This window comes from Myotis nattereri (assembly GCF_964212035.1).
Source record: "Myotis nattereri genome assembly, chromosome: 10".
Classification (NCBI taxonomy): domain Eukaryota; kingdom Metazoa; phylum Chordata; class Mammalia; order Chiroptera; family Vespertilionidae; genus Myotis; species Myotis nattereri.
In genome coordinates, this window is record NC_138085.1 from 24,813,533 (window position 1) to 24,866,718 (window position 53,186).

The 53,186-nt window shown below is 44.7% G+C and overlaps 2 protein-coding genes across 4 annotated transcripts; one reads left to right on the top strand and one right to left on the bottom strand.

Annotated features, from left to right (window-relative positions):
• Nucleotides 1-520: 520 nt before the first annotated feature.
• On the bottom strand, nucleotides 521-12,068 carry ZNF2 (zinc finger protein 2). Its single transcript, XM_081101442.1, has 5 exons — nucleotides 11,963-12,068; nucleotides 7,205-7,275; nucleotides 5,900-6,026; nucleotides 3,635-3,748; nucleotides 521-2,657 (listed from the first exon to the last, which is right to left on the bottom strand). Exons 2-5 carry the CDS (start codon nucleotides 7,256-7,258, stop codon nucleotides 1,558-1,560), a joined length of 1,395 nt encoding a protein of 464 aa, XP_080957568.1. The 5' UTR covers nucleotides 7,259-7,275; nucleotides 11,963-12,068; the 3' UTR covers nucleotides 521-1,557.
• Nucleotides 12,069-16,058: 3,990 nt separating this feature from the next.
• On the top strand, nucleotides 16,059-42,187 carry MRPS5 (mitochondrial ribosomal protein S5). Of its 3 annotated transcripts, none has more exons than XM_081101239.1 (12): nucleotides 16,059-16,315; nucleotides 17,355-17,435; nucleotides 17,949-18,086; nucleotides 21,335-21,460; nucleotides 24,474-24,707; nucleotides 26,952-26,986; nucleotides 28,622-28,712; nucleotides 31,336-31,382; nucleotides 32,105-32,162; nucleotides 32,461-32,523; nucleotides 34,820-34,956; nucleotides 41,802-42,187. In XM_081101239.1, the coding sequence occupies exons 1-12, from the start codon at nucleotides 16,258-16,260 to the stop codon at nucleotides 42,024-42,026; spliced, it is 1,293 nt and encodes a 430-aa protein (XP_080957365.1). In that variant the 5' UTR covers nucleotides 16,059-16,257; the 3' UTR covers nucleotides 42,027-42,187. The 3 variants fall into 3 exon arrangements, with proteins under 3 accessions (XP_080957365.1, XP_080957364.1, XP_080957366.1); XM_081101238.1 differs by lacking the exon at nucleotides 16,059-16,315 and adding an exon at nucleotides 16,331-16,590; XM_081101240.1 differs by lacking the exon at nucleotides 16,059-16,315 and adding an exon at nucleotides 16,621-16,775.
• Nucleotides 42,188-53,186: the final 10,999 nt, after the last annotated feature.

The window sequence follows — 53,186 nt, forward strand, 5'->3', positions numbered from 1 at the left end:
ATATTCAGGGACACTTCAATTGAGGAGCAATTTTTCATCCTGCATAAGACAAAGATGGTAGAAGGGTCATTTGGAAAGAATGGCCTGACAGTAATATGCAAAATGTAACCAACAGCTATTGATATTAACCAAATACTGAGGTGCTTGTTTACTTTTCTAGCCTCTTGGTGGTGGGTTCTGTTTTATGAGATGTGGACAGAAGTGATGGCCATTAAAAATATTCTACAAAATCCTCCAGCTTTCTCTTGACTTTGGAGTAGACAGACTGACTCACATAATGTTTTATGTGAGAAATGAATCTTTGTTTATTGGGGGGGGGGGGTTACTTGTGATGACATCATAGCATAACTCTCTTCAATGGTGAAATTGGAAGAATTGGAACCTGAAAGTGACTACTGCAGTAATGGGACCCTTTGATGATAAAGGTGTAGTCTAGACTGAAAGAATTCAAAGAAAGGATGTGAATCTATTAGGTGTTTTAAATGGAACTGGGTAAGAAGAAAAGTCATTCATTCAGATAAATATTTATTGGGCACCTATTATTTGCAAGGCACTGTGAGAGCTACAAAGTGCTTATAATTTAGCTAAGTAGATAATACATGTACATAAATTATAAAACCAACTTTATACCATAATGGTGAAAGGAATGGATTTTGAAGGTAGACCTGTTCAAGAACTGGCCTCACCTTTTACTAGCTGTTACCTTGGGCAATTTATTTAACCCCTCCAAACTCCAGTTTGCTCACCTGTAAAATTCAGGCAGTAAGAGTACCTACTTAATAGGGTTTGTTTTTTTAATGAATATGTTTTTATTGATTTCAGAGAGAATAAGGGAGCAGGAGAGATGGAAACATCAAGGATGAGAATCATTGATTGGCTGCCTCCTGCACGCTCCCTACTGGGGATCGAGCCCACAACCCAGGCATGTACCTTGACCAGGAATCTAACCATGACCTCCTGGTTCATAGGTCGAGGTCACCCACTGAGTCACACCGGATAGGATTATTTGAGAGGACCAAATAATCTCCTTGCAAAACTTGTAGTTGAGTGCTTACCCCATAATAAGTGCTCAATAAGTGCTAGCTATTCGTAGTAGCAGTATTAAAGATATCTAAAAGTTGGGACACACAAAAAGATCAGTGTGCAAAAAAGCTCCGAGAGAGGGACTAACAGCTATAAAATAACTATTTGAGTAAATCAGTCCTGCTCTGATATAATTTTGTCTTTCCCTTCCTGTTATAGCCTCCAGTTATTTAAAGTGCAGGGATACCAGGGGACTCAGATAAGAGGTGTGTCTGAGGATCACCTCCTAACATTTATCCTATTGTCTGAGAAACTTCTGCAAAATGTTGACTCTTTACAATTGCACCCTAATTTCCAGCATCCCACATCTGTTCTATAACACGGTATATAGTTTTTATTCAAACACTGTGGTAGCAGAGGCAGGAAAAGAGAGCAGTAGCCAGAATAGGTAGAATGATTAATTGATCAGTTTAAGATGAGGAAGACCTATTTTAAGTTTTCATGGAGGTCCTTTGACTAAAAATTTCACTCAATTCAGTCTATTCCCTGTTTGGCATAGCGCCGTTGATGTTGAATAACTGATGATTTAGAACTAAACACTTTCCCACATACGCTGCATTCAAAGGGTTTCTCTCCTGTATGAACCCTCTGATGTCGTGTAAGCCGGCTTCTCTGGCTAAAGGCTTTCCCGCATTCACTGCATTCATAGGGCTTGTCTCCATTGTGAATCTTCTGATGCTGTGTAAGGGATGAGCGGTCAAAAAACGCTTTCCCACACTCACTGCACTGGAAGTGAGGCTCTCCAGCATGAGCTTTTTGATGTCTATTCAGTGATGAGATACCATAAAAGGCTTTCCCACACTCAGTACATTCATAAGGCTTCCGGCCGGTATGGATGAGCTGGTGTCTAGTAAGAATGCTTTTCTGGCTGAAGGCTTTCCCACACTGACTACATTCATAAGGAGTTTCTCCAGTATGAATTCTCTGGTGTCGAGTGAGGGATGAACGGTCAAAGAAGGCTTTCCCACACTCGCTGCATTTAAATGGTTTCTCTCCGGTGTGAATTCGCTGATGTACAGTTAGGGATGAACGGTCAAAAAAGGCTTTTCCACATGTGCTACATTCGTAGGGGCTCTCCCCAGTGTGAGACATCAAGTGTCTGCTGAGACTGCACCTACGACTGAAAGCTTTCCCACACTCACGGCATTTAAAGGGCTTCTCTCCAGTGTGAACTCGCTGATGTACAGTTAGAGCTGAACGGTTGTAAAAAGCTTTCCCACACTCATGACAGTCATAGGGCTTCTCTCCCGTGTGAGTCTTCTGATGGCGGATAAGGGATGAGTGGTCAAAAAAGGTCTTCCCACAATCACTGCATTCCTGGTCTCTGTCTTTAGTGAGAATTTTCTTGGGACGGGTTAACCCTTGCTGCAAGCTTTCCTCCTGGGAAAAGGATTTCTTACAAGTCTCCACTATAGGACTTTCCTTCTCTGTTTCCAATCCACCTTCTAGTGAATGAACTTCCAATTTAGTACACAGAGGACTGTTTCTTCCAAGCTTTTCCATTGACATTCCTTCTGACTTTTCTTCTGAATCAATTTGAATCTCACCTTGAATCTCAGGCTTTGTCTCCCAGTCTGTAATGGACAGAAAACAGAGATGCAGTTTTTTTCCTGGGATAGAAAATATTACAGCAGAAAGAAGAGGTACTATGATAAATCTGAAAAGTAATATGGTCACTGCATTGCTTGCTCCGCAAATAGCTACACAGTTCAGGTAAAGACTGAGACTTGGGACTACAGAAGAAGGCAGGGAATAGAGCGGAGGTTGGACATCTCAGAAAAGAGTTTCCATGGAGCAGGCCCAGGGTAATTATGAGAGTATGCAAAGTGGAAAGGATGGTGAGAAATAGGAATATCAAACTGTGAATAGGCAACATGACAGATCGGAGGGTAGCAGTGGTGAAAAAAGAGAAATAATACCAGCCCCAACCAGGTGGCTCAGTTGGTTGGAGTGTTATCCTGTGCACCAAAAAGGTGGCAGGCTCAATTCTGGTCAGCACACATACCTAGGTTGCAGGTTCCATCCCTGGTCAGGGCACATATGGGAGACAACTGATCAATGTTTCTCTCTCACATCAGTATTTCTTTCTCTCTCCCTCCCTCTCTCTAAAATCAGTAAACATATCCTCAGGCGAGGATTCTTTTTTTAAAAAAGATGAATAATAGCTTTAGATGTCAAAAAATTGAAACCTGGTGGGTGATAGAGAATAGCACTAGCCTGGCCAGTGTGGCTGAATGGTTGAGCACCAACGTATGAATCAGGGGTCATGGTTTGATTCCCAGTCAGGGCACATGCCTGGGTTGTGGACTCAATCCTTAGTAGGGGGCGTGCAGGAGGCAGCCCAACAGTGATTCTCTCTTATCACTGATGTTTCTATCTTTCTCCCTTCCTCTCTGAAAATCAATAAAAAATATATTTTTAAAAAGAGGGAATAGCACGAAAGCAGAAGATCTGAATTGGAGAAAAAGATGATAGCCAATGCTCCCTCTCACAAACCCCCAAATAACCACAAAACAAAACAAACTGCCCTACCCTGCTCATATACAGTTACCTAGAGAAATGTTCTCTGGCCATCTTCCTTCATCAGGTCCATGAAGATCAATTATCCAAGGTTTATCCTCTCTGTTAAACTGGAAAATCACATCAGGTTGAGGAACTGGAAGTCCTGCTCATGGAGAAACAAGCCAGGTATGTGACAAATATACACAACCACTCCAAAACTTCATCACGGCCTCTAGGACTTTCAGGGAGAAAACACAGAAGGCAGACCATGTGTGCCAAGAATGCAGAATACAAAGTAATGCAGAAAATGCAGGGACATCTAGATAGAGGTCAACACTAAGGTTCTAAAAAGGATCACGTTGCACTGGGTCAAGAAGTTGATAGAATCCCCTTGAACGAATGTGTTTATTCTTTCTCCAGAGGTACATGGGCTTTAGCACTGGTAGGATGGGTGGAAACAGTCCTTGGCTCAGGGAAGCTAAAAATGAAGACAGATCATCTTGAGTAAAAACGTGTAATGAAAGTGAATCTTTGTTTGTTTATCCTTTAGTGATATGCTTTTATTTAAATAAGTCGGTCATGTTCATTGTAGGAAAATTAGAGGTATGTACTTTGTATTCTTGTTTTAAAATTTCTATTCATTTCAGTAGAGATATACTCTGTTAAAAACTGCATAATGAAATAATGTTGATTTGTAAACTTGGTATTTTCACATAACAATAAATTTAAAAATTATTTTATTTCAATTAAGCACAGATCTACCTCACCATTTTAATGGCTACCCGATACTATATTGTATGGAATAATATAATTATTTAATCTCCTGCTGACAGATATTTCAGACTGTTTTTAATGTTTTTCTATTAAAAAAACACACACAATATGATCAACATGTATGTATAGCATGGGCTGCTAATCCTATTATTTACTTGGGACAAATTTCTAGAAGTGAAACTATCCATTTTGTTTGTTTAATCCTCACTCATGGATATTTTTCCATTGATTTCTAGAGAGAGTGGAAGGGAGGGGAGGAGGGGAAGAGAGAGATGGACAGGAGGGAGGAGAGGGAGAGAGAAATTACCGTGAGAAAGACACAGCAATTGGTTGCCTCTGAAACTTGCCCCCACAGGAGCCGGAGAACCTGCAACTGAGGTAACTGCTTTTTTTTTTTTTTTCTGTCCTGAACAAGGCACCTGCCCTTGATGGGGAACTGAACCCATAATAGTTCGGTCTGTGGGCCAATGCTCCAGGCAGGGCTGAACTTACCCATTTTTGGTTATATAGATTCCACTCCTAGAAATAGTCTTGAGGTCTAAACTTCCTTTGCATTGGACCCCCAACTTGGGAAAGAGAAGCACTTTCTTACTGGACCCTAGGATCATGTATCCAGTTGTATGCTGATTCTCTGCTGACAAAGAAACCACATCCATCACCTCCCTGTGGCTTCTAATCTGATGAATTCTATATTCTTGAGAATTTCATCCCACCAAAGCCTCTGATAAAGGCTTAGCAGTCTCTCTTAATACTTTATGAGCACTATTCTGTTTTCTATATTTAGCCTGTTTAAGCTAATCCAGGGGGTGTTACACTTGCTTTTTTGAGCTGCCTTGCATGAATCCTGCAATCTGACTCCTCTTATTAACACCTGCTGTTGATTGTAAGCCTGCTTCTGAATCTGTGCATCTCTCCGCCTCTTATTCTGGAAGCTCCTGAGATGTTCTCATCACCTGCAGGAGCCCACCTTTACTTCTCAAGAACACCTGACATCAGCAGCAATTCTTAACTTTCCCTTTGTCATGAAAGTCTCTAATTGCAGAGTCCCATCTGTGGGCATCTAAAATGCACTTAAGACAAATATTCAAAACCAAACACATTTCTAGTGACCTACTCTGAGGCACAACCTTGTATTCCCACCCCACGCCGCCCCCACCCTCTTTTATAGTGAAACATGCCTCTCCTCTGCTTCTCTAAGGAGAACTTTTCCTTTAATAAGATGGCTCCTCGCCCCACCCTTACTCTGGATGGAGCTGAGTAAGTGACCTGACTGATGAGCTGGGGGAAGAGCTTGGCATAAATAACTCGGCCTCTTGTTTGCCCCTTCTGGAGAGCCAGCTCCCTGCTTATGGTTCAAGGAGCAAGTCTGTCCAATGCTGGGGTTCAGATTAGGAAGCCCACTGTCAGGGTCCACCTAAGCCACATCCTCCTACTCTTCTGTCTTGTCTCTCAGTGGTTCAGAACTCAGGTGGGAGAAGAGGGATCAATTTATTAGCCCCTCAATCCATTTTAGCACAGACTTATGGGAAGTGCTCCTTACCCAGTGAGATGATGCTCTGATAGTTCTCCAGCATCACCTCCTTGTAGAGGTCCCTCTGAATAGGGATCAGATGCCTCCACTCTTCATCTGTGAAAATCACGGCCACATCCATGAATGTCACTGATTCCTGGAAACACAATCACATTCTCCCTTACTCATAACCGTTCATTTTACATGGACCAGATAAAACTGTCATAAAGACAGCTCTGGAGGTGGTGAAGGTGGGGAAGGAAATGGTTCTGATGAAACAGGGCGTTGGCACACTTGGGGAAAATGGCATCATTCCCCTTGGTCGTAATCCCACACCACCATAGTCACAGCTGAGCTCTGAGTATGGAGGCTGTTTTTGAGACTTACAGAAAACTTTCGAGAAAGAAACAAAGAATTCCCATGGACCCTTCACCCAGCTTACCCAAATGTTAATATCTTCCATAGTCGCATTATCTTCCTGTCTCTCTGGAGAATATATTCCTATATTCTTCCTGAACTTCTTAAGAGTAACTTGCAAACCTGATGTCCCTTTACTCATTAATATCTTAGTATATATATATTTTGTAAAAACAAGGGTACTCTCTTGTATAATCACAGTATAATTATAAAAATCAACAAAATAGCATTGACATTTTACTATTATCTAGTCTACAACTTTATTCAAATTCCACCCATGGTCTTTTTTTTTTTTTAACATATCCTTACAACATTGATATTGATTAGATCATCTTTAGGATCCCTCTCATTTTATTCTAATGTTCTGTGATTCTGTTAGACTGCATCCTTACCCCACATCCTAAAACCCCAGGTGAGTCTTCAGTGTGTCTGCAAAAGTTTTGAGCCAGAGCATGTAATTCAAGACCCTACACCTTTGCATGAGAAGGGGGCAAGCACCTGACTGTGCCCACCACATGCTCCTCAGGACTCATGACCTCACTGAGGTGCTCTCATTCCCCAGCACTCCCTGGACTGTTTGGGGCCTGCTTTTAGTCCATACAAAGAGAAGTCAGGACTAAACTGGCCCATTGTTCCCCAAACCTTCCAATCAGGACCGTATAATCATTTTTGAGGCAAAATCACTTAGAGCAAAGGCCACAGGGGCTGTGTGTCTGATGACAGGCTAATGGGAGCACAGCACGCGCTCAAGTCAAGAAAAGGTCACTGAGGGACACCACGAATCAAATGGGAAGAAAGCACTCCTTACGGAACTCTCATACACCTGGTGGGTCTGATAAAAAAAGCTCCAGGACAGAGGAAGAGAAGGGGTTACATTCTGGAGACAAAGCATTTCAAAAACAGAGAAGTCTACATCACCTGGCACCTGGCAGTTGGAGCCACAGCAGCTGTTCCCTCCTGGGTGCTCTCCATTAGGAAAGGGCAGAGTCCTAAGGAAGTAAAGGTGTGGGATGAGAAAGACAGTGTGAGAAAGACCATCTTGTTTGTAGTTTTCTGATCCAGGAAGCAAGAAATCTCCATATACCAGTAAGTTATATATTCATCCTCAACTTAATACCCTACACAAAGGGAAGGAAAGTAAAGCAAGGCCAGGGGCAAGCCCCTCCTGCCACAGAACCAGAGCAAAAGGCATGGATATTGCTATTTAGGACACAATATGGTGCTTGTTTTACCATAATTCTAGAGGCAGAGTTTTGTTCCTGTGTGTGAAAAACAGATGAAGGCTCATACTGTACTTATAAAGTCACGTTCAATATTGCCTGGAGTGGTGCCTGGCTGGTGTGGCTCAGTGGTTGTGTGTCCACCTATGAACCAGGTCATGGTTTGATTCCCGGTCAGGCACATGCCAGGGTTTCGGGTGCGATCCCCAGAAGGGGGTAAGCACAAGGCAGCCGATCAATGATTCTCTCATCATTGATGTTTCTATCTCTCTCTCCCTCTCCCTTCCTCTCTGAAATCAATAAAAATATTAAATATATACATATATATATTACCCTGAATGGTTACTGGATAAAGTGCATAAGAAATTTTACAAATGACCACGTGGATAACATATGTCAAGTAAATACCCTAAGCCTCTTCAAGGGAAAAATACCCTATTTATAACCCTGAGCTCAAGGATGTGGGCAGCCACGTTGAGCAGGCACAGGCTGACTAGAAGACTGAAATGTGATCTGACTAGAAGAGATGACATCCTTCCTCATGAATGTGAACTACGAAATGTCAGGACAAGTGGGTGCTGAACTGAACGGATGTGATGGACAGAAGGAGCTATGAGGATTAGGGGAGCCAAAGTTATCAGGAAGCAGAAGCCATGAGTGCGTTGGAGGCAGGACTAGACAGAGTCAGGGGGAAGAGCAGCTCAGTCACGTTAGTGATAAAGCACTGAAGCAAAGACCCAAGAATTCCTAGCCCCGAAGTACCACCCCTGGGCTCCAATTTGTATAGAGTCCAGCCTTATTTATTCTTGGATGTCCATAAGACCCCGGCCTCAGGCTTTGTGTGAACCCTTACCACTACTCTCTTTAGCTAGTATGTCTCAGTTTCTTATTAAAACAGTGAAATCAAACATTGCTGGGACTTAAGAGTGGGATGGGGAGAGAGTGTGTTCCTGCGAAGGAGGAAGAGGTATGGCTTGCTGACTGCTCTCCTGCATGTATGTTAACTGATCCTTATTTTTCATTCATCCAGACAACATGTATCAGCCCTAACTATTGATACCGAGCCCCAAAACCATATGACACTTTCCTTGTCCTTTAAAAGCTTATAGCCTAGCACACAGGACAAACAAGTAACCAAAATAACATTTCACTGCAGAAAGGCGAAGTGCTTTAAAGAGATACGTACAGCAAACTATGAGGGCACATCAGAGGCTTGCCTAACCCAGATGGAGGGAGGGAGGAACAGGGCAGGTTTCTGGGCAGAAATGGGATCTAAGATAAGCTGTGATTTGTGGGAGAAGATTCTAGGCAGGAAAAACACCTAGTTTTCAAAAACAAGGGGGCAGGTCTTTACATGGAAAGGACTGACAGCTGTAACTACTTTAGAATGGCAGGTGTCTCGCTGCAAGCAGAGCTGTGGGAAAGGAAGAGGATGGAGAAGCAGCCAGCAGCCAGTTGGATCCAGGAGAGCTTTGTATGGTCCCTTTTCTACACATGGCATGGGGGTCACTGAAGGATTTAAGCATGGAGCGTCATCATTAGATTTTAGAAAGATCATTGCAATTTGTATCAAGGGCCTGGAAATATACATAGTCTTTGATCCGGCAATTCTTCCCCAGTTTATCCTAAGGAAATAAGAATAAATGCAAAGTTTTGTCTTAACCATCATTTGAGTGCTATGTGTGGAAACCTTCTAAGCATTTAATCCTTACAATAATACAGAAAAAAATTTGAAATATCCTAAATTTCTAAATAGGAAATTTGATTAATTTATGATCCAGCTCATCTATACGGTGGAACACCATTAAACATCATATTAATAACTAGCATATTTTTTAGCATTTGCTACTGACCAGGTACTGTGCTATCTTTTATTGACAATAAGTCATTATAGGACAGAGGTTAAAAACTGCTAGACAGACCTGGGTTCAAATTTTACCTCAGCCTTTTACAAAGCCTAAATTTCCTAAACCGCAACACAGTACCTACCTTATTGATTTATGGGGATGAAATGAAACTATCATCATAAGTAGTATTTAGTACAGTGCCATTCCTGGATATCAGTGTTTCTGGAGAAAACGCTCTTCAAATTCTTATTCTATACCTTCAAATGAGCCCTTGTCTAAAAGCTTTTACTGTTCCTGTCCTAGCTCCATAGCTACTCCAACCTTCAATTTTAGTGGAACACTGTCTTTTACTATACTGAGCTTCACAAGAGCGAGTGCCAAGGGAGGCAGAACCATGAGGGAGAAAGCGACCACAGACCTGGAATTATTGATTACTTATGCTTACTTCATGGAGTAGTTGTAAATAGTGAGACAATTAATGTAAAGCATTTATCTTACAGCTTGTTCAATTAATGAAAGCTCCTTTCTACTGCCCAATACAAACCCATTCATCCTACCATTCGGTGAATATTATGCACTACCCGTGGTCAGCAAACTGCGGCTCGCGAGCCACATGCAGCTCTTTGGCCCCTTGAGTGTGGTTCTTCCTAAGCCTTAGGAGTACCCTAATTAAGTTAATAACAATGTACCTACCTATATAGTTTAAGTTTAAAAATTTGGCTCTCAAAAGAAATTTCAATCGTTGTACTGTTGATATGTGGCTCTGTTGACTAATGAGTTTGCCGACCACTGCACTACGCAGAAGGGGAGTGAGGTCAACAAACAGAAATGTCTGTCTCTAGGACTTTACCTTAGTATCTCACAATTGTGTCCTATGTTATTTTCCACTATTGTTCTTGCGCAGAATCAGCTCCCTGCATTGCCCAGTTTTTCTTTCTCCAACATCTCCCATCTCTCCAGTACCTTCTTCCCATATGTTCATACAGATACAGTCCTCCTCTATCTGAAACGATCTTCACTGAATCCCATGGCCTCCCTCTAGCAAAATAGTTCTCATTTAGGTTTTCCTTTCATGACCAAACTTCTTGGATGAGTAACATATACCTATCTACTACACATCACCACCACCTGTTCTTCTTCTTTCCTTTTATTTATTTATTTTTTTTGGGGGGGGGGGTTGGTAGTCCTTACCAGAGGACTTTTTCCCCCCCAATAGATTTTTCTTAGAGTGGGAGAGAAGGGGAAAGAGAAGTAGAGGGAGAAAAGGGAGAGATACATCTATTGATTGCCTCCCGCAGTGCCCGATTGGGGTCGGGGATTGAACCTGCAACCCAGGTATGTGCCCTTGACTGGGAATTGAATCTGAGGCCCTTCGGTGCACGGGATGACACTGTAACTACTTAGCCACATCAGCCAGGGCACCTATTCTTAAATCCTTATTCTGCTCCTGCCACCCTTCACACAACTGAAACTGCATGCTTGAAAATTAACAATGCCTTTCTGAGCTCTAATGCCAATCATCCTTCTCTCCTTATCTATTTCTCTGCAGCTTTTGATTGTTTTGACAAGTTTCTTCTTCTCTAAGTTGCTGTAGCTGCTCTGATACTGCACTAGCCTGACTTTCTTCCTCCCACTAACACGGCATCTTTCTGTAACTCTTTTTCCCAATCTTGCCCTGGGAACATGGATGCTGGCTGTCTTTATACAATGTTCTTCTTGCTAACCCTCAGTTTAGTCACTAACCTGTCAATCTGAGGTGGTTTCTGGGAAAGAAGGACCCAAGTGGGCGGCACCCTACACGAGTGTCAGCTCCACCCACCTTTAGTAAGCACCCATAATGGGAAGAAGGGGCGAGAGGAGTTGAGTATTTTAATGTTATGACTTTGTGGTCCAGTACCTGTAACTTTTTGCAATTTGGTCTCTGGCTCTGCTTGAGTGACTAAGCAGCTCTGCAGTTTGAACTCTGTCTACCTGACGAACTGCACTCCCTGTAGTGTCTGTTTAACCGCTACCTGTTTGACAAGTTTGTTTCATGAGCTCCAAGGGAAACCGAGCAATGGTCCTAGTCTTGTGACAGCCCTGCTGCCCATGTCTCATGACCACAAGCGTTGGCCATATCTCCTACCTCTACCTGCTGACCATGGATTAACAGAAACTAGAAAGACCGGTTGCTCTCATCAACCAGAGAAGGTACAGTGTACACTTATGGCTTTGCTCCCCGCGGCAACCAATCCCGTAACGGTCAGCTTCTTGCGGTTTTTCTGCCTTTCAGAACTCTGCCCCACCTCCCTTGCGGTTCATCCCGGGGGCCGGCTCCCTGGTCTGCAAACCACTGCTGAGCAAAACTGTCTTCGGTCTCTCAAAAAGGCCTCCTGAAGTTTTCGTTGACAGAAGGCTCCCACCTTCCAACCTGAAAGTTGGCAGGTGACAGACGTACAGTGTACAGTGTATCCGGGTGTATCTGAGAGAACACGAACACACACACACGCACACGCAGGCTCCGCCGTGTCCCCCAATTCTACTCCCACACCACCGCCCCCAGGGTCTCAGTGTGCCCTCCTCACGACGGGGCGCTCACTCCGCATCAGTCGCGTCTCTACAGCCCTCACCTCCGGGACTCGGCGCTCAGGACCCAGGAAAACGGCGCTTCATCAGGTCGGAAGGCAGAGTCTGCGCAAAGGGCCTGCGCGCACAATCAGAGCGCGGCCTTCGTTCGGACTGCATTTCCCAGAAATCTCCGCGGCCTGCGCGCTTCAGTATGACGTATGAAACATGCGTCGGCCTGCCCCTCTGAAAGGATTGGCGACCCTGAGGCGTGACTGCGGTAGCCGCAGAGAGAGGCAGCGGGTGTGGGTGCCGAGGCTGTCGTCACCCTGGCAGTGCTGACCACGCGTGGTGGCGCATTCCTCCAGTCGGGAATGTGTCTTTCTTTCCTGTGGTTTTCACCGCCCGGGACATCTGGGACACGAGTCTTCTGGCGCTCGGAAGGGGCTTGTTTCTGCTTCAGCTTGTCTCCGGTCAGGAATTTGATTCTGAGATGTGAGCCAGAGAGACACAGAATTTGGTTCCGAGGACGGGGCTGGGCCTGAGGCAGGGTATGTGCACATTCTTGCGCGGAAGAAGAGAAGAGCCGAGGACATAAGTGTATTTGACCGGGGATCTGCCCGACTGGCCGATAGCTGCGGGCACACCAGCCTGCCTTCCTCGGTGCCGCTGGAAAGGGCCCTGGGGGAGGCATCGCAGGGATTCTCAACCTTTGCTGCACGGGAATTGATAGGGAGCGTACATTCTGATAGAGCACCTGAGTTAATCTGAAAAGTAATCCTATTATTTTAAATCTTAGGACACATATACATATGTGAATAGGGGTTTAGGTTTTTCTTAAGTTTCCTTTTCAAGGCCTGTGTGAAGCGACTGAGGAGGTAACTCAGCAGTGAATCCAGCAAGCAGCACCGATAAGCAGGGTCAGACTGGCCAACCAGGAGTCAAAACATCATCTCATCAACATCATCTCATCACCTGATGACTAAAGACAATAGTTGACGTCTGCGGACCTCCGGGGCTGCCTCACCCTAGCCCAGTGATGGGGAACTTTTTGAGCTCGGCGTGTCAGCATTTTGAAAAACCCTAACTTAACTCTGGTGCCGTGTCACATAGAGAAATTAAGACTTATATATATATATATTTTTTATATATATATTTTATTGATTTTTTACAGAGAGGAAGGGAGAGAGACAGAGAGCTAGAAACATCGATGAGAGAGAAACATCGATCAGCTGCCTCCTGCACACCCCCTACTGGGGATATGCCCGCAACCCAGGTACATGCCCTTGACAGGAATTGAGCCTGGGACCCTTCAGTCCGCAGGCCGACGCTCTATCCACTGAGCCAAACCGGTTTCGGCAAGACTTATATTTTTGATATTCATTTTATATATTTAAATGCCATTTTACAAAGAAAAATAAACCAAAAAAATGAGTTCGCGTTTCAGAGGTTCGCCATCACTGCCCTAGCCCCTTCCCCTTTATAATCCTGCACCTGCCGGAAGACAGGATTTGATGCTTGTAAGCACCCTGTCTTCTTGGTTGGCTAGCCTTCTCAATAAACGCCTAATATGATTCAGCCGTGCCTTTGTTGGACACAGCGACAGGCAGCCCAAGCCCAGCTGGGGGTTTCCTGGTAACAGAATCACCTGAAGAGCTGCAGAGATTGGGGCCCAATCTGAGGAGTGAGCATTTGAAAAGATCTCCAGGTGATTTTTATGAGCAGCTAAAACTAAGAACCACTGAGCCAGAGCTTCAGGGAAAACTGATGATCACACTAAGACTATGATAAAATCCTATTTCAGGAACAAGTCTCCCCTTTTAAACAGACTAACAAGCTACTATAGGTAAGGTATTGTCACAACCGCTTGTGACCACTGTTTTGTTCTGTACCTTTAGTTTTGCTTTTTCCAGAGTGTCATATAAACAGGATTATACATTGTGACCTTTAGACTAAAGGCTAGGAAGTATGGAGACACGTCTGAGGTATGGTAAGCAAGCTCCTTTGTTTGAAATAGGGATTCTTGTCAGGAGCAGCAGGAGGTGAGGGCAGACTGAAGAGGGCATTAAACGCCAAACTGAGGGGTGAAAATTTATCCTGTAGACAGTATGGAGACTTTCAGCGGCAACAGTTGGTGCACAAGAATGGTTAACAGCAAATATACAATAGAGGAAGGGACCAATTTTAGGCTGAAGACTAGCAACAAAGTTGTTGCAGGCATCCAGGTATATAAAGTGACTTGGGTGGGGGTAACAGAAGGGCATTGGGGAAAAGGTGAGAGAGCAAATTAAGCTAATGTAAAATATTTGCTATTTCTGCTCCTGTGAACCTTGGCTATCCGGGAAGAAATACACATGATTTTTAGCCTGCTAGACTGGCATTCTGATCTCAGCTGTCCAGGTGGCTCCAGTGCATCCCACCTGCCTGCTCCCCTCTGCCTTGGCCAAATTCTTGGACCCCTAGATCCTGCCTGTCTGCATGGATCCACTCTAAACTGGTTCCCTGAATTCAGGGCTCAGCCTCCTCATCTGGACTTTAAATGTCTGAGGGACTGTCCTAGTACAAGCTAAGTCTTTTTAATCAAGATGACTCTGATCTATGGTAGCTCCTGTTCTCAACCTAAATTGCAGAGGCAACATGATATGAACCTGAGAGCCAGTACACTTAGGTTAACTATTACAGTGGAGCTTAGCAGCCACTTCGACCCAAACTGCATGCAAACCACTTGAGGAAGAAGCCTGCACTGAATGGCCTCCTGCACTGTTTCTGCCATCTCTCATAAAGGAGGTCCTGGAATCTTATTTCAACCAGTAGGACTGAGGCTTTCCCTATCCAATTGGAGCTGCATAGCTCCAACCAACATCTGTTCTGATCAATCATGTCAGTGCCTTTTGGACCAATCAAACTGAGAGGATTTGGATTTACATGGGAACAGACCAATCAGGGACCAGGGGTGGGACCTTCTGTCTCTATAACCCAGTTTCTCTCAGGCTCTAGGCAGGCCCTTGTCCTTTCCACCAAAGAAAGGTGGTTGTTTCCCTGGCTGGGCTGAACCATGGAGCTGTCTCACTAGAGCAGAGCTGTCTAGCTGGTGAGGGGCCTGGCCCCTGGGCTGGCTCACAGCTATGCTGCATCACATTTGAGCTGGTTTTTTTTGCTAAATAAAATTCCCTTCTTCACCACACCCCAAAATGAGGATTCCTGTTAGGACTGAATTGGTGCCCACGTCCATCCCTTGATACTATTGATCTACCTTCCAGGCTTCTCTCTTCTACCTCCTAGGGAAGCCCGGTACCACTATCAGTTGGTCAAAGCAGTGGTAGGTCAGCCTGGATTCAAAGGCGGTGACACGAACTCCACAGCTAGGCAAAGGAGTGACATGCAAGCACATGAAGAGAAGGACGTGACGGGGGCCACCTTCGCAGGCACCCTACCATACACGAATTATTAATCAGCAACTCTCCCTCCCCAATCAATCCGCGTGCCAGTTCCCCAAACCCCTGCCAGTACTTGAGCGTGATCAACCTCTATCCTTTAAATGGGCCAATTTGATGTTAAAAGTCTAGTTAAATGGGCCGCATCATAAAAGAGGCAGGAGTGAAACCAGTTGCTTAGTTCAGCAAAGAAGAAAATAGTAGATGAAGCAAGCATCAATCTTGATCACCTCGGGCTCTAGCTTGCCACTAGTTTTGCTTTTCTGTATTTGAAAAATTTACACTAACTTTGAAAATCGGAGGTTTGTCTGAGCAGGATTCCTAGTTTCCTACAAAACGTCCGTGTATTTAAAACTGTGAATAAAAACTGTAGCCCAGACTTGGTACACAAGTGTGTGGCCAAACCTGAGAATCAGAACAAAGCGAATGGACTCCAGAGCGCGACTGGAGGGGGTATGGACGGCTGGCGCCATACCCCTTGTCTGCCTTACCGCATGGGCTCCACTTAGAACCATTCCCTGCCGCCTGTGTGTCGCCCACCCAGATGCTAAGTCCCCAGGCCCAGCGCGTGCGGGCGGGAGAAGGAGGTCAAAGGCCCGCGCCCGTCGCCTCGGAAACCGCGTGGCCCCCTCACCTCTCGCGAGAGAACGCTGAGCGAGCCCTAGCCCCGCCCCCCATCCGCGGCGACCAGCCCCAACCCCGCCCTTGGGTCCTCACGTGAGGACCCTGCGAGGCTGTCCGCAGCCGCGCCGGACTCGTTTCTTTCGGTGCCAGTCCGGAAAGTTTCCCACCCCGGGCTGCGCTGCGGCGCTGCCATCTGGCCTCGGGGATTGAGGCCTGGGGAGCAGAGGCCGGCTCTGCGACCCGCTGCAGTCTGGCGGGTGGTGGGGAGGCCTGCCTGGACGAGGCGCTGCGGGGGCTCCAGCATGGCGGCGGCGGTGCGCGCAGCGGGCTGCCTCCCTGCGCTATGCCGCGTGCCCGCGGGTGAGAGCAGGGCCACGGAGTGGGGGCCGGGGGCGGAGCGGGGACTACGAGCGGGGAGGCGGCCGGGAGCTCGTCCGGGCGAAAAGGAGCGTGGAGCCGCGCGCGGACCCTGGGCCCCTCGCGCCAGCTCCCCACCCAGATGCGCTGTGTGACCTTGCGCGCGCCCTCGCCCTCTCGGTTCCAGGGTCGGTCTGTAGCGCGAGGGTCCAAGGCCCCTTCCAGTTCTCCAGATCGTTCCTGTCCTGTGCTGGGCAGAGCGGGGCCGGGAATCGCAGGCAAGTGTCGCCGTAGTGGCGGCGCGACCCACGGTTCTCTTGGTGATGTCGACGCGGGGTTCGAGGTGGAGGGCGGCCAGCAGAGCTTAAGGGAGAGAGGTGTCCTACAGCTTGAGTCGCGTGGGTGTCCGACTGTTAGATCCCGGGCTGGCAGTACCTTTATTTGAAAGAGGGCTGTTTCGAAGGTCAGTGTACCTGTTGGCTGTTAGCTGCCGTCATCTAGTTCTAGCAGCACCTGAGGGTTATTTCTCTCCATCCTTGACAACGTTTGTTGTCAGCCCTTTTCATTATAGTCATCTTCGTGAGAGTGAATTGGTATCTGTGATTTTGATTTGCATTTTTTATGGCTAATGAGCAGATTTTCTCATTGCTTATTGGCCATTTGTATATGGTGTTTTTGGAGACAGTCTTTTAAAATCTTTTCCCATTTTTAAATTGGGCTGTCTTTTTTGAAATATATTTTCATTGATTTCAAAGAGGAAGGGAGAGGGAGATAGAAACATCAGTGATGAGAATCAGTGATCAGCTGCCTCCTGCACGCCCCCTGCTGGGGATCCCGAGCCGCAACCCCAGCACGTGCCCTTGACCGCAATCCAACCCGGACCCCTCAGTCCGCAGGCCAGCGCTCCAGCCAGGGCTTGTCTTGGTTCTTTTATTCTATAGATATTGATATTACTGTGAATATGGGCTTGACTGTTTTTAAAGTGCTTTTTCATGGAAAAATGTATCTTAATTTTTTTATTTTATTTTTTTTAACTTTACAGGTCTCTTATGGTCCAGGCAGCTTTACCCACACACCATTCAAACAGCTTCGACTTTGGCATTGAAGACTGTTCCCAGTAATGGTGAGATTTGTTTATTTAACTATCTTCTCTTAGATGTAATGCTAGAGTACTTTGTGTGGTTTTTAGAAATGTAAATGAACAAAGCATGTTCTTTGTAATGGAATGCATAGGGTTTAAAGCGGTGGTTCTCAACCTTCCTAATGCCACAACCCTTTAATAATACAGTTCCTCATGTTGTGGTGACCCCCAACCATAAAATTATTTTCGTTGCTACTTCATAACTGTAATTTTGCTACTGTTGTGAATCGTAATGTAAATATCTGATATGCAGGGCTCGATCCCCAGTAGGGGGTATGTGCAGGAGGTGGCCGATCAGTGATTCCTTCTCATCATTGATGTTTCTATCTCTATCTCTCTTTCCCTCTCCCTTACTCTCTGAAATCAATAATAAAAAAAAAAGTTCAGGATTTTTGTGACTTAATTTTATTAGGAACAATTAATTATTTGGTGCTGGCAATGTTTCTTCACAGCCATGGAGCATCTAATTCAAAGTTTTTTCCCATCTACCTACAGGCCCTTTATCATCTCCAGGAACCAGAGACAATTGTCATTTCAGCGGCTTGACCTGTGCGCTACAGACACAATGCTGCATTTCTTCTCCCAGCAACTTGATGGGCCAACAGTATAGATCCTATAGTTTCTTCACGAAATGTATGTAGAGTGGCCGCAAACTTCCCTTTTCATGAAACAGGAAAATGAAAGATGCTTTTATATCTTAATTGTTCTTTATTTTCTACTTTCTTAAATGAATTTTCACTTTAGTGATTAGTATGTGATATACTATTAAAATAAAAATGTTCCTTCATGTGCCTTGTAATATTATCTGACATGCTACCAGTCATATTTGTATTATACTTTGGGAACCGCTAGTTTACTTTAATGCCCTTCTTTGGGGCCCCTGAGGCTGCTTTAGATTCACACCAAGAAATATACTCAGAGTCTGCTTACAGTTGTGCTTTAGTTGAGATAGGACATCTAATCAGGAAAAGTTTGTTTATTTTAAGTAGATATTTTGTTAACACGACTCCTACTTGTGATAGAATTTGAAAGAGTTCAATCTGAACTGATATAAATGGAGATTGAAATTACAACTCAACATTAGGCACATTTTTTAAAAACTAGAATTATAAAGCCAGTTTATTTTAAACTATTGGTAAATACAGAATCAAAAAAGAAAAGCACCTATAACCCTACTGCCTGAAATCCTGGTTTTGCCATCTTTTCATGCAGCGATATATTATACATTTCCACATTAGTTCACAGACTCTTCTCGTGCAGTGTTATGACAGCTGAACATTGCACTGTGGCTGTAGTTCACTGTAATGAGGAGGTCTCCTATACCTAGGTCATTGGCAGCAATGCAGGAAAGAGGGCTTGGTGGTAGGGACATAACAAGTAGCATAGGCTTTGCTGTATCTGCAGATTCGGTGCAGAGAGAAAAAAGAGGTGGATGGAGGTGGAGTCTCTTGGTGCCCCATCCCCAAGAGTTTCTAAGAGTTGACTTTGTACTTAGGGACTATATCAGACTCAAAGGCCTTGGGAATTTTTTTAAATAGTTTTTGCCTTGCCCTAAAAGGTCTTTTCTCCAACTCCTCTTATTCTAGAGGTGCCTTTTGCCCTCGTAGGCCCTGTCCCTGCACTGCTGTCCCACCAGCCTCAGACTCTGCATTAGCCTGTGTTCTCAGTTAGGGGACTCTGTACCCTTATGAGTTTATTGGCTCCCAAGTCATATTGAGATTAGCTTCAAGGGGGTGTTCTCAGTTGAAATTAGCATGGGGCTAATTTTTGCTGTTTCTTTGACAGAAAGGGTTGAAATAATAGTAAATCTATTCTAAATAGCAATTTAGGTTAATTAGAATCTTAAACCAGTTAAAATAATAAAATCTCTGTCAAAACTTGTAGCTGTTAAAAAATTTTTGTGAATAATACTAAATATGAGATAAGGCTCATAATGTAATAAATACAAAAATACAAATGTTATAATTCCAACTTTGTCTAAAACAAAAATATGTATACACTTAATTATGCATGTATGAATTAAAAAAATAGAATATACATTCTGATCTAACAGTGGTGATGGGATTCTGAATATTTTTTATATTCTTCATACTGTCTATATTTTCCAGATTTAAAAAAATAACCATTTCTGTTATAATCTTTAAAAAAGTTTAAAACCATTTTAAAAAGCATAATGCTATTCAAAAGTTGACATGTGACTTGTCTTTTTCAAATGTAGTTAGAAATTTTATTTTCCTCTTATGAAAAAAAGATGAACTAAATGCTTTAGTCTTTTTTTCCTTGTCTCAATATCAACTTTAGTCTTTTATTTCCTTGTCTCAATATTAAGTTTTTTTTCAAATAGAACCCCTTTTAGTCTTAATGAGTGATTTTCTTATTCTGCTTCTAAGTGATTAAAAACTTTGTAATTGATTTACCTCTGAATATGCCTCCTTTGGAAATGCTCTCATTGTGAACTTCCAGGTTTGGATGGCATTTGTAGGTACCATAATTTTTAAGCAGTCAGGAAAGACAATCAGCTGTTTAGAGTTTAGTCTGAGGGGTTGGTTATTTTATTTTGAACCTGTGCTTCTTTCAAGTGAATCAGTATCATCCTAAAGTTTGAGCTCAACCTAAACCCTTTGCTGTGATCAGGGGTGAACACAGCATTATATGATGTGGAGTCTCACTTACTCTTTTGACCTTCAGTTAATGGAGATCAGCTGTACTAATAATGTGTTTTTCAAAAAAACCCCAAAAAAACAGTATACTATGCAGGTAAAAGCATTTAACAGCATTATAAATCCAAAACATTTTTCTCTTTCATGTTATCTACCCTAAGGGTCAAGTTAAGGCTTTTCAGGAAGCAAGCAGGTAGAACTTCTAAACCCTAAGGGAGGATAAAAATGCTTGTGCTGTAGATATTTTTAGTACGTCAGGCAGGCAGCTATATGTAGTTTAGATTTTTGACTAGTACAACATTTGTGTGGCTATGATTCTTTATTAAATAAATTGATAACGGAACAGAACCTGTGGTTAGAAAACCAATTGGTGATACTGTGAAAGGTTGGAAGTCCTTGGGAAGAGAGAATTTAAATCTAATGATTTAGAGTCTACACCAATAAAATTCAGAATTATTTTAGTATTCACAATTAAATTCTACACAAGTAAAATTCAGAAGTAAAGAATCTGCACATTACACAAGCATAAAGGGGAAAATACTGATTGAAATGTATGGTAGAAAAAGATTTTGGGATCCTTGAAATTCACCAGTGGAAACCAGCAGTGTCAGGTCTATACGTAAAGTAAAAGAGAAGCGTGGTTTAGGAAGACACACACTCACATGCACATTTCAACTCTCAGACCCCTACTCACTCGTTCTTTCCTGTGTATTGATTAGGTTTTAATCAGAGTTGAAGGTGAATTGGGGCATTTTATTTTGAAAGAGATGTTTAGGTCATTCACAGAAAAATAAAGCAAAACGTCCAACTTATTAAGACTTATGGGTTCAGATTGACATGTAGGTTCTTGTTTAGGTTAAAAAGTCTGTATTTAAGAAGGAAAGTTATTGATTATCTCAGTGGTTTTAATGGAGGCAAGAGGACAGGGAAGAGATCTGTAAATAGTTGATAAAATGTCTGGAAAACAAACTTGTTGGAGAGAGGGATTTAAATGTTGGCTGTCTTTTGTAGAGGAAGGCCATATTTGAAAGTAGTAGAATTGGTTCCTTTTGGATTTTCCAAATGTAATTATGAGATATGTGCAAAGGATGGTTTAATTTTACTTTCATTTCTGCAATGGTGCAAGTGAAGCTGACGTCTTCTGTTCTTTTCTATTCAATGGGAGACCATAGATCATTGCTTAAAAATAAAATAAATAAATAAAATCCTCTCTCATTACAGTGACAGCAGATGAGCTGTGGAAAGGTGCTTTAGCAGAGACTGGTGCTGGAGCAAGAAAAGGAAGAGGCAAGAGAACTAAGAGAAAGAGAAGGAAGGATTTGAACAGGGGTCAGATCATCGGTGAAGGTAAGCTTAAAAATATAGCTAATGTGCTTTTTAAGGTCTCCCCCCAAATTTTATAGATATTTTTACAATCTAGAAGCAGTAAAACATTTCTCTTGAAGGACATGAGGATCTGCTGCTCACCCCAGGAATCTGGGGGAGGAAAATTTCGTAGAAAGGGATTCATTCCTTCCTTCACAAGCCTTCGATATCAGTGTAGCATATGCTTTGACAGTTCCTGTCCTCAGCTTATGATTCCCGATAAAAGATGGAATAAATGGCAAGTTGGCAAACTCTCTCTGCAAAGGGCTAGATCAGGGGTGGGCAAACTTTTTAACTCGAGGGCCACAATGGGTTCTTAAACTGGACCGGAGGGCCGGAACAAAAGCATGGATGGAGTGTTTGTGTGAACTAATATAAATTCAAAGTAAACATCATTACATAAAAGGGTATGGTCTTTTTTTTTTTTTTTTAGTTTTATTCATTTCAAACGGGCCGGATCCGGCCCGCGGGCCGTAGTTTGCCCACAGCTGGGCTAGATAGTAAATAGTTTCAGCTTTGTGAGCTGCATGGTCTCTGTTACAACCAGGGGCACAAAATAGTCATTGATAATACATAATCAAATTAGCATAGCTTGTTCCAGTAATACTTTATTTATAGAAACAAGTGGTGGGCTGGATTTGGCCTGTGGCCCTTAGGTTTACCAACCCTGGGAACACATGATTGTTTATTCTTGTGTTTTTTTGAAGAATAAAAATAGTATGGTGTACTTGAATTGGCATTTCTTTGTGGTTGCTGATAAATTATTGTTGACTGGAGGTCCGGTGCACGAAAATTCGTGCACTTGGTGTGTGAGTGGGGGGTCCTTCAGCCTGGCCTGCGCCCTCTCACAGTCTGGGACCCCTGAGGGGATGTCTGACTGACGGCTTAGGCCCACTCCCCAGGAAATCAGGCCTAAGCTGGCAGTCAAACATCCCTCTGGCAGTCCAGGAGCCCTCAGGGGATATCCAACTAACGGTTTAGGCCCACTCTCCCGCAGGGAGTGGGCCTAAGCCATTAGTCGGACATCCTTAGTGCTGCCACAGAGATGGGAGAGGCTCCTGCCATGCCCCTGCACTGGCCAGCCATGAGCTGGCTTCTGGCTAAGCAACACTCCCCCTGTGGAAGCACACTGACCACCATGGGGCAGCTCTTGCATTGAGCATCTGCCTCCTGGTGGTCAGTGTGCTTCATAGCGACCGGTTTTTCCTGTTCGTTCCACCCTTAGGGTCAATTTGCATATTACCCTTTCATTATATAGGATAGTAATAGCCTTTCAGGTATGAAATAAACACATTCACTCTTCTAGTTACTGCATATCTACTTGGATATCTTTCTCTGCCTTACCTTGTATTTTACTTATTTATTTTTTAACTTAAAAATATTTTTTGATTTCAGAGAGGAAGGGAGAGGGAAGAGAAAGAGTTACAAGCATCAAGGATGAGAGAGAATCATTGATCAGCTGCCTCCTGCACATCCCCTATTGGGATCGAGCCCGAAACCTGACAATGTGCCCTTGATCAGAATCGAACCCAGGCCCTGACCAGCTTGGCTCAGTGGATAGAGCGTCAGCCTGCGGACTGAAGGGTCCCAGGTTCGATTCCGGTCAAGGGCATGTACCTTGGTTGCGGGCACATCCCCCGTAGGAGGTGTGCAGGAAGCAGCTGATCGATGTTTCTCTCTATCCCTCTCCCTTCGTCTCTGTAAAAAATCAATAAAATATATTAAAAAAAAAAAATCGAACCCAGGACCCTTCAGTCTGCAGGCTGATGCTCTATCCACTTAGCCAACTGGCTAGGGCTGTATTTTATTTTTTTGTCAACACTTAAAAAATTATAGCCATCATATATATATATTTCTCAGTAAAAACTGCAGACTGTAGGAGAAACCTAAGTCCTGGTGCCCTTTTGATACCCCCTTCTCAGTTGCCTTGAAGAATAAAAATAAAATGGTGTACTTGGAAATATCTGATCTCATTTGGTGTGTTTCCTTCTGGCATTTTGTAATGCTTATCTATAATAACAAAAGTGTAATATGCTAATTAGACCGGATGTCCTTCCGGACGAAGCTGGGGCTGCGAGGGAAGCCGGGGTCCGAAGCCAGGGCTGCGAGGGAAGCCGGGGTCCGGGTGCCTGCTGGTGGCTGGAGGGAAGCCTGAGGCTCAAGTGCAGGAGAGAAGCCGGTGCCGGCAGCCGGGGGAAGGAAGGTCTACTCTTGCACAAATTTCTTGCATCAGGCCTCTAATATATACATAAAAACCCTAAAGAAATATATATTCTTTTCTTTTAAAAAATAATTAAACTGTATCATGTGCTACATACCGTCTTAAAATTTACTTTTTTATTTTTTACTCAGATCTTGGGAAATTGTTCCACCTCAGAACCCACAGAACTATCTCATTATTTCAGTTTGGGGCGGAAAATTTCATATGTTGGCTGTGCCATGGTTCACTCAACCCTCCAGTAGTGCTGGACATGTAACACATTGTTTCCATTTTTTGCCTTTACAAATAGCTCTCAGTGCACCTCCTTGTCCCAGCACACATATGCCTCCTACCTGTGTGGGAGTATTTCTCTAGGCTAATCCCATGAGTTGGAATTATTATCAGCTGAAAGTCTTAATGGCTGTGCCAAGTGGCCTGCCAAGTGGTTATGTTAGTTTAAACTCCTACCAGCAGTGTCATCTGCACACCATTGTCTGGCATTTTAACACTCAAATGAATGCTTTAAAGAAATTCTTAGCCTTAACCGGTTTGGCTCAGTGGATAGAGCGTCGGCCTGCGGACTCAAGGGTCCCAGGTTTGATTCCGGTCAAGGGCATGTACCTTGGTTGCGGGCACATCCCCAGTAGGGAGTTTGCAGGAGGCAGCTGATCGATGTTTCTCTCTCATTGATGTTTCTAACTCTCTATCCCTCTCCCTTCCTCTCTGTAAAAAATCAATAAAATATATTTAAAAAAAAAAAGAAATTCTTATTCATGTATGTTTTTAAACTTTCAGGGCGCAGTGGCTTCCTATGGCCTGGTCTGAATGTCCCTCTTATGAGGGATGGAGCTATGCAGACCATTGCCCAGAGAAGCAAGGAAGAGCAGGAGAAGGTGGAAGCTGACATGTTCCAGCAAAGAGAAGAATGGGACCGGAAGAAGAAGATGAAGGTTAAGCGGGAGCGAGGCTGGAGTGGAAACACGTGGGGAGGTGTCAGTCTTGGCCCCCCCGACCCTGGTCCCAATGGAGGTAGCAGAGTCCTGATTTTGGTTACCTTTGTGGCAGAGAGATTGCTTGTAGTTCTGGAGTTCCTTAATATGAATTTATTTATTTACCTGTTTAGATTGCTTTTTTGCAAAAAAAAAAAAAAGATTTGAACATCATTGAAATAACTTGACATTATTATCCAGCTGTATTTTATAGAACATTAGAGGCCCATAACAAAAAGCATTCCACACACAGGATGCAGAGCACTGGGTTCTGACACTGCTATTGTGTGGCTTCTCAGAGCCTTCCATGTGGTGGTGTGCGTTATGGATCTGCACAACAGTTTCCCAACACAACTGGTCGGGTGCCTGTGGAGCAGCATGGTGTGGGAATTTCCATAACAGGATAAACCAGATCGTTGTCATTAAGCCTCATAAACAGAAAAATGAAAGAAAAATTCAAAATACTTATTAGGCCAAATTAGAAACCAAAGTCCTCCGCACCCCCCAACACCCATGTATGTAGAGAAAAATCTTGAAAATCCATTCTTGAGGAGGAGATGAAGAATAGACAAGAGTGTGGCTGCTTTCTTAAGTTTGGCTTAAAGAGCAGAGGCTGGCAAGTGTGCTTAGAGCTGAACAGAAGGCTTCAGTTGGGAGGAGGAGAAAAAAGATCAGCAAGTCCCTAATGGGGACCCAGATTCAGAGTAGAGATAAGTGCACTAACTCGTAACAGATTCTGGTGAGCCTGTAGTATTGATAGTGGGGCAGGGTGTGTGAGAGATGTCTGTCTGGTGGCTTCAGCTGGCCTGGGAGGAGGAGGGGGCCATCTGCTGAAGGGAGGATGGGGCAACGATGAGCATGGCTACCAGAATATTTTTTCTTTTTTTAAAATAAATATTTTTATTGATTTCAGAGAGGAAGGGAGAAGGAGAGATAGAAACATCAATGATGAGAGAGAATCATTGACCGACTGCCTCCTGCACGGTCCCTACTGGGGATCAAGCCTGCAATCCGGGCATGTGCCCTTGACCGGAATTGAACCTGGAACCCTTCAATCCAGAGGCCAGTGCTCTATCCACTGAGCCAAACCGGCTAGGGCTGGCCACCAGAATATTTTGATGAAAACTAGGGTATCTGGGACTTTCTTTCAGATTATCCAGAGTGGGAATTGAACAGTGTAGAGAAAAGAGGACTGACCATGAGTTGATAATTGTTGAAGCTGGCTAATGAGTACATAAGCTGTCACTTGGCTATTCTGTTTTTGTATTTGATTAAAATTTTCTGTAGTAAAAAGTTAAAGGCACATAGAGTGTTTGAAGTGGCTATGAGGTGAGTGGAGAGGAACCTAACTAAAAGGACATAAGAGGCTGACAGGTCGCAGGGAGCGCTTTTTTTTTAAAAATAAATCTTTATTGTTCAGGTTATTATAGTTGTTCCCTTTTTTTCCCCCATAGCTCCCCTCGACCCAGTTCCCACCCTCTGCCCTTACACCCCCCACTGCCCTCATCCATAGGTGTACACTTTTTGTTGCCGGGTCATACACATGGAAAATGTAGCTATTTCCATCCGCCACGTGTCCCTGTGTTTGGCCACACAGGGACCGTCTCAGCCTCACAGTGGCCGTTGCAGCCTCACAGGGACTGTCTCAGCCTCACAGGGGCCGTCGTAGCCTCACAGGGACCGTCTCAGCCTCGCAGGGGCCGTCGCAGCCTCACAGGGACCGTCTCAGCCACACAAGGGAGCTCTTGATTGAATTAGAGACCATGAATGTTTAGGGGTCCAAGTGTGTACTGTGCTTTGACTTCTGTGGCACCCAGCAGGCCAGGTGTGGCCAGACAGCTTCATTGATTCAGGCATAGACAATATGGAGGAGAGAAAAAGGTGAGGGAGTCGAGGATATCCACACGCTCTGGTGGAAATGATGGGCTGTGGTGTGTTGGCTGTGTGGGAGAGGCTTTGAAGACCGGAAGGGATAAGAGGGAAAGAAAACAGTGGTCAAGAGTCTGGAGGTGCTGGGGAGCACCAAGAACCATCGCCTGGGTAGACATTGAGTAAGAGCTGGAGGGGTTGGAGAGTGCAGTCAGGGAGGTGGTGGCCAAGTGTATGAATTTAAAGGTGGAGTGGTCTGGTGTTGGTGGAGACCCAGGGCATGGCCTGAGAAATGGCACCAAAAGATGCACTTTCTTTCTCACAAAATGTCGATAATCATGCCTGTATTGAAAATGTTCTTGTACACTAATTGTATTGACACGTATCTGTATGACTGTTTCTTTTCTTTCTACAGAAACATATGATGATTTTGATACCAGGATACTTGAGGTAGGCACGCTGAACCCAGTACCCAGTTAGGTCTTTGGAGAAGTTGGGAAAGTTTGGGCTGGTGGAGTAGGGATAGGGCACGAGGACTGTGAGGAAAAGCCTTGATGGGTGATGTTCTCTAAGACACAGAGCTGATTTGGGTAAGAAAATAATGAAACTTGAGTTTCAATCTTTTGATACAGGTTCTCCTGACTGTTGCCCTTTGCGGGGCACTATCAATTGGATCTCATGACAAGGCAGCTTTGGTGGTGTTGATAACAGAATTTGGGGATTACGTTGAGATTTCCTCCTTCCTAAAGCTAAGGTAGCATTAGTGACCTGTCCTCGAATTATGAACTAGCTGAATCTGGCTTCAGTTCAGGGAGCAGGGACTGCAGGAGCCATGGGTCAGGGCTGGGAAGCATGGGGATGCTGTGATGTCCAGCTCTTGATGGAAAATCACCCTGCAGGCCTTCAAAACAAGCCTGCTTGAGGTGAAGCCCAGTCACTTCCCAGGGCAGTCCCTCAGGTCATCATCTGCCCTTTGAGCTGGTGCTGCAGCCTTGTTAGTGTTACCTGCATGTGGAATGATCATTTATTGAGTTTGTGACTGAATCTTTTCTATTATTTCTTCAATACCAGTTGTCTATAGAACTTAAAGTATATTTACAAGTATTTTATGTCTTTGGGTCCCAGTATATACTTATTGGAAGTTAATTCCTTTGAAGAATACTTGTATATGTGGGTGTTTTCCTGTAAGATGATCCACAGCAGTGGACTCACCTCGCTTTTCCTTTAACCTCATTTTATGGGAAAGCAGCTGCTATGTAAGCCGTTAACAGTTTCATGGTTCCTGGACTTTTATATACATCATACACACAAAAAAATGCAAGTTTTCCTGTAGTTCATAATATGCAGGTATTTCCAAATTCTCTATTTTCAGGTGAGCCTAATCCTCAGCACAGAGATCCGATTGTATGCTATTTTTTTCTTATATACTGCATTTTATTTCTAAATGCACATTCTTTCATATTTCAACATCTCTGATATTGGGATGTATCTTATAGCCACCAGTTATAAACCATAACAGAGTTTAATCAGCACCTTTTTTCCTTTGCATACGTTTGTTAAAATGGGGTGCATTGTGTTATGTAGTTTCAAATCCCTTTAAGTTACCTCAGAACTGCTAACAAGCTCTAGCTGGTTTGGCTCAGTGGACAGAGCATCGGCCTGTGGACTGGAGGGTCCCAGGTTCGATTCTGGCCATGGACACGTGCCTGGGTTATGGGCTCGATCCCCAGTAGGAGGTGCGCAGAAGGCAGCTGATCAGTGATTCTCTCTCATCATTGATGTTTCTATCTCTCTCCCTTCCTCCTCTCTGAAATCAATAAAAATATATTAAAAAGAACTTCTAACAGCCCTGAGAAATAGGAGGAGAGAATCTTATTTCCACTTTATTCCTGAAGAAACAATCTAGGGAGAGGCTTCCTGTGAAGGAAGTTTGCTGTTTGTGCTCATGAACTTGAGGATGACGTGTCTGTTCATGGGTGTGTGTGTGTGTGTGTGTGTGTGTGCTGCACATGTAAGGGGGCTGCTCCAGTTCCCACTTCAGAGTTTTCTTAAGGTAAAATGTTTCTGAAACATTTTGTCTTTTAGGTAAGAAATGTTTTCAATATGACAGCAAAAGAGGGAAGAAAGAAATCGGTCCGTGTGCTGGTCGCCGTGGGGAATGGTAGAGGAGCTGCAGGTGAATGAGGTGCAGTGACGTTGGGGGTGCTGGTGGTGGCGGGATAGGTGTGGCCTTTATTCAGCTGAGTCCATGGGTTCATGCTGCTGACCAGACTTTTTCTACTGATGAATGAAATCTTTCGGGGTTTGGGTTCACACATCTTATGGTCACCCCATGAAATCCCTTAGAGGGAAAAGAAAGAATAGATCTTCCCACATCTGCCTTTTCCTGTGAGGACCAATGGGTATTTTTTTAAAATATGTTTTCATTGATTCGGATTTTTAGAGAGAGAGGAAGGGATAGGGGAAGAGAGAGAGAGTTTGAGAGAGAAAGAAAGACAGATTAGTTGCCTCCTGTATGCCTCCTTTGGGGGCTTGAGCCCACAACCCAGGCATGTGCCCTGACCAGGAATCAAACCAATGACCTTTGGTGCATGGGATGACGCTCAACCAACTGAGCCACATGGGCCAGGGCACCAATGGGTATTTTAGAAACACTATTGTGTTATGTATAATAGTGAAAAATGAGGGGAAAGACACCATTACATTACATGCTCAATAGTAGGGACATAGTTACAAAAAGAATACAGCCATATATTGTAATATTCTTAGGTCACTAAAGAATTATGGAAACTTATAAAAATAATGCTAAGTAAAAAAAGCACAACTTCATATAAGACCAAATATAATTTCAACTTCTGTGGGGTTTGAAACCTATATGATCCTATTAACCAATGTCACCCAGTAAATTTTTTATTTAAATTTTTTATAAAGTAATAGAGGCCCAGTGCACAAAAATTCGTGTACTTGGGTGGGGGCGGTGGTCCCTCAGCCTGCCCTGTACCCTCTCGCAGTCTGGGACCCCTTGGGGGATGTCCAACTGATGCTTCCAGGGAATGGACCTAAGCCATTAGTCGACATCCTTAGTGCTGCCACAGAAACGGGTGAGGCTCCTGCCACTGCTGCTGCCCAGGCCAGCCATGAGCTGGCTTCTAGCTGAGCGGCACTCCCCCTGTGGAAGTGCACTGACCACCACGGGGCAGCTCCTGTGTTGAGCGTCTGGTGGTTACCACACGTCATAGCGACTGGTCATTCCACCCTTAGGGTCAATTTGCATATTACCCTTTTATTATATAGGATGTTTGCCAAAGGAAACCAGTCTTAACAGTTATTTTTATATCTTTCCCAGAGATTCTTTATTCATATACCTTTTTTTAAATTTACACAAAGGGATCATAATATGTTGATAATTATATATCTAACTTTTCTCAGCATTATCCAGAGATCTTCCTGTATTAGCATAAAAAGATTCCCCATTCTTTGTACTGATTCCATAGTGTTCCATTGTGTGGGTAAATGTAATTTTTGTTACCTTTTCCCTTTGTTGAATATTCATGTTGAGCCCAATTTTGTAGTATTTTTTTAAACATCCTTAGTGTTTCTTGTACATGTAATTTGTTGTACTTTGGTACGAATATCAATAGGGGAAATTGCTTTCACTGAAATTGCTGCCTCAAAATTGTATGCATTTTGAATGTTGATAAGTATTGCCAGAACCCTCCCAAAAGGTTACATGGATTTATGTTCATCTATACCCTCACACCCTTGCCAGCCCTGAATATAATCAAATGTTACTGATCATCAGTATCATAGTGAAACCTATTTCTTTGTTTTCATTTCCATTTCTTTCACTATGAGAGCTTGGACATCATTTTGCATGTTTATTGGCCATTATTTCTTCTTTGAGGTCTGTCAGTTCATTTGCTTTGCCCATTTTTCTGTTGTGTGGTTGTTCTTCTCATTGAGGATATAGTTCTTTGTGAGTTAAGGACGTTGGCCCTTTGTCTATCACATATTTTGACTTAGTTTTTTATTTTTTCCACATGTAAATTTTAAACAACAGAAGTTTTAAACCTTTATGTAGTAAATTTATCAGTCTTTTATTACTTCTGATTTTGTGTCTGGATTTCTGGTTTTGTTCTTAGAAAACCTTCATTTGAAGGTTATAAATACATTCATATTTTCCTCTAGGACTTGTATGGTTTAAGTTTATTTAAATTAGGAATTGGAATCCATTTGTCCCAGGTTTTCAGATGTCTTGTGTCCCTTATTGAGCAGTATTATGTTACTTTAAATAATTAATGGTGACAGCAGACAGTGGAGGCATTTATGGTAACTTGTGATAAACCTCACTTCATGGGGTTAAGTACTCACAAACTCAAGAATCATTGATTTTTATCTCCTAGTTCTTTGAAATCTGAATTGCATTTGAAAGTTCCAGTGAAATCATGGTTTTACTCTATAGCAATGTATGTTTTCCCAACCTTTCTGGTTATTTTAATGTATTTTCAAAAATATTCAAAGCCATGTTTAGTTTTATTGAGTTTATTTAGTTTTATGTAGAGATTAATAAAAGCTAATATTATGCATTTTATATCCCCGAAGTGTACTGTTTCCCAAAGTCCCAGAACAGAGAAGCAAATCTCTAGCCTCCTGCTTTGTCATTCATTTAGCATAGCAGGTTTGCTGTGGACAGAGGAGAAATGAAGTGCTATGAAATATTGTAGGAGCCAAAACATGGATTGTGGTCAAAGATGTGCCAAACATATGCCTTTTTTCATATTTGGCTTTTTCTTTTAAAGGTTTTGCCATTGGAAAAGCCACTGATCGGGCGGACGCTTTCAGAAAAGTAAGTACTTTTTTCCTTCGTTAACAGTAAGAGATCAGTAGGCTATGTGCTAGACATGAAGGAAACTACACACAAAAATAAACTAAAATAACCCTCTCCTGAGACTTCTTGTCCAAGTTCCCACATCTCACAAAGAGCAGTTTCGGAAATACCCATCCTCTTTCACATCATTTTCATCAGACTTGTGATTGTTACCAAAATTGCAAGACAGCTGGGAAAGTGTCTCACACTGACAGAATGTCCAAGGACACTAAGGAATTATTGTTAATTTTTTGAGGTTGTGATAGTGATATTGTGGTTAAGTTTCTTTTTTTAATTAATTTTTTAGCTTTTAGAAATATATACTGAAATTGTTGTGTAAGTTTGAAATTTTCCATAGTAAAATATTTTATGAGAGGTTTTTTGTTAATCCTTAGCAGAGGATATTTTTTCTATTGATTTTTAGACGGAGTGGAAGGGAGGAATGGGCGGAGGGCGAGAGGAGAGAGAAGCATCTATGTGAAAAAGATACATCGATTGGTTGCCTCCTGCATGTGCCCTGACCAGGGCCTGGACCAGCCTACAACCCAGTCCTTGACCGGGAAACAAACCCCAGACCCTTTGGTGCGAGGGCTGATGCTCCAAACACTATGCAACACCAACCAGGGCAAAAGATATTTTGAAATCTCTGAGAAAAAGTACATTCCAACAGTAGATTAAGAAAAATATTTTTCATCTTTTAGGCAAAGAACAGAGCAGTTCACTATTTGCATTATATAGAACGATATGAAGACCATACAAGTGAGTATTAATCTTTTCTTTTAAAATTTGCAAGGCTGTGTTGGCTCATTGTGTGGCAATATATCTCTGTGGTAACTTTGTTTTTCTCTGCTTGTTGCTACGTTCTTACAATCAACATGTAGAATGTAGAAGCAAACTTTCTCTCCTGAGAAGGTGGTGATGGGTAAATCAGACTTTGTCACTTATCCTTGGCCACTGTGTGCTGGCTGCTGATGGTTGTTTTAGTTGCTGTGTAATATTTGCAAGGGCATTAAAGCTCATACCTAACCTTGTTCATCTTTATGTTTTCATCCTCCAGTATACCATGATATCTCTTTAAGGTTTAAAAGGACACATATCAAGATGAAGAAACAACCCAGAGGTAACTTAAAAACTCTTATAATTTTTTGAAGATAAAGCAGTGCAGTTATAGTAGTTCTATCATGTCCTTCACTTTGCTCACTTTTACTTGAGCTCATTTTGAAAATACCAAACAGAAAGCCTAAGTTAGATTTTAAGAAACCTGAATAATTTTTATACCTAATTGATTTTTGAAACACTGCCTCCCACCCTGGCCAGTGTGGCTCAGTTGGTTGGAGCATCACCTCATACACCGGGGGTGACAGGTTCCATTACTGGTCAGGGTGAGTGCAGGAGGCAGCTGATCAATGTTTCTCTCTTACATTGATATCTTTCTCCCTCTCTTCCCCTCTTTCTCTCTTTCCCTCCCTCCCTCCTTTCTCTCAAATAAATTTTAATTTAATTATAGAGGTTAGCATTTTTTATTTTCTCTGTCTTCTGTATTTTTCAGGTTTCTATATAGTTTAACCTATTACCTGTGTATTGGGGTTAAATATTCTGCTAAAGCAGTATGATACATTATAGATAGCTTTTCCTAAAGCATGTGCATCACTATTTCTGTGGGAGGATATTAATAACCAAAAGAGTGCCAAGTAGGAAAACTGTATTAAGGAAAGTAAAAAAGATGCTTGTGTATCTTTGTGAATGTACATGTGCATCTCCCGAGGAGATCGAGAATGCCCTGTTCCTAAGCTTTAAACATAGGCACTTCTGCCTTGGCTGCAGGACAGTATCTGCTTCCTCACACAGCACTACAAAGCATTTCCTGTACCACACACACATGAATTTAGCTTGTATTAAACAAATGTTTTTTTACATTTGAAGTTTTCACAATCAAAGTGCATACAGTTAGCCCTCACTTAACATTGTTGATAGGTTCTGCAAAATAGTGGCTACCATTCATTGGTGGAGCATCTTGTGTGGTCCAGGTGCTATGCAGCATACACACCTTCCCTCGAGTGCTCCCCATCATGACCAGGTCATCCAGTGAGCCTCTGAGGCCCCTCTAAACATCTGTCTTGCACTTTCTTGCATGTGTACCTCTCCAGGTGTGTGTGCATCTATACACCTTCACACATGGGCATATATTCTATGTGTATATAACTCCACATAGAAGAATAAACCATTGCATTGTTAGCCTGTCTTTAGCCACATTCTAAAGCCCTCAGTTCTCAAATGATCTGGCATAGCTAGTCCACAATTAATTTTCTCTTTCAAATAGCAAGGACAGTTCTAGGTAAGAATATATTTTTTACACACATATATTGAGTCATGAAGAAAAATGCTGTGCCTTAAAGTGAGTGGGAGGTTTCTGAGTTTCACGTCTGGCTAATCAGAATGCTAGCATCTAAACTTGGAGCTCTTTTCTGTCACTCACTCCCACCTGCATTTGCTAGGTACTGGTCTAGGCTCTGAGAACACAGCAGTGAACCATATCCGGCTCTCATGGAGCCCACATTCTACCTGAGGGCAACATCGGATTGACAGGTTCTGCTGAGGGCCTGAAGCAGCAGTCAGGATGCCAGTTTAGGGAGATCCTGGCCTTGGGAAGGAAGGGTGATACCTTCAATCTTGTGGTTAAAGATTGACCCCTGAGGACGAGGTATTTAAGTGAGACATTTAAGGTGAGAAGTAGCCGTGTGGAGAACAGGCAGGGAAATGCCAAGTGCAAAATCCCCCAGGTGACAATGCCAGCACCAGGAGGGTGGAGTCTACATGAGGTCAGCGAGATGTCAGGTCATAGAGGGCTTTGGGGATGGGGTGGAGTATTTTATTTTAATTCAGAGAATAATGGGAAGTAAGGGCTTTTTTAAAGGAGAAGAGATATGTTTGGTTTGTTTTTAAAGCTCTTCCTGGAGCAGGTATTATAAGTAGACATTAATAGGGCACGTGGCTGGAGGTCATGTCTGCGAGGAGGTGAGAAGGACAGGCCAGGAGAACATCAGAGGAGAGTGTTACAAAGCCAGAGAGTCTTTCCAGGAGAAGAAAGTGGACATTTCTGCTCAGTGCAGCCAAGCAGTCGAGGGGTGACAACAGATGTATCCCTCGATGGTTAGTTCTTAGCAGGATGTGAGGAACTGCCAGGCAGCTCAGTTCATCTTCATAACAACCCCGTTTTTCTGCCCATGTGCTCAAGATATTTATTTCTTTAGTTCAAATAACATTTAAATAAGGATCATCAGGGAAGTTAAGTAACTTGTCAAGGGTCACCCAGCTGGGAAGTGATTAGCTGGACTGTGAACCAGAGTCTTCTAATCCCAGAGCCTGGAGCTGTGTGAAAGCAGCAGGGCACTGACTCTGATTCTCCCCTTTCGTAGGCTACGGTCTTCGCTGCCACCGGGCCATCATCACCATCTGCCGTCTCATTGGCATCAAGGACATGTATGCCAAGGTCTCGGGGTCCGTGAACATGATCAACCTCACCCGGGGCCTCTTCCATGGGCTCTCTTGCCAGGTAACCGTGCCTTGGGTCTGAAATGGAAGTTCTGGTTTGCATTTCAGTTGTGTGCGTTGAGACTACCATGTCCTGGGGCCACCTGAAACATGGGTTTTATGCTGACTAATCAGGTAGTTCATTCAACTGAAGAGTTAGTTCACGAAGACGAACCTTTAAAAAATACTTCATGGGTGTTTTGAACTTTCAAAAGTAAGTATTTTTAAAAGTTAGTAATTAGACTCTGTTTTATTATGAAAAGAATACATGCTTGTTCTAAATCTCCAACAATATAGAATTAAAATAAAAAGAGAAAGTCCATTTCCTAATTTAGACCTTTCTGTTGGAACCGGTGTGAGCCTCTCAGCCCCTGCTCCACTCATGAGAGCTGTCTTTAGGGGAAGCAGTGTCCATGGTCCCGGCACAGGTTGTTCAGGCAGCTGCCTGACCTCTGAGGAGCCATGAGCCCGAATAGGCCAGGCTGTCACCACACAGTTGGGAGCCCTGGGCCAGTGCTGACTATCCCTCGAAAGGAGGGGTAGATCTTAGCAGAGCTGCATGAGAGAAAAGACAGCTGGGTTCAAGAGACTCCTTTCTGTGGCCTCCGTTTGTTGAGAATTTTGACAGACTTCCTTACAGAGAGTTTGATGGCTGTTTTTGAACAAAGTGATCTGTGGAATCATTGTAGCTCTCTCTGTTCAAAATAGGAAAATTAATGAAAAGAAAGAGCTTTGTTTAAAAGGAATATACCTAGGAATAAACTTAACCAAGGAGGTAAAGGACTTATACTCAGAAAATTACAGAATGCTGAAAAAAGAGATAGAGGAAGACATAAATAAATAGAAGAAGATACCGTGTTCATGGATTGGTAGAATCAACATCATTAAAATGTCCATACTACTCAAAGCAATCTATAGATTCAATGCAATCCCCGTTAAAATACTAACGGCCTATTTCAGAGACCTAGAACAAACTCCAAAAATTTATCTGGAATAAAAAAAGACCCTGAATAGCTGCAGCAATCTTGAGAAAGAAGAGCAAAGGTAGATGAATCACAATACCAGATATCAAGCTGTATTACAAAGCTACTGTTCTCAAAACCACCTGGTACTGGCACAAGAACAGACATATAGACCAATGGAACAGAACAGAGAACTCAGAAATTGACCCAAGCCATTGTGCTCAAATAATATTTGAAAAAGGAGGCATGAGCATACAATGGAGTCAAGACAGTCTCTTCAATAAACTAGGGGCGCCGCCCTATCTTAACCCTGAACCTCTCCATGCAGAGCTCCAGTGTGCCTGGCCCAGCCCCCAAACCCTCTGGCCTTCTCTGGCCACTTCAAGGCCCGCCCTCACTCCCTTGAGTCGCATAGGGCTGGTCCTGTCTTCTCTGGGCACCTCCTTGCTTCCTCCCCATCTCCGGGGCAACGTGGCGGCTCTGCCCCATCATGGCACCGGAGGAGAGCATGGAAGCCTCCTGAGTGCTGCGCTGTGCTCCTTCCCCTGGCAGGTGGGCTGCGGGCACTCAGAGTGCGAGCAGTGGGTGGCAAAGGACTGGTGAGGGAGGCACTATGCCCTCTCACCCCTGCCCTCCCAGGCATGGGATGGTCCCGCCTCCTCTGGCCTCCTCCCCGCTTCCGCCCCGTCTCCGGAGCAACACCCCAGCTTATATGCTAATGACCTGATCGTTACTGTACGGCGTATTGACCATTAGCATATTAGCTATTAGTATAGATGGTGTTGGGAAAATTGCACAGATACATGCAAAAAAAATGAAACTAGACCACCAACTTACACCATACACAACAATAGACTCAAAATGGATAAAGGACTTAAAAGTAAGACAGGAAACCATAAAAATCTTAGAAGAATCTGTAGGCAGCAAAATAGCAGACATGTCGTAGCAATATCTTTACCAGTACAGTTCCTAGGGCAATGGAAACTAATGAGAAAAAAAACAAATGGGACTACATCAAAATAAAAAGCTTCTGCACAGCAAAAGAAACCATCAATAAGACAACAAGAAAGCCCACTCTGTGGGAGGACATATTTGCCAATGTTATCTCTGGTAAGGGTCTAATCTCAAAAAGTTACAGGGAAATCGTACAGCTTAACAAAAGGAAGATACACAATCCAATCAAAAAATGGGCAAAGGACCTAAATAGACACTTTTCAAAACAGGACATACAGAAGGCCAAGAGACATGAAAACATGCTCAAAGTCATTAATCATCTGAGGGATGCAAATCCAAACAACAATGAGGTGCCATCTCCCACTTGTCAGAATGGCTGTCATCACCAAATCCACAAACGACAAGTGCTGGCGAGGATGTGGAGAAAAAGGAACACTTGTGCACTGCTGGTGGGCGTGCAGACTGGTGTAGCCACTGTGGAAAACAGTATGGAGTTTCCTCAAAAAATTAAAAATAGAATTTCCATTTGACTCAGTAATCCCACTTCTAGGAATATAGCCCAAGAAATCAGAAACACCAATCAGAAAGGATATATGCACCCCTATGTTCATAGCAGCACAATTTACAATAGCTAAGATTTGGAAACAGCCTAAGTGCCCATCAGCAGATGAGTGGATTAAAAAACTGGGTACATCTACACAATGGAATACTATGCTGCTATTAAAAAAAAGGGAATTCTTACCATTTGCAACAGCATGGATGGAACTGGAGAGCATTATGCTAAGTGAAATAAGCCAGTCAGAGAAAGGTAAGTGTCACGTGATCTCACTCATTTGTGGAATATAATGAACAACATAAACTGATGAACAAAAATAGAACCAGAGACATAGATGCATCAAACAGACTGTCCAACCTTGAGGGGGTAAGAGATCAACCAAAGGACTTGTATGCATGCATATGAGCATAACCAATGGACACAGTAGGGGGGTGATGGCATGTGCTAGGGGTTGGGAGTGGCCGGGAAGAGGTCAATGGGGGGAAAAAGGAGACTCATGTAATACTTTAAACAATTAAGAATTTAAATAAAAAAAAGAAAACATCTTTTTTGAACAGCTGTGTGTGTGTGTATGTGTGTACTGTCCAAAACATCCTTCGAAAGTACTTCTGAATTTAAACTTATTGTTAGAGGTTTAATTATTTGATGTGACTAAGATTGTTTATTTTTTAAATATATTTTATTTATTTCAGAGAGGAAGGGAGAGGAAGAGTGAGATAGAAACATCAATAATGAGAGGGAATCATTGATTGGCTGCCTCCTGCACACCTCCCACTGGGAATTGAGCCCACAACCCAGGCATGTGCCCTCGACTAGAATCGGTCCCAGGACCCTGCAGTTTGCAGGCTGATGCTCTGTCCACTGAGCCAAACCAGCTAGGGCAAGATTGGTTTTAAATAGCTCATATTTATGATCAAGTATATTTGTTCACTTATATGATGTTTTTGTTTTACATTAGTACTTTGAATCTTCTAATGTAACTATCCCAGATACCACCAACTATTAAAAAGTTGCATTATTGAATGTGCTACTCACGAGAAAAAGTGCCACCAATTTAAGTAATGTGCTATTGATTATCAGACACTGATTTAAATTAGTTTGTTTTTATGAAACAGCTCATCTCTTTTCTAATTTCAAACATATATAGTATTAGAATACTACAAGGTAGACAGAACCTGGAAACATGAGATTGAACGTATTAGATATTTTAAGAAACCATCTGTAAACCATCCACTGATGTTATTTGCCTGTTTCCAGACTTTGATGGCTACCTTCTGTCATGAGTCCCCTGGCATTCTCATTCGTGCCAGCAGTACCACCTCCACATCATTTTATTTTATCCATAAATATGTATCTGAAAGATAAGGATTTGAAAGTACCCACAATACTACTTACTTTATTACCTAAAGAATTAATGGGAATTTAGTATTATCACACATCTCATCAGAGCTCATAGAAATGTCCATTTAGCCCTAGCCAGTTTGGCTCAGAGTGGTAGCCTGGGGACTGAAGGGTCCCAGGTTCGATTCTGGTAAAGGGCACATGCCTGGGTTGTGAGCTCAATCCCCAGTAGGGGGCATGCAGGAGGCAGCCAATCAACGATTCTCTCTCGTCGTTGATGTTCCCACCTTTCCCTCTCCTTTCCTTTCTGAAATCAATAAAAATATATTTTTAAAAAAAAATGTCGCTAAAACCGGTTTGGCTCAGTGGATAGAGCGTCGGCCTGCGGACTGAAGGGTCCCAGTTCGATTCCGTTCAAGGGCATGTACCTGGGTTGCGGGCACATCCCTGGTAGGAGATGTGAAGGAGGCAGCTGATCGATGTTTCTCTCTCATCGATGTTTCTAACTCTCTATCTCTCTCCCTTCCTCTCTGTAAAAAATCAATAAAATATATTAAAAAAAAAAGAAATGTCCATTTAAAAATAATTTTTTAAGCAATTTGTTTGAATCAGGTTGCAGATGGGTCAATACATTGTAAGCTTTTGCTGTGTCTTTTTTTTTTTTTTTTTACTGTTCATCAGATTATTTATTCACTTGATTGTTAGATTCACTTCTTGATAGATGTATATTTGTTGTTCATAATTTGTATCTTTATCTCTTTCTTCTTCTTCCTCTTAAAGGATACCTTTCAGCATTTCATATAATACTGGTTTGGTTGTGATGAACTCCTTTAGCTTTTTCTTATCTGTGAAGCTCTTTATCTGGCCTTCACTTCTGAATGATAGCTTTGCTGGATAAAGTAGTCTTGGTTGTAGGTTCTTGGTATTCATCACTTTGAATATTTCTTGCCACTCCCTTCTGGCCTGCAAAGTTTCTGTTGAGAAATCAGCTGACAGTCGTATGGGTACTCCCTTGTAGGTAACTGATTTTCTCTTGCTGCTTTTAGGATTCTCTTTGTCTTTTGCTCTTGGCATTTTAATTATGATGTGTCTTGGTGTGGTCCTCTTTGGATTCCTTTTGTTTGGGGTTCTCTGCGCTTCCTGGACTTGGAAGTCTATTTCTTTCACCAGGTAGGGGAAGTTTTCTGTCATTATTTCTTCAAATAGGTTTTCAATATCTTGCTCTCTCTCTTCTTCTGGCACCCCTATAATTCAGATGTTGGTATGCTTGAAGCTGTCCCAGAGACTCCTTACACTATCTTCCTATTTTTGGATTCTTTTTTCATTTTGTTTTTCCGGTTGGGTGTTTTTTTTTGCTTCTTCGTATTTCAAATCTTTGACTTGATTCTTGCGACCCTCTGGTCTGCTGTTGGGAGTCTGTATAATATTCTTTATTTCAGTCAGTGTATGCTTAATTTCTAGTTGGTTCTTTATCACAACACAGAGGGTCTCATAAGATTTCTTGAGGATCTCACTACATTTATCAGCGGTCTCACCAGTCTTTTCGAGGGCCTTATTAAATTTATCGGCGGCTTCTAGACAGTTTTTTAAAGACCTTAAAAGTGTGGCTTTGAACTCTATATCCAACAGTTTGCTTTCCTCCAATTCTGTTGTTTGTGTCCTGTTTCTTTGTCTCGGCATTTTTATGCTTTGCTGTGTCGATAGAGTGCCTTTCTGTGCTAAGGGTCCCAATTACCTGAGGTAGACACTCTTGGTTCACCCCTTTGTGGGCTTTGTGCACAGTCTTGTTGTAGTTAAGCCTTGATTGTTGTAGTTATCACTGGGAGGAATTGACCTCCAGGCCAATTGGCTGTGAGAATCAGCTGTGTCTGCAGTGGGAGAACTTCTGTGCTGGAGACACCCCTCTGGGGCTAGACTTGCTTCGATGGGGCTTTGGTGCTCACTGAGTCTGCCCCCTGAGTGTGTCTTTTATGGTTCCACGGAGCTGCAAACTGGATGGTCCCACTCTGACCTCTGGGCTTCCTGGCTCCTAGATCTCTAGGGATGTGCTAATCTAGCCTTTGCCTGAGGCTATCCAGCAAAAGTCTCCCTGCAGGGCTTGGGCAGGGCGGGTCCCACGGGATCAACAGGGCGGGGTTAGCAATTATGGCTGCTCTCAGTCTTGCCCTCAGAGGCTCTGCTTCTCAGTGTCCCAGTAATCACTGCAAGCCCCACGGAGAGAAAGCTGCCCTAGGGTTCTGAGTGATGCCAGACAGTCCCCATTCTCCCGTATGAGTCTGGGTCCCTAGAGACCCGCCCGGAACTGGAGCTCAGAGCCTGAGACTCCCTCCCGATTGAAAATGACAACCGCGCCCTCAGCCGCCAGCCCTCTCTGCATGCACTCCGCACCTTAGTATTTTACTTCAGCACTGCGCCTCCTCTGAGTCTCGGTATGTTTGTCTCTTTCCTCCTAGTTGTAGAACTTCCACTCAGCCAGCCTTCCTGTGGTTCTGGATGATATCCGTTCCGTCTTTTAGTTGTATTTTTGAAGTGGTTGTTCGAGGCAGCAAACTCCGGTGTTTACCTATGCCGCCATCTTGGTTTCTCTCTTGCTGTGTCTTTTAAGTCATTTTTAATGTGTGGGTTCCCTTCTTTTTTCTTGCATTTGGTTAGTAGAAAAAAACCAGGCTGTTCTTACTGTGGTTTCCCAGTCTGGTGCTGACTACATATCTGCATGTGGGTCCTCCACATTTTCTTTCCCTTTGTGTCCTGTGAATTGGGAGCTAGAGTGGGTCTTGATGATATTCAGATTGATTTTGGGCACAGCCTGGCACATGATTGGCAGGGTTTGGAAGGACAATGCCTTACCTCTGTCCGCATTGTGGGTAGGAAGGTGTGGCTGGGATTATTCCACCTATAACAGGTCACCCCACAATCATCTGAAAGGGTATTTAAGTCCTAAGTGGTACAGTGTTGTCACTGCCCACTTCTCTCTGGCTTAAGGCAGTTCCTGCTCTTTGAATTATAGATGTGCCTCACAGACCTAACTGCTCTTCTCCATTTGGTCTTGCCCAGGAAACCCACCAACAGCTGGCTGATAAAAAGAGCCTCCATGTTGTGGAGTTCCGGGAGGAGTGCGGCCCTCTGCCCATCGTGGTCGCCTCGCCCCAGGGAGCCGTGAGAAAGGATCCAGAGCCGGAAGATGATGTTCCGGACACCAAACTGGACTGGGAGGATGTGAAGATCGCCCAGGGAATGAAGCGCTCTGTGTGGTCGGGTTTAAAGAGAGCTGCCACCTGAGTTCCCCTTGGCCTCATCCATCCATTGTTCAGGTCAGCACCTGGAGGAGACTCAGCTCGTACACCTTGGAACATCATGGCTTTTTTTGTTTGTTTTTTTAAGGAGAAAGACCAACCTCAAGTTCTTTATTTACAAATAATAAATAATTATAGTTTTAACTTTTTGAGCATGTGGTATGTATTAGTCACTGTGATAGAATATAATAGAATCAGGGGCATAGAAAGGGAGTGGACTGACTATTCTTGGGGTGGGGGGAGTAGTGTGGGGGGTGCGGGAAGAGACTGGACAAAAATCGTACACCTATGGATGAGGACTGTGGGGTGGGGGCAGAGGGTGGGGTGGGAACCAGGTGGAGGGGAGTTATGGGATGGGGGGGAAAGAGGAACAACTGTAATAATCTGAACTATAAAGATTTAATTAAAAAAAAAGGAACTTTGCCTAATATCCTTGTTCAAGACTATCCTATCTAATAAAAGAGAAACATAGTAATTAGCCGTACCTCCGCTACCCTTCCCATTGGCTAATCAGGGCGATATGCAAATTAACTGCCAGCCAACATGGCGGCCGGCAGCCAGGCAGCTTGAAGCGAACATGAGGCTTGCTTGCTTCAGTGACGGAGGAAGCCAACGTTCCCACCTGCCGCTGCCGGCCTCTGAGCTTGCAGTTTGAAACATTGTTAGAAATATAGAAGCTAAACAAAACCCCAGAAACCTGCTTTCAGCCAGCCGGGATCTCAGAGCTGGAGTTGAAACAGTGTTTCGATTATAGAACCCAAACAAACCAGATATCTGCTTTCAGCAGCTGAGGCCTCAGAACTGGAGCCAAGCCCAGAGCTAAAGCTGGCCCAGAATAAAAATTAAAAAAAAAAGCGTTGGGAGCTTCAGTCACCCGCCAGCCTGAAAACAGCCCTCAGCCCCTCACCCAGACTGGCCAAGCACCCCATTGGGGACCCCCACCCTGAAGGGGGTGTGACCAGCTGCAAACAGCCATCAGCCCCTCACCGAGGCTGGCCAGGCACCCAAGCGGGACCCCCAGCCTGATCGAGGACACCCTTCAGGGCAAACCAGCTGGCCCCCACCTGTGCATCAGGTCTCTATCCTATATAGTAAAAGGGTAATATGCCTCCCAGCACCGGGATCAGCAGAGCCGCGAGGCCTCCTGGCACCAGGATCAGCGTGACGGGGCAGCGCCCAAACCCCCGATTGCCCTGCGGCTCTGTGTGTGACAGGGGGCGGGGCCACAACCTCCCTATCCGCCCTGCTCTGTTTGTGACAGGGGAAGGTGCCCCAACCCCCTGATCAGCCCTGCTCTGTGTCTGATAGGGGGGAGCTCCCCAACCCCCTGATCGCTCTGCGGCTCTGTGTGTGACAGGGTGCGGCGCCCGAACACCGCCCCCCCCCCTCCCACGGGCCCTGCTCTGTGTGTGACGGGGTAGAGCCATAACCTCCCCATCGGCCCAGCCCTGAGTGTGACAGTGGCGGTGCCCCAACCCCATGATCCGCCCTGCTCTGTGTGTGACGGGGCGGTGCCCCAACTCCCCTATCGGCCCTACTCTGAGTGACAGGGGGGAGCTCCTCAACCCCCTGATCGGCCCTGCTCTGTGCATGACAGGGGGGAGCTCCCCAAACCCCTGATGGTCCCTGCACTGTGCGTGACAGGTGGGAGCTCCCCAACCCCCTGATCTGCCGGGAGCCGGTCCCTGCTTGCTGTTTCAAGGGACCTGGCATATATGGCATACTGTTCTTAATATGTTTGCTCACCTTCTTGGCACTATGTGTTTTAACCAAGGTCTCTAGAAAGGTTGTTTCCCCAGGTAGGGATTTTCCCCTGAAGTTAGGGAGGGAATAAAACCTCTCAACTAAGTGCCAGGCGGGTAATTAATCACTTTAACTACGAACAATCATGCTTAAGCTACTTAATCTTTACTCCCTGGAATGGAGATAAGAAACGCCCTAACCTTTGTAATAGAGATTGATAGGATTGAATCAACTGGTATAAATACAGATGTAACAAGACAGCAAGACACAGAACTAAGAAGACAGAACCAAGAGAGACAGAAATTGGCACAGAACCTACACAGAACGTTCTCTAGAGACAGAAGAACTTCGCTGGAGAGAACATGGCAAAAGATCCTGGACAGAAACTGGCCTCAGAACCTAGAGACAGAACCTAGCGAGAAAACATGGCAAAAGATCCTGGACTGAACCTGACTACAGAAATTGGCAAGAGAACCTGACTAGAACCTGGTGACTGAACCTGGCTGGAGAACCTGGACAGAACCTGGCTGGAGAACCTAGCGAGGGAACATGGCTACAGAACCTGGCTGGAGAACCTGGAGAACCTAGCAAGAGAACATGGATACAGAACCTGGCTGGAGATCCTAAACAGAACTTCGCTGGAGATCGAGACCAGAACTTGGCTGGAGATCCTGGCTGGAGATCCTGGCTAGGCTGCTGATCAATTGAACGCTGCCTCCGTGTCATTCCTTCTTTGCCGACTCTGTCCACACCTTTGGGGACCCCTGGACCTGCTGGGGCAGGACCCCAGCACTGATCGACCCAGCTCTGTGCGTGACAGGGTACGGAGCCCCAACCCCCCTGGTGGGCCCTGCTCTGTGCGTGACGGTGTGGGGCCGCAACCACCCCATGGACCCTGCCTTGAGTGTAACGGGGCGGTGCCCCAACTCCCCTGATGGGCCCTGCTCTGTGCGTGACGGGGTGGGGCCGCAACCTCCCCATGGACCCTGCCTTGAGTGTGACGGGGCGGTGCCCCAACCCCCCAATCAACCCTATCCTGAGCGTGACTGAGGGTGGCATCACAACCTCCCAATCCACCCTGCTCTGTGCATGACAGGGGGTTATGCACAGAGCAACTCCCCAATCGGCCCTGCTCTGAGCCCGACCAGGGGCTGCACCTAGGGATTGGGCCTGCCCTCTGCCACCTGGGAGCAGGCCTAAGCCAGCAGGTCGTTATCTCCCGAGGGGTCCCAGACTGTGAGAGGGCACAGGCCGGGCTGAGGGACCCCCCTCTTCCCCCTGAGTGCACAAATTTTTGTGCACCGGGCCTCTAGTCTTATCTAATAAAAGAGAAATATGTAAATTGACCATCACTTTGTGACACCCCATCCAATCAGGAGGGGATATGCAAATTACCCCCCCCCCCCAAGATGGTGGTTGCCCTGCCCCTCAGCCGCTCCGGGGCTCTGGGCAGCATGCCTCCTCAGGGCCTCCCTGCCGTGCTCCATACCTGTCAACTGACCTTGCAGCCTCCCTGTGGCCAGCCCTCTGCCTCAGAGGCAACCCTCCCAGTGCCTGCCGTCGCTCTATACCCTACCCCTGCCCCGCTGCTCTAGTAAACAAAACCCTAGTGTTGGAGCAGTCCAGTGGGCACAGATGTGCACAGAAGCTCACTCAGTGCACAATTAGCGTGCCCCGGGAGCCCCGGGCCAGCCAAGGGGCGATGGTGGCAGCTGTGGTGGCAGTGGCAGGCGGCTCAGCTTTGTTGTGAATAGATGAAAGAGGCCACCTACACAGTAACCCAAATGATCAGCTCTCCCTCCTCCCTATCTCGCCAAATCAAGAGGGGAGGGGCGATGGGCGTGGAGGGCGGGCGGGCGGGAGGCGGAGGGTGGAGGAGGAAGGCGATGAGGAAGGGGGCCAGTTGCATCCCACTTTCACAATAGGAAAGTGAACCGCACTAGCGCACCCAGCATCTCCAGTCCTCCCCGCCTCTGCCGCCGCTGCACAGGCTGCCAGAGCGAGCCCCCCGCGTGCCGGCAGCCAGGGAAAGGAAGGCCTTTCTTGCATGAATCTTCGTGCATCGGGCTTCTAGTTTTAAAATTCATGTAAACTATAACCATAAGTGAATTAGGCAGATAGTCTGACCCAATCAGAAATAATGTGTAATTAAGTGGTAGTTACTTGACTGTAGTCACACAACTGGGAAGTGGAGGAAAGTGGGCAAGCCTTGTTCTTTTTGACTCTAGAAATTTTATTTTTATTAAGCCTCTTTGAATGGATATGTCAGTGGTTGTCCTAGGTATTGCATTATGCATACATTGCTTATCACCAGTCTACTGATGTGGCCTTTTTATCAGCCAAGTGACACATAGACCTTACCTCCCTTTAAACCTCTTCACCTTCCCCATTTCTAATGGTTTTAAAATTTCCTCTACGGACATTGAAAACCACATTAGTGCTAGTCTTTCTGCTTCTAGCAGGAAACATTATAGAGAAAGCTCAAGGGGGAAGAAAAAACCCTATCTCATTTACCCATAGTTTTACTCTTTCTTCCTGATATTCCAAGAGTCCTTTAATCATCTTGAGTAGGAAAAAAACAGTTCTGTGTTTCTCCTTTACCATCACTACTATGATATACACACTTGTGATACCAGATGGAGGCAGACTTCTCCCCCAGCAAGCAATTCTCTGCAACACCAGGAGGGTGTCCTACAATTAATGCTGACGCTCTGCCTGGAGACAGCATCAGATCCCACAGGTTAAGGGCTCAGTCGCACAAGACTGCCCTCCCTCCATTTCAGATGTCAAAACTAAGGTGGGTTGTCACCTGTGCTTCCAACTGACCGGCTGTAAGTCAAAAGATTCTACGAATGTCCTCAATGGGATCCATTGACTTGCTAGAACCATCACAGAACTTGGGGAACAGTTTACTTACCTTTACCACTTGATTATAAAAGGAAGCGATGAGATACAGGTGAGCATCCAGAGGGAAGATGTGCTCAGGGAGAGGCATGAGGGAAGAGTGTGGAGCTTCCGTGCCCACTCGAAGCGCCACTCTCCCCACACCTCCCCAAGTTCACCAACTGGAACGAAGCTCTCCAGACCCCATACATTTGGAGGTTTTCTCACATAGGCACGAATGATCAATCATTAACCCTATTTCTAGCCCCTCTCCCCTCTGGAAGATGGGGGCTTGGGGTGCTAGGAAATTCGAAGCTGCTTTTTGTTTTTAGAGAGAAACATCAATTTGTTTTACTTTTTTTAAAATATATTTTATTTTATTTTATTTTTTTTACAGAGAGGAAGGGAGAGGGATAGAGAGTTAGAAACTTCGATGAGAGAGAAACATCGATCAGCTGCCTCCTGCACACTCCCTATTGGGGATGTGCCCACAACCAAGGTACATGCCCTTGACTGGACTGGAACCTGGGACTCTTGAGTCCACAGACTGACGCTCTATCCACTGAGCCAAACTGGTTAGGGCTGTTTAACTTTTTTATGCTTTCATTGGTCGTTCTTGTATGTGCCCTGACCAGGATCAAACCCACAACATTGGCCTATCAGGATGATGCTCTAACCAACTGACCTACCCAGCCAGAGCTCAAAGCTTCTAATCATGACTTGGTCTTTCTGGTAACCAGCCTTCATCCAGGTGCCCACCCAGAGTACCTCAACAAAAGACACTCCTGTCACCCAGGAAATTACAAATGATTTAGGAACTCTGTCAGGAACCAAAGTCAACTGCCAGACTGTTTTCCCCAGTGGCTGCACCATTTTACATTCCCACCAGCCATGTGTGGGGTTTTCCTCACATCCTTATCAACATATGTTTCGTCTTGGTGATAGCTGTTCTAGTGGCTGTGAAGTGGTATCTTGTGGTTTTGATTTGCATCCCTCATGGCTAATGATATTTGAGCATCTTTTCATGTGCTTATTGGCCATTTTTATGTTCCTTGAAGAAAAGTGTAATCAGGTCCTTTGTCCATTTTAAAAATGGAGTTATTTGTGCTTTTATCGAATATAGTGGTTCTTTTTTAAAAATGTTTTTATTGCTTTTAGAGAGAGAAGGAGAGAGAAACGTCAATGAAAGAAAACCATCAATTGGCTGCCTCCTGCACTCCCCCTACTAGGGATGGAACCTGCAGCCCAGGCATGTGCCCCAAACGGGAATCAGACTAGCGACCTCTTGGTGCCTGGGAAGTTGCTCAATCAGCAGAAACTCTCTGGCCAGAGCAAATGTAATAGTTTTTGATAGATTCTACATATGAGCTCTCTATTAGTTACATAACTTGCAAAAGTTTTCTCCCATTTTGTGGGATATATTATTTTCTTATTTCTTTGGATATTTTTTCTTTAAAAAAAAAACTTAATTGATTTCAGAAAGGAAGGGAGAGAGAAAGAGAGATAGAAACATCAATGATGAGAATCATTGATTGACTGGCTCCTGCACGCCCCCTACTGGGGGTTGAGCCCACAACCCAGGCATGTGCCCTTGACTGGAATCGAACCTGGGACCCTTTAGTGTGCAGGCTGATGCTCTATCCACTGAGTCAAACTGACTAGGGCATCTTTGAATGTTTTTAAAATTGCACTCATATACTCTGTGAGGGACATTCTTGGCACAAATGTTAGATCTTTTGATGGTGTCCCACACATTCCTGAGGCTTTGTTCATTTTTTTATAGTCTGCTTACTCTCTGTTGTTCAAATTGGATAATTACTGTTGTTATATCTTCAGAATCATTGGTTCCTCTTCATTTTGCTTTTGTGCTCATCCGTTTAAAATTTTTATTTTGGCTGTTAGGTATTCCAGTTCTAAAATTTCCTTTTGCTTCTGTTTTTTTAATCTTATATTTCTTTGATGAGGTATTTTTTTTTGTTTCAAGCATGTTTATAAATTCTGAAATACATATTTTTAAATATATTTTTATTGATTTCAGAGAGGAAGGGAAAGGGAGAGAGAGATAGAAATATCAATGATGAGAGAAAATCATTGACCGGCTGCCTCCTGCATGCCCCACACGGGATCAAGCCTGCAACCCAGGCATATGCCCTTGACCGGAATTGAACCTGGGACCCTTTAGTCCGAAGGCTGATGCTCTATCCACTGAGCCACACCAGCTAGGGTGATTTCTGAAATATTTTTATGGTGGCTGCTTTAAAATCTTTATTGTATAATTTCAGCATCTGTGTCATCTCAGTGTTGGCATCATTTGATTGTCTTTTCTCACTCCAGTTGAAAATTTCTTTTTCTTGATATGACAAGTGGTTTTGGCTATATCCTGGACATGTTCAGAAAATTACGAAAATCGGGGTGTTATTTAAATCTCCTGTAGCAGGTGTCCTCTTGGCTGCACAGGGCTGGGAGGGGAGCACTGCCTTGTTGCTATCAAGTGGGGAAATCCAGGTTCCCTCCTCAGGCTGCTCCAGGCCTCCACTCTGCCTGGGCTGAGGGGGGAGTAGCCCAGAGATACTGTGGGACAGGGAGGAAGCCTTGGTGGGCAGGATGGCAGTGAAAGTGCCCAACCTGTGACTTCAGATGAGGACGGGGCCACATTCTGTGTATGATATCTGGCTTGAGTAGGGAAGATTTTGTCTTGCTAGGTTACCCTCCTTACATATCTAAGAACTATTAAGACATTGACTTCAGGCAACAAAGGACAATGACCCCTTGGAGATGGGAAACAAAACTATCCCCACTTATTATCTGGAAAAAGTGCAAGGCTCCAGGAAGGAGCCTCCTGCCAGACCCGGGGGGTCTCCCGGAGTTGAGAGCCGGGGCAGTCAAGGTGGCTAGCATTCACACGGGAGAATTGCTTAGGAGGGAGCTGCACAGCAAGAGCATTGAGGTCTGCAGAAGGACCCATCAACCCATCAAATACTTGTGGGCGAAAGAGTGCTCCTGGCCAGGGAAGACCTACCCAAAAGGATTAGAGGAAACGGTGTTTAGAGCTGAAAATAATGCCTGCCTTCAACAGCCGTAGTGGAAAACCTTGTAACTCATGTGGCATTTGAAGAGCAGTGGGAGGACTCTGGGCTCAAGAGTGGAAAAATTAGCCGCACAGTAAACCTAGCTCTGGTCCCAGCTTACAAACCTTCTAAGCAAGGCTCAGGCAGAACACAACGGCTTGCAAGTAACTGTGTTCCAGAAAAAAGCTTAAGAACATTTGTAAGAATACAAAATATAACACCCAGCGAAGTACAGTTCACAGTACCTGGCCTCTAATGAGAAATCACAGAGGTGCACAGAAGCATGAAAATAAAACCCATACTGAGGGGAACACCAGCCAGTTGAAAATGACCAGAAATAACACAATCATTGCATTAGTAAACAAGGACATTGAAACAGATTAGTAGGCAAGGACTAGAGGAAAAAACAGCATGTTAGGAGGCATGGAAGACCAAAAATATGCAAATTAAATTTCTAGAGGTGAAAAATATACTAGATGTGGTCGGCAGATTAGACTGCAAAAGAGACAAGTGAACTGAAGACATAGCAATAAAAGAAATACCCGAAGTTAAACAGGAGAAAGACTGAGGGAGAAAGGCTCTCTGGTGTCTACCCGCCAGGTGATGTCTCGGTCCTAGTGTTGCTATGGAAACCCCAAGAGAACCAAGCCAGACAAGTCAGGACACCACACCCACATCTGCGCATGGTCGTGCCCAAGAAAGGAAGGGTTCTTTTTATCCATCCCTGCCCCAGACACCTCTCCCAACCACCTGGCCACTGGCAGGCCCTGATGGCTGCTGCAACCACCTCTGTTCTTCCTCAATGCTCTGTCTGGGAGACCATTTATCTGGGCCCAAGGAGAACAGAGCTTGCTTACTGCTCCCCAAGACTGCGAGCTAGGTTGTTCTCCCACGTCAGCAGGAGTCCTCGTTGAGAGAAGAGTTTTGGGACAGGAAAGAGTGGGACCCTGTGTCTGAAACATCACCATTAGAGCCTTCCTTGCAGATTTTCAAGGGTCTTCCAAAACAAGTAGCGCTTCTAAGCCCAAAGAGCTTAGAAGGGCAGCTGAGAGCCAGCATTCAGCCAGGCTTGGGGGAGGTGGTGGGGCGCGGGACAGGGAACAGGGGGGAGGCTTTCGTCTACGTGACCCCTCTGCAGGATGGCTCCGGCCTGCCTGGGATCTAGGTTGGCCTGCCCTGGCTTCAGGACCCCTTGGACATGATTCAGTGTCATGGAACCTGCTTCCCTGTCCGCACAGTAGAAATGACAATAGCTCCTACCTAATAGAATTGTCATGAGGTGGCAGTAAAGAACCTGTGGGGAGCTCTTAGCTGCAGTCACACCAAGAACGACACCAGTGCCTGGGGACTTCATGTTTGACCCTTGAGGGAACAAAGCTCAGCAGAGGGTGCTGGCCAGGATAGAGCCCATGCCCACCACATGGTAGCTTTCTCCCCACTCCTTCGCCCCCGTTCCCTGCCTTCCTACCCAGTGAGGCTGGAAGCCCTTGCCCTTTCCATCACTGTGGGGGCCTTGCTATGCCAGGGCAAGGAGGGCACCCTGGGGACAGACTGCCCCCAAAGGGGTCAGACACCTTTGATGTTGGCACCAGGGGCCAGCGAACTGTTTGACTCTGGTTAAGTGGGATGAAGGGCAGGACAGCCCTATCGGAGCATCTGGCCAGCCAGGCAGCTCCCTGGCATGCTGTGTCAGTGTGCATTCCTGTCATTGTGTGCCCAAGGCAGGGCACAGGTTGAAACTGGAGGCCCAGCCCCGCTTTTAGAAGTGAGAGGTCCATGGAAATATGCTGTCTGTCCACCTGCGCTTCCCCTGCTGGCCATTCTTCCTGGGCTGGGTGACAGCATGAGTCAGAAGGGACCCTCTGGACCAATGCACTTCCTCCTCCCATAGTCACTTTCCATCCTGAGGGCTGCGGAAGCCACCGTCCTCGCCTTGCTCTGGCGGGGTGGGTATGGGAGACCTTGTACAGAGAGCTGTCAGGGCATCTGCCTGGGATGTGGCGGGTGGTGGTGGTGGTGGGAGGTGGATAGCCAGGACACCCAGGAGCAGGTGCATGCTGGGGGTGGGGACACCTCCATGGAGGACGCGGCCTGCCAGCTGGGCAGGGTTTAGGCCAGAGGATGACCATGTGGTCACCACCACCATCATCATCATTGTCACCAACATTCATAGCACAGTGTATGAAGAGTGTGCTGGCTGATTGTCGCATGATGCCCATGACAGCCATGCCTCACCCCAGCGGGTGAGTGTCCACAGGTCATCATTAGATCTAACCCCAGAAACTGGAGGCCTCTGAGGGGCCACGAGCCTGAACACTGTCCCCACACTCGGGGACAGCTCTTGGCTTTCTGCAATGTCATCAGTGCAGGTTGCTAATTCAGCCCCTCTGTTCTGCCTCAGTGACAACCACAGAAAGCAGTCAGATATTTTAAAAGAGGAGTGTGTACTGCCCAAAGGTCCCTCTGTGTACTGGCTGTTTGACAGGCTGTACCTTCTCTTTATAAGAGTAGTATTCCATTGTAGGTGTACACTAATTCATCCATTTGTTTATTGATGGACACTTAAGTCACATCCATGTCATGGCCATCCTATATAATAAAAGGCTAATATGCAAATCAACCGAATGGTTGAACGACTGGTTTATATGATGCACACTGACCACCAAGGGGCAGACACTCAATGCAGGAGCTTCCCACTGGTGGTCAGTGCGCTCCCACAGGGGGAGTGCCGCTCAGCCAGAAGCCAGGCTTACGGCTGGCAAGCGCAGCGGCGGCAGTGGCAGGAGCTTCTCCTGACTCCGTGGCAGCACTAAGGATGTCTGACTGTCCAGGAGCCCTTGGGGGATGTCTGACAGCCGGCTTAGGCTCACTCCCCCCAAGGGCTCCTGGACTGTGAGAGGGCACAGGCCAGGCTGAGGAATACGCCCCCCCCTTTCAAGTACATGAATTTCGTGCACTGGGCCTCTAGTTGTGAACAATGCTGCTATGAACATGGGGTACAGATATCTCTGGGATCGTGATTTCCTTATGCTGAGTGAAATGAGTCAGCTAAAGAAAGACAAATACCTGTGATTTCATATGTGGACATTAAAAATCTCATAGAAACAGATCAGATTTGTAGCTGCCAGAAGTGGGGGTTTGGGGGGGGTAGGAGAATTGGGTGAAAGTGGCCAAAAGGTACAGACTTCCAGTTTTAAGATAAATAAGTCTTGGGGATCTAATGTACAGCATGGGGACTATAGTTAATAATAATGGATTATATATTTGAAAGGTGCTAAAAGATCATATCTTAAAACTTGCCCTTATAAGGGAAAAAAATTTGTAACTATGTGTGGTGGCAGATGTTAATGAAATGCTGACCATTTCACAGTATATATACACGTCAAGTCATGTGGTACACGTGACACTATGGCTGGCTTCTCCTCATGCCATTTGGAACCTTCAGTGTCACT

Coding starts and splice junctions, on each gene's coding strand:
- ZNF2 (XM_081101442.1), bottom strand. CDS start 7,258: ATGGAGAGCACCCAGGAGGGAACAGCTGCTGTGGCTCCAACTGCCAGG. Junction 6,027..7,204: donor CTCCAACTGCCAGGTGCCAG/GTGATGTAGACT, acceptor TTGTGTTTCCAG/GAATCAGTGACATTCATGGA. Junction 2,658..3,634: donor GCCAGAGAACATTTCTCTAG/GTAACTGTATAT, acceptor TGTCCATTACAG/ACTGGGAGACAAAGCCTGAG.
- MRPS5 (XM_081101238.1), top strand. CDS start 16,455: ATGCGCTGTGTGACCTTGCGCGCGCCCTCGCCCTCTCGGTTCCAGGGT. Junction 24,708..26,951: donor CGACCCTGGTCCCAATGGAG/GTAGCAGAGTCC, acceptor TTCTTTCTACAG/AAACATATGATGATTTTGAT. Junction 28,713..31,335: donor GAATGGTAGAGGAGCTGCAG/GTGAATGAGGTG, acceptor TTTCTTTTAAAG/GTTTTGCCATTGGAAAAGCC.